General features: G+C 33.8%; 1 protein-coding gene across 1 annotated transcript; it reads left to right on the top strand.

Moving 5' to 3' along the window:
* The first annotated feature begins 11,526 nt into the window (after positions 1–11,526).
* On the top strand, positions 11,527–58,914 carry LOC115887330 (GTP-binding protein GEM-like). Its single transcript, XM_030906735.1, has 7 exons — positions 11,527–11,682; positions 11,856–12,032; positions 25,537–25,720; positions 29,495–29,706; positions 30,425–30,516; positions 50,650–50,842; positions 58,643–58,914. The coding sequence occupies exons 1-7, from the start codon at positions 11,622–11,624 to the stop codon at positions 58,912–58,914; spliced, it is 1,191 nt and encodes a 396-aa protein (XP_030762595.1). The 5' UTR covers positions 11,527–11,621.
* The last annotated feature ends 13,175 nt before the right edge of the window (positions 58,915–72,089 follow it).

Below are 72,089 nucleotides of genomic sequence, written 5' to 3'. Positions count from 1 at the left end.
TTAAAGCAACAAATGTACAAAATGTACAGACTAGTAACATTATCGTTTTTAGTAAAACGATAATATTACTAGCCCATTTGTATGCAAAAAGAAAACTATTTAAATCTTTATAAAAGTATACCATTAATTAAATATAACACCATTATTTCGCCCATATACTAATTAATTACATACTTAATTGTGTTCGTTAATAAATTATTATAAATAAATGTGGATTTGAGTCAGAAATCAATATAATAATAAGTTATCAAATTAAAGTCTCTGTTGTTATAAATAAGCATTTATTAAAAAATGAAATATCATTTTAAGATGTTACTTTTATCACACTGTCTAATGCCCATACAAAATTCAGTTTTTAGTATTTGGAGCAATTATAATTAATCAACGCAAACAGTCAGTTAATGTAGTTTGAATACTGGAATCATATTAATTGGTCCTCTTTAACAAATATTTAAACAGTTTTTTTTTTTATTTTTAATGAAATAAACGAATTATATCGACAATATTAGTATCTGTACTCTTTAAAAATTTGGTACATCTTTAAAAATAATCTAAAATGTCCAATAGTCCATGGGTATATTGATAAATAAGTTCTAAATTACAAGAAAATGCATTTTCTACGGAAACAAAGAAATAGGTAAAAAATGGTATATAATTTGATAGACAATTAAATTGTGCATCTGACTCGTAAATATACAGGGTGTTCCTGACATTTAAATTAAACAAGTTATTGCCGTTTGAAGCTAATAATTATTTAAAATAAATTTTTTAGACACTCTGTATAAGGTATATTATTTTTTATTATTACAACACAATAATCTCGAGCAGCAAATAAATTTCTTGTGTAAATATTTAGTATTAAAATCTTTGATACCCTTGGAGTAAATGACTGGTATTAAAACTTTAATGCAATTTCAAAAAATATTGAAAAGATTGTATACTCAAAACAAGGTAAGGTTTAAGTATAATAAATCTTAATCTTCCGACCATTTTATGTTGTGGTGCCTGACCCATACATGATCTGCAATGCCCAACTTCATTGTTTCACCTCTTTTCGTATGTTTTTTATGTTCGTCAAGTCGTACATGTAGAGCACGTTTTGTCTCTCCAAACCGCAAGGTACCTACACTCGCAAGGTTAGGCTAGGTTAGGTTTTGTTTCTGTTAGTTAGACACTTCTTAGAGCAGTTCCAGACTTAAAAACAGTTTTAATTTTATATTGCTTAGCTATTCGCCTGATCTTCTCCGATGTTCCTTTCACATATGGAAAGACTCACCCTGTAGATAAACCACGTGCCGCCCCTGGTTTCAAGTTAACTGCTTCGTATTGTAAATCCGACATTCAAATATATGCCGATTCAATGTTGTCCTTGTTTGACTGCATCATTTACAAGATAAACCACTCGGCAGTTTGCTTTAGGGACAGAATTGATATACAATAATTAGATGGCTGCGGTTTGATGTATAAACAATGGACTACACAGGTTAAAATGTTAATATTGTTGACTAAGGTTCTAGAAAGTGAGTGTCGTTCATTTACGTACAGGGTCTTGCAACAGTGCATCGGACATCTGTAGCTCCTATAAAGGTGCGTATTCATTATCCGCACGAACGAACGAACGAACGAACGAATGTTCGCTAGTGGTATGGACGGGGACCGCACGATAGAACCGCACGAGAAGACCTCACGCATTTCTTCATTCGCGCGCCAGTTCAAATCGTCAAGATATTGTTATAAACCTGTTTTTTTTCTGTTTATATACCGTCATTGAATTATCGCTAAGCAAGTTACTATGGAGCAGTGCATAAGGAGTCGGGCTAGGAAGCGAGAGACCGGAGTTCGAATCTCGGCCGGAACATCACTTTATTTTTTTTTTAAATACTGTTGTATTCTATAGTTTATTTTTGTGTATAGAAAAAGAACTATTTATTCTGTTATTTTTAATCTCCGTTATTAATATAAATTGATTGTTAAGTACAATACCTCATTTAATATAAATAATATTCTACTTTTGAAATGTATCGGGGCCCTAATTGTACCTAAAAAGTAATATATTTTAGTGATATACCATATTGTAAACTATTTAATAATTTCAGTCGCTTAAAAAAGTTAATTTGCATTGAATAATTGCCTACCATTAAAGGAAATTTGAGCTATATAACCCTTTGATGGGCATATTTTGGGTATGCAAATACTTCCTTTAAATTTTAGGTGTGGTTCAACCAGATTTATTCTCAAAACCAGAAACATCTACATATAAAAAGAAGCACAGGTCACTAATTATAATAAACTTCATCCTTGGTATTACTTCCACTAATTATAATAAACTTCACCCTTGGAATTACTTCTATCACAATTACAATACGTTCATCTGCATTGGCATTTTCTACTTTTCGATGGGAAACAATAAACTTCCCAACATTTTTTAAATGATGTAACAATTCCTCTTGTGGTTACTTTCCCATAGATATCCTCATCTCTGTCCTAATGTGAATTCAGAGGCAATAAAAATGAAAATTATTTACCATAAACATCGCAAACTAAAAACCTAATAAACAATTTTATACCGAATATAGAAATAAATTTAGTATTTTTACCTATTATCGTCCAAATCCATGTTAATAGATAATTATTATTTTTAAATATATTTTTGGAACTGCTGGTTTTAGTAATTATTAAATTAAACGAACTAAAAAGTCTTAAAAATAAACAATTCTTAACCATAACCTCAAAAATGCAGATCTCCTGTCAACTTTCTTTATTTTTTATTTATTCATTATTTTCCTAGTGACGTCACAGGTGGTATGCGCGAACTGAACGAAATTGGAGCCGCTATCGATCATACCTTTATTCTTTGTACCATGACGTCTAAATGCCTTTGATGTACCGACTCGAAGCGGATGGTCGAACGCACGAACGAACGAACGGCCGCATGCGTTCGGTCCCCGTCTAAATATACCGCACTTTCATTCGTTCGTTCGTTCGTTCGTTCGGATAATGAATACGCACCTTAAATCTGAAAGCGCACGCAGGCGAACGCCTTTGATGTACAGACTCGAAGCGGATGGTCGAGCGCACAACCGAACGAACGGCCGCATGCGTTCGGTCCCCGTCTAAATATACCGCACTTTCATTCGTTCGTTCGGATAATGAATACGCACCTTAATAAAAAACTTAGGAATTTGTTTAAACACAAACCTAAAGTATGTACTTGAATGTATATCAGGAAAATATTATAAATTCTACATCAGGATTGCTCAAAAAAAATTGTGATTGGATAGAGATCTTTTTTTAAACACCCTTTATATTATTGCATTTTTGGCTTCCTTCTTGACCACCTTTATATAGTCCTAAGATATTATTAAATTTGTTTTGATAATTTCAGAAATGATAAATAAATGAAAATAATATATTCTTTCTACAAACGTCAGTAAAAACGTAATTTTTAACGCATCCCGTCAGTGCCCAAAATGTGACATTATGTCACTGATGGTAAAAGTCATTTTTGGTGCTAAAAGTAAGTCACGTGATTTACTTTTAACACTGAAGCGATGGCTATGAAATGACGGTCGCTGTCATTTTATATGTAAAATTATATGGGAAATGTCATTGATCGTCATTTCCAAGCCAACTGGACGCCATTTTTTTTCGATCATACGGTACCTTGATATATACGAGCATACGCTTGTTTGTACACAAAATAGTGTATGATATGTGTGCTAAAAGTGATTTTATTTTGTTCGAAGGGATGGGTATCGTATATTTTTCATTTTATTGATTTTATGGAAAGCACTGTTCATTAAAATGTTGTATCCTATGTTATAGGACTTGTCTCTCTCTACAATTTCCTGTCTCACAATATACCGTTTGTGTCCGGGAAGGGTTCATAGTTTCATAGTTGTCGATTTTCGAAAGAAATCAGTACATGTATATTATTTCGTATATTTTTCATTTTATTGATTTTATGGAAAGCACTGTTCATTAAAATGTTGTATCATAAGTTATAGGGATTGTTTCTCTCTACAATTTCCTGTCTCAGAATGTACCGTTTGTGTCCGGGAAGGGATCATAGTTTCATAGTTGTCGATTTTCGAAAGGAATCAGTACATGTATATTATTTCGTATATTTTTCATTTTATTGATTTTATGGAAAGCACTGTTCATTAAAAAAATGTTGTATCCTAAGTTATAGGGCTTGTTTCTCTCTACAATTTTCTATCTCATAATGTACCTTTTGTGTCGGGGAAGGGATCATAGTTTCATAGTTGTCGATTTTCGAAAGAAATCAGGACATGTATATTATTTCGTATATTTTTCATTTTATTGATTTTATGGAAAGAACTGTTCATTAAAAAGTTGTATCCTATGTTATAGGGATTGTTTCTCTCTACAATTTCCTGTCTCAGAATGTACCGTTTGTGTCCGGGAAGGGATCATAGTTTCATAGTTGTCGATTTTCGAAAGAAATCAGTACATGTATATTATTTCGTATATTTTTCATTTTATTCATTTTATGGAAAGCACTATTCATTAAAATGTTGTATCCTATGTTATAGGGCTTGTTTCTCTCTACAATTTCCTTTCTCAGAATGTACCGTTTGTGTCCGGGAAGGGATAATAGTTTCATAGTTGTCGATTTTCGAAAGAAATCAGTACATGTATATTATTTCGTATATTTTTCATTTTATTGATTTTATGAAAAGCACTGTTCATTAAAATGTTGTATCCTATGTTATAGGGCCTATTTCTCTCTACAATTTCCTGTCTCACAATATACTGTTTGTATCCGGGAAGGGATCATAATTTCATAGTTGTCGAGTTTCGAAAGAAATCAAATAAAATACCACTTTTAGCACTAATATCTTAAAAAAATATGTATATCCTAAAATGAAAAACCATTCTAGATACATACTAGTACTTACCTTATTATTAATATCTTAATCTTAAATCATACAAAGTGTTCAAAATTCCATGCCAAACATCTAAAACCTAAAATAATTTCTTCTTCGTTTTTTAAATGTTCTAAACATGTTTGTTTTCTCAACATTCTTTATGTGATTTCTTTTTTGAGATGAAGAATTATTACATATGGCTCTTTCAACAGTAAAATAACAGACAATAATCATGAGGTGGCTTTGATAAAAATTTACTGTTCAAAAAGCCATACGTAATAATACCTCGAATATCTGCAAAACCGTTAAAAATTTCAAAATGCGTTAAATACAAAAAATGATTTAAAAACAAAACAAGGTTTTTGTACTTTTTAGCAACGGCCAGTTATTCACGATTAACCTTTTTTTAGTTAATGTATTCTTGATATTAAAGGTCATCCACTCGATACTCTATAAAAGCATGAAGATAACTGTAAAATTGGCTGAAAGCAAAATACATTTTCACCCTTTTTCCATTATACGCTCTATAATGCGTTTATTTTCCCATCTTTCAAAGCCCAAGTTATTTCAAAACATTTATATTTCGATGGCGAGAAAAATGGTACGTGTAGTTAGAGACATGCTGTGAAGAATTTCTTTAAAATGCGTTTATTAATGATACATTACTGGTTTTCTTTTAAAGGAGACAAAAATTCTGTGCTAAAGCAACAAGAATCAAATAATAAGGATATATTAATATAAACAAAGATCAATAACACTAGAAACCAAATTGAAATTTTAATTGTTTCAAAATTAATTTTTATTCCATGGTTTTTATTTTTATTTGTTACTTATCTGCCTTTAGTAATAAAATTGATTATTCATTTTTTTAGCTTACAAAATTAATTTGTAAAGTGTCGAATAAATTGGGGAGTTTACAATATTTAAGTTAGCACTTATTGTTACGAATTTATAAGCTTATTTAGTTACGAATAATTTTTATTTTTTTATATTTTTGACAATTTTTTTTATTTCGCCTACATCTCTAGCAGCCTCTACACTATCTCCGAAATGTTTTCCGAAATATTTCGTGAAACATTTCGCAACACATTTCTGGAAATACTTTCAGAAGTAAACTCAAATAAGTTAGTTAGAAGTTAACCCAGATTAACAATAAAAAACAAAAAAACAATCACGGCGCGTCGCGATCAATTTCAGGAAACGTGGGAACTAATTTTTACAATACAGGCACAAATTACCTATAACAGATGCGAAAGAACACCGAATTCCGCGTTCAGGTTTCTGTGACCTTCAGAAAGAGTTCATAGACAATCCGCATCAATGTATAGTTTGGGTTATTATTTGTTTGGGTAAAAATAATCTGCACCAATATGTTATCGAGGCATATAATCTCATAGTAATTTAATAGATTACTCGTCATATTATATCAGTTCGTAGGAGATTAGGAAAAAAAAGATATTTATAGTATAAAAAATTAATTTATTTAACAAAATTTAATTAAAGATGTGACAAAATAGTTACTTTTCTATTGGTTCTATCGGACTTTTTTCGACTATATAAATCTTTATTTGTAAACTTTAATGCATAAAATATTTTCAATCTAATAAATAATTTAATGATGTAAATAAGAGGAAATTTCTCACATGGTTGGTCAAATTCTATAGTTTTCATTCTATCAAACAGCCTCTGAATGTTTTCTTCAGTGCAAAACTCATCCAAATTTAATATAAATAATTTTTCCAGCCTGTAAATAAAATGAACAAATTTTTCCACTTTCATGATCAAAGGCTTTTAAATGGATAAATAATTTCGAGTTATCCAGAGATTCGGATTGTTTTGCAAATTTTAGACAAATATCACATTGATGTATTTGAAGACCCTTTTTAATGATGTAGTCAAACATAATTAAAGGCATTTTGAGTTGAAAACATTTCTCAGAGGCTGTTTGATATAATGAAAACTATAGAATTTGACCACCCATGTGAGAAATTTCCTCTTATTTACATCATTAAATGATGTATTAGATTGAAAATATTTGATGTATTAAAGTTTACAAATAAAGATTTATATAGTCGAAAAAAGTCCGATAGAACCAATAGAAAGGTAACTATTTTGTCACATTGTTAATTAAATTTTGTTAAATAAATTAATTTTTTATACTATAAATATCCTATTTTTCCTTATAAATAAACACATTTGTATCCCATTTTAAATAAGATATACAGATTACCAAAACTTAGAAATAACAGTTCAAAAGTTCAACAAAAATCCTACACGCGTTTTTAAAAAGAAACATATAACCACGCACTATGTCACTCCAGCAAGCGAATACGACACAGCATGGGTTTCCGGCCTAACGACTGGTGTATTTACACCACTCAATAGGCGTGTCGGGTTTGCCGAACGGTTTCCGATGCAGTCGCTTTCTTTCGCATCTGTTATAGGTAATTTGTGACACGGGCTTGTATTTATCGTACTATTTTGTGAAATAGAACGAAGCAATCAAGGTCAAACGTTGTGGTGGCTTCAGAAAAATCAAAAACAGTGCATTTAGAACACAGTTATTGATGGTAGATTAAATTGGCTATTCCTCTAAGGTTACACAAGGATATTTAGTTTTAATCATTATCTAACATTATTAATTACAATATAGTAAAAAAATATATTTCCACAACTTAAAATCGTAAAACCCCTGGACAATACGCAGTGACTAACTGTTAGTTCGCCTTTTATAGGTTATAATCCTGCGTTAAACTATTTAAAAAAGAACGGCTAATTATATCTTATTTTTGAATGGATTTTTATCAAACCATGTTAGTATTATATATAAAAGTATCTTTTATTCATATCGGGTCAATCAATAATTTTAAATAAATAAACCCAAATAGCTCGATATATTGATGATGTTGCCACTATTACTCATCAAGCAATACTACTGTTATATTAATCAATTAGGGCCGTGTAAACAAACATAATATATACAATTTTATATATTAATTTATTATAATGAAATTAATAATAAACATTAAACATTTTGTAATTTAATTCCTGCAGATTGAGTGAAAAGTTTTGTTCTTAACTACTCTACATATTATAAATACGTGTTTATACCGGGTGCGTCTCAAAAGTGGCTCACCCCTATAACTTTTTTATTTTTGCAGATACAAAAACGGGATTTGTTATGTTAGTATATGACATAAATTAGGACTGATTGACGTATTCAATTGTTTTCTGTCACTTCCTGTTTCACAGGAAATGACTAACAACTTTTGATTTTTAAATGGCACCCTCGGCATTTTTTACTTTATTCGATAGAAAATGACATTCTGAATAGAATGACATATCATATGTCAACTTTTGACATTCTCTCGTAATAAAAAATTATATTTTAAAATTCAATCTAGAGGGTTATGGCTTTATTAAAAACACCAACTGAATATGTCCTCGAAAACAACAAATCAATGCCATTTTATGTCATATACTAACATACCAAATCTCGTTTTTTTAACTTAAAAAAAATATAAGTTTTAGGGGTGAGCCACTTTTGAGACGCACCCGGTATAATAATTTTCTGGAATATATATCAACATAAAACGAGATCAGATTAACGAAATGTCATCGTAACAACAGCAATTTTACAAACGTCTAGATTTACTTATTTCACTGGGATTTATGAAAAAAATCCTTTGCCTCGGGTACAGATACCGCCACGTTTTGGAAATAGCTCAAAATGAGACAAAATTGAGACAAGGCAACAGGAAACGCCAAAAAAAATCCCCCCACGCCCTCCTCACGAGTAGTTTTCAGGCGCTTTTAAAAATCGAAAGCAGGTCGAGGCAAACCGAAGTGACAGGTCGAGGCAAACCGGTCAAGACAACTGGAAATAAATCGAAATGCGACGAAGTTGGGCGACGAAATGCGACTTTGACCTGTTTTGAAGAGTTCTCCGCATAGTGTAGAGGCCATAGACTTAAAATAAAATATAGACTGAGCATCTCATTCATAAATAGCTGAAACATGCGGTCAGACAATGTCTTGTTATTGTTTAAGGTTATAACGAGTGCGACACGAGCGATAGATAGGTTGTCTCTGTCGTAACGGTCGTTCCCTGACGACTCTGACGAGAAACGCAACACTGTCTTTCGTTTCTCAAGTACACCTGAACTCTCCGTATCATAGCCGGGTAATTTTTTATTTTAATGAAGCTATAGTTAAATTAAAAATATATCGTATTTAAACTTTTTTATATTTTATAAAGATTTAGGAGAGGTTTTTTTTAAATAAAAGTTTAGAAAAAACGTTTTAGAGTCCAAAAAGGATAAAAATAATAAAATACATGTTATAGAAGAAATTTTATAATCGAAATTACGTAATTTTTGAAATTATTAAAAAAAATATTAATTTTAGTCAAACATTTACAACCCCTAATATTAATCAAAACAGGATCTATTCTACAGATATAATAGAATCGGCGACAGGGAGAGAAAAAAAATTATGATTTTTGTAAATTTTTTTTCTGGTTAAGTGATGTCTTATTTATGTAAATTAGAGAAAACATAAATATGTTCCATTAAAGCAAGGAAGGTGATAGGAAGTGTATAAAATGAAAACTACATTTATTTAACTCGGTACTGTCTTTATTATACCGGGTCCGTCCCAAAAGTGGCTCATCCCCATAATTTTTTTATTTTTTCAAATAAAAAAAACAAGATTTAGTATGCTAGTATATGACATAAATTAGGATTGATTGACGCATTCAATTATTGTTTTTGGTTACTTCCTGTTTCACCGGAAATGACTATAACTTTTAATTTTTAAATGGCACCCTCGGTATATTTCTACTTAATTCGATAGAAAATGACACTCTGAATAGAATGACATATCATATGTCAACTTTTGATATTATCGCATATGGTTTAATTGTAATTGTAACATACAGTTCATAACGACAATTTGACTCGAAATACCAAGTGTTTGGTATCAATATATTCATAAAAAAATGCTTTTTCCAAATATGCTAATGAGTCACCCTTATTCAATTTGAAACCATTGACATATGATTAAAAATACGATTTGTACATCTTTTAACCGGCCTAGACAAGACACGAAACCTATTAGACGATCAAAACTATTTTTCCAAGGCTCCTTGATTAAAACTTAGTGTTTTTAACAACACCATGGCACCCTGGATTGAAATTTAAAATACGATTTGTTTTTAAGCGACAATGTCAAAAGTTGACATGATATGTCATTCTATTCAGAGTGTCATTTTTTATCGAATAAAGTAGCAATATACCGAGAGTGCCTTTAAAAATCAAAAGATGTAATCATTTCCGGTGAGACAGGAAGAGACCAAAAACAATTGAATACGTCAGTCAATCCTAATTTATGTCATATGCCTACTAACATACAAATCTGTTTTTGTATCTGAAAAAATAATAATGTTATAGGGGTGAGCCACTTTTGAGGCGAACCCGGTATATTAAAAAATATTGTTTCATAATGTAATATAATTTTAAAATTCTAGTATGTTATTTTAGATTCTGAAGATAATTTTAGAATATATTTTTAATAAAAACATTATTAATTATTAACAGGGTTATCATAATTATGATTTTGTTACAAAAACCTTTATATAAATGATTATGTAAGAGAAAAAATTCAGATTTTACACATTTTACTAAAATATTATCTAAATAAGCGCCTTTCTACAACAACGCCACTGACTCCTAATGGGTACATTGAGAGTTGCCTACCGGTCGAAAGTCGTTTCAAGACTTAAATGGATTATTTAAGTCAAATTTCTTGCAAATTTGGCACTGGCGAACCATATTTTATAGTTCTTGAACATAAAAAGTAAACAAAATAAACACTTAAGGACTACAAGTTAAGAAAATGCGTTAATACAGCCGGGGAGATAGCGGCAACAAAGCTTTACCGAACACGTGCGACACGTACTACAAGGTAATAAATGGATGAATAGGCGACCAGACCTCGCCTCTAATCGGTGTTGCCATATTGTAAAGAACTTATCCTTTTTAAATAGTATCCGACTTATAATTTAGTAATATTAAAACCTACTTTATTAAAATGTAGTATTAATATCTCAATATATGTGTATAAGAAGAAAAAAAATATTGATAATATTAAAGACGTGACAACATAGGCTGGATGAGAAAGGCTCGGTTGACTGTACCCAGAAGTAAACATGTGTACAAAAAAGATTGTTTGACCGCGTTTAGATGTAAATAGTGTAGTCTATATTTTATTTTAAGTCTATGGTAGAGGCTGTTTATGATATATGCTGCTTTTTTAGGTTGTGTTATGCCAACCATTTAAGGAAAAAAGTATTAAAAGGTTTAAAAAAAGGTGCAAAAACTAGTATGGATACTACACAACAACAAACTATTAAAAATTGTCCCTCCTTTGTTTGGCACCAAAAAAAATAGCGGTCTATAATTTAAGATCACAGATTTTGTTCCTACTATTTTCGTTGATTAATAATTAAATACCTTCCAAATTTTACTTAAAGGTGTATTTAGGTTTTAAAAACAAAGCACTGATTTTTTTAATTAATTTACCGAATAATTGTGGTATTCAATAATACTGAAAATAATTTCTAGGGGTAGACGTCGCCAGCTACCTTCTCCAAACGATTCCAGTACTTCAACCCCAACGGAAAAACCTAAAATACACAGATGCAGAAAATCAACTTCGGATTTGACGGATATGAGCGACGATGAGCACAATACCACTACCACAGCACTCAGTAGATCTGGATCAAGGAAAGGTAAGGAAACTTTAACAAATTTTAATCAACATACATGATATCAAGATACATGAAACAGTTTGACCCTCTTTTAAATAATACTTAGATTTTATCTGAAAATATCTCGGAAAAAAATCGCAACGCGCCCGGTATACCTTGACTGTTTTTGTTGATTATTAATTGGTATGTTTTAGGTTCTAAAGGAGGTCTAGCATACCTGGCGAGTAGAAAAAGTTCTCGTGGTTCAAGGGAGTCGATATCCTCAGTATTAAGCAACGCTTCTAACGCTTCCAACGAAGGATTGGGTCCGTTGAACTTCCAACACCCTAGAAACAGGCAGAGAAGAACTTCTAATTTTCTGGAACTTCCAGGTATTGTTAATACATAAACAGTTACATACATCAAATCATCATTACTTCATTTCTTATAATTAATGAAAAAAAAACACGAGTAATTCACAGTTTCATTCAGAACCTGTATAGACAGACCACCCTGTATATATGCATTGCATAATAGACCTGAATTTATTGCATCGGGAACTGGGTCACTAGATCGAGATAAAAGCAAAAAGGAACGAGAGGCCTCTCGCGTTTTCATGCTGAACTGCTTTCGAAACAAAAGTCAGTCCAAATTGAAATAAAGCGAGGCAACGCTTTGTTTAGTACTGAATCTTGTCCCATTTATAAAGCTTAAATGCAGAAAATTGTTTCAACTATTTTTTTACAACAAATATTTAACTATTTTTAAACCATTTTAGTACAGAGACTATATCTTAAGAAGACAAATCCCAAGGGGTGTCTCACTATTGGAAATACATGTACATTTTCTTAGCAGTCGCTGACAGTCATTGGCAGTCGCTTTTTTTCAAAACAAGTATTTTCCAAAACAACTGCCGGAAACACTGCGACCTGTGAGGCCTATTGTGTTTGCCCCCCTTCTATATCTGCACCCATTCTCCTATCCCTGTGCCCTGCACTAGCTTATGCAGATCCTTGATAGGATGGGAGCATAGTTCCTCCGGTTCTAGCCTAGCTTTCCCAAATAAAAAGTATCGATCCAGAGCCTCGCAATGACATATTATGTGCTCCGCTGTTTCAGGATCTTTATCGCAGAGTCTGCAGCGAAGACTTCCTTGATACAGGTTGACCTTGTTCAGGTAACACTTGACCAAGAACGGTAAACCATAGATAAATGAAACAAGTTTAGATTGGAAAGTGCCCATAAGGACAATGTAAACACTATTTGGCGCTATTCTTGCAACGGTCGCGACCCAAATTTCGGAGCGGTTCGGCTTTTTCCGGAATTATATCGCCAAATATTGTTTATACAAATTTATTATTATTTTCGTTTAATTTTATAAATAAAATACAGTGTGTTGCATACAAAAAACTTTATTTTATATAAGGACGCATGTATGAAATACCTATGAAACATTGGAAACCGACGTTATGCCACGATCCACGATGGTTTTTGCAGTTCACAGTCCACAGCGCAGCTCTTTAAGTTTTTAATGCCACTTTTTCACAATTATCACCGGTTGGAGTAAATAAAATTTGAATTAAACTCACAAGATAGCAATAATTACTTTGAAAATGGACGCTATAAACACTTTTCCGAATTTCTTTAATGAGAGCGGTTTAGATTTTGAAAGATTATTATGATTTTTGAAGATTCTGACTTTGATAAGAGAAAATTATTTCTGTTTTTGTTTGCCGTTGTTCTTAGCGACCGCTATAGCAGCGCCAGATCGCGTATAACGGTCGCGACCCAAAATAATTTCGCGACCTAAAATTTTTACGGGCTTTCCAATCTAAACTTGTTGCATTTATCTATGCAGTAAACTAATAGGATTGCTCATCCTCATAAGACGTACGTTCGCCACTTCCCGCGCTTCAGCTGACAGTTGTGACGTCATTGTAGTCCTTATCAAAGCCTTGTCATGATAGTGTGTATTATTAGTTGCCTATGGTAGACTTATAAAAATAACAGCTGAGAAATGTTGAGTTAATTATTTTGTCAATTTTAAATGTGAAAAAGGTGTCTTTAAAGTTTTTAGAGCTATAGAGTGTCTAAATACGTTCATTTTGTGTTGTGGATTGTGACAAAGTGCTTACTAAGTGCCAACGATATTGTTTATTAATTATTTTAAAGCAAAATATGGAAGTATTCTAAAAAGAATGCTTGCAAAAGGTGATGTTGGGAGCTGCTGTTCTTAAAAATGCATTATCCGAGTATTTAATACGATTTATACAATTAATTTTCTATACTGCATACATATAAGGTGTTTAAATAAATAAACTAAATAATGAACGTTTTGCAGTCGGCAACCAATAAAGCACGTGTGACTAATAACCATGACAAGGACTAAAATGACGTCACAAAGCGAGTAGTTTTCGCATGCATCTGGCGAACACTTTTGGTTGAATGAGCAGTCCTATTAGGTTAACTGTTCTTGACACTTGATAGTAGAGATGGGCGGTTATTGGTAAAAAAACCGGTTATAGGTTAACCGGAATTATCTTTAAAAAACTTGTCAAAATTAACCGACACAAATTAACCGGTTATTCAAATAGCTAAGCAAGCTAGCAAAACTAAATATTTAGTTTTCCTATAGGTTTACTTACCTATACACTCCATAGGTCTACTTCAAATTTAGATAATAAACTTAGTTAAATGTACAAAATGAGTTTAAATAAAAATGCTAACCTCAGTTTTTTGAGTAGACATGGATATGATATTAAAACTAGTAATTACTTAACGTTCAAATAAACCATACAACTCACAAGTTCTACAATCTACAACCAAGTTATTTTAATCAAATACCAAAGAAAAATAAGGAGACTGAATGAATAAATAATGAAAGATTATCTTCATTCATTACTTGAACTTCAATTTTGTATTCTTAGTCTAAGCTTCAAGAGAGACTTCAAACTACAAATAAAATATATTTACGGTGAAACGTGGGTGAAACTGGGCGAAACCATGGAAAACGTTTGAAGAACCGTTGAAAATCCGTTAAAGTCTGTTAAAATTTAAATATAGAATTTAGAGAATGTATTTGAAGTTAGGTTCGTATCACTTGGCTAGTTGGTGGCTAGTAGTAGTCTATGGCATTAGTACTTTGTTTTACGGCCTGACCTGTCAGGGCCATTCGGCCGTTGTTTTGATTATTATCATCAGGGTTCGCCTGATGCCTGATTTAATTTTGACATTTAACGTTTGATATAATATATTTTCGTTTTGGGAGCGGGAGCGGGATCTCCCGTTATCGTCGTGATATCGGGAAGATCCGTGCCGTTCGCTTCTTCGAAATTTACGATTAAAACAGCTAATATTTAATTGTTACTTGTTTTAAACAAGTACGATTTTTTAAAAATAACCGGCTATAGGTTATTGAACGTAATGCAAAGGTATTAGGTTAATTGGTGAAAAAAAAACTACCTTTAAATAACCGGTTATTTTAGAAGAGAATACCGGTTATTCAAAAAACCGGTTACTTTTGCCCATCTCTACTTGACAGCCATGTGTCCTGTCAAGAGGCCTGTTGTAATCCGCACTTTATTCCTGCTAAGCATTAGCAGTTCTTTTGCGGTTTTAGAGCTAGGTCCATGGATAAAAGCCTTGATGTGCCTGTGCCCCTGTCTGTTTCTCCAATGGACATTCTGCTTTTCCCTGATCCAGAGTTTTAGTGCACTACGGGCCATACATTTGGTTATTCCCAGTACTGGCTCTGGACCAAGATAGGATGCCGATGATCCCTGCCTAGCCAGCTCATCGGCTTTTTCCTTGCTTTGGATGCCGCTGTGACTAGGCACCCAGAACAATTTAATTCTGTTCCTTCGTGCCAGACCTCCCAGTTCACCCAGGCATTCCCAGACGAGTCTCGACTATACCTTTGGGCTCATAAGCGCCCCAAGTGCCGCCTGACTGTCTGAGCATATATTGATGAGCTTACCTGAATAAGCTCTTCCATTGTTTTCTCTCGCACATTGTAGAATGGCGAATATTTCTGTCTGGAATACGGTCGAGTGTTTACCCAAGGAAAAGGATAAGCTTACCCTTGGTCTTTCCCCAAATACTCCAGCTCCTGTTCCTTCAGCGGTCTTTCACCCGTCTGCATACCAAGTTGGTTCATCCTGAAGGAATGTTACTTCCCCTAGGAGATGCAATCCACTTCCCCCAAGATGCCACGCCCACTCGGTGCCCACTGAGCGAGTATATAAACGCTCAACTTGTAGATTGTACTTTAGTTTATAATCATCTGCTGATGATGCTAACATGGTTAGCGAAACGCGCGCGCGTCCAGTGTAAAAGTAAAAGTGTTTTGGTGTATTGTGGTGATTTAGTGTTTTTATTTTACTGGGAACAGTAACAATGAAAGTTCCAAGGGACCAAACCCAAAGAGAACTACAGGAGAGGTGGCTGACACTTGCGTAAGACCATCCTCCGCAAGTGGCATACAAGTTACCACCTCCTCCAAAGGTCGGGAGCCTACCTCCTACCTCTAAACTCAACAGGCGACACAAGCTACCGTTTCGTCGACTGTGAAGGACACGGGTCTCCGTAGGAAGTCCTGGGACTGTATGATGAGTTATAACTCAAGAAAGGGGGACACAATAGATCTCTAAGGTCGCAGAGATTAACCCCCCTCCCACTTATTCTAAAATTCTAAAGAAGGAATGTTATATCTGTCCACATTCCTCGATCCATTTTGTTCACCTCGAATGGTTTGTGGTAGTGATAAAGAGGGATCATTTGGTCCGATCTCATTTGGAGTAGAGGTCCTCCGATAGAATCTCCCATCTTTAAGTTTACTGTTTCTGTCCTATTTCCCAGAGAAAAGACACTTTGTTGTCGATAGAGTCCCATTCTTGCCTCCGCCTGGATCACTATATGAAGAGGCGGAAGGTCCAGAAGCGCCTCCATTGATGCAGTGGGCGTTGATTTCATCGCCCCTGTTATGCTCAGACAAGCAAATCTTTGCACCTTGAGTTATAACTTATCATATTTCCCATCCTCCTCTGACAATAGCTGTTCATCCTCGGAGAAGGGGACATCTACTTCCTACGATGATATACAGTAGTACACTTTCCCCAGTTGGGGTTTAGCCCTTCGTCCCTTCACAGTCGAAAAGATTGTCTCCGGCTGAGGTACCCGTGAGGTGGATCATCATTCTCAGCTTATTCAACCATTTCCAATGAGGAAGATGCATATATTTTATTTTTCGCCAGAAACTGTTCAATTTATTAGAATAAATATGTATAAATGCAAAAAAAATTTTTTTCTTGAAAGCAGTACCACAATTTTATAAAATGGGCCATTAAAATACTATGGATAACGCAAACGACGCCTCGCGAATTGAAACGATATTCTATTGGTCTGACGTCACCCGCCGTTCTCGTCGACGCGCGATGGCCAGCAGCAGCCAGACGTGTTCCGTTTATGTACGTATTTAGATGGCGTACTAAGACATTTTTGTTGCTTTTAGCGTTGATTAGCGAGTTTTTATGCTTTTTGTGCAAAGTTATATTGTATGTGTTGTGTGTTCTGGAGAATTTTTAGTAATGACAGATTCGGGTTTGTAAAGCACAATCAGATAATCCTACAAAAAGCTTTTATGTTACAAGCTTCAAAATACAAATTCCCAATTTATTGGTGCTGAATTACGAGGAAAAAAACAGAGAGGTATGTAACATTTATTCTTTGTAGTACTGACGCATATTTAAGTATAAGTAGGTACATACTGTTACGAACTTTTATATAGTTATAAATTAATGTTATAAACTTATTTTTCAGATCAGGTAGGGAGACGTATGGAGATAATGCTATAGGATATGTAGAAGTGAAAAGAGACAAAAATATTTGTTTAGTACGTGGAAAAATATCTCCAGAGCATAGCGTGAAAAAGAAAGTTTCTTTTAATATATTGACACTCCCTTACCCTTGTTATTTTTAAGATTGTTTTTTTACGAAATTATAGGAAATAAATTGTTTATCAGTAATGAAAATATTATACAAGGTGTCCCATAAGCAAACGCCAAAATTAAGTTACTTATTTAAGTGAAACACGCTATAAATTTTTGGATTATTCGGAAATTTCTAGGTATTCTAGATATATTTCGTGTATAATATCCTATACCTATCTTCAAATGTTTACGAAATATTGACAGTTGAAAAGCGAAAAATACCTACAATTTTCTGGACCACCTTCTTTGAGACACCCTGTATAGAATTAATTTTAAAAGAGAGTATATGAAAAACTATGCAACTTTTTTATTTAATGTTTTCTTCTACTTGCAGTTAAGGCTGTATGTGGGTGTCAAAATATAATGAATAACCCTGTACATTCAAATTTCATATACCTATGTAAGACAATATACATAAATATATGAGCTTACATCAAAATGATCTTCACAACAATAAATCGTAAAAATAGAGGATAATTTAACGTTTTTCTTTTCATCTCTTCTTATGGCCTTGGACCATTTTTTTCTGTTTTCGCTCATCCATTACTATTTATAAATATCACTAATTACTAATTATGTATTAATTAACACAAATAACTAAAATTTTGACTCGGATTCAACAGCGTTTAAAAGCAAACTGTGTAAAATAAACACGCGTCTGGCTCCACTCAACCAGAAGAACGGCGGGTGACGTCACAGCGGCAAGGCGCAGTAGAGAGCGTTTGCCCGGCCATTTAAATTAACAATATTTAATTATTTTATATTAGAGGCATTTCTTAACCGATATCAACGATTTTTTTTTGTTCAATTTGTAATTATATGAACTATTTTTTAAAACCATTATTTAAAAACATGCATTTTCCTCATTATGGCCTAGTCTCCCTCACATATTTAGATACTCTCTTTGTAATTGGACCCATTGTTTTCTATTGTTAGCTATACGGGCCCAAGTTATCCCTGCTAATTTCCTAATATTGTCGCGACCTAGCTGGGGGTTGTTTGCTAGGGTCGCTATACCAGGTTCTCTCTCTCAATCAAAACAACCATTGAATAAAATACACATTTATTTAACATAAAGTTCACAGTATAATACAATTTTGGGGAATGCCAAGACTTAATGGTTTAGTTAACTAAGTACTTACAGGAACATCTTCAGTCTGCGCTGTCTTCTACTAACGGACTGATGACGCGAATTACTAACTGTATAATACGGCTCACATCGATGGACTAACTTACTCCCCTGTCTTCAGCACACTATCTTATATTTTTCCGCTCGTCCCAATTATCGGCGGGTATGTGCTCAAAAATCTCCTTTGTATATTTCCAGCACCGATATTTAGTACGAGCTAGCCCCGGAACATCACGCTTACATCGACCTGATTTTAATTGTTTAATTAACAATGTTTATTATAAGAACATATTCAGGTCGACGTATACGCGAACGATTCCCTTGAATCTACATCAAATTGGTTTACTAGAATTATATTTTACATGATTTTTCCCAATCTGATGTAAACCTGTTAGCCTATATTTAAGTCTTGACATATCCCCTGGTTTGAGAGTTGGCCTCAGCGAAAAATCATGTGCTATTAAGCTTAATTAAGATTTTCTGCGACTCATCAAAATCAAAAAAAATTATATATTTTTATCATTACTCTTTAATCCTGCACAAACAAAAGGTCCTACGCGATACCACCCGTACTGAAAATATGTTCCTGGCATCCTGGTGTTGCGTCCGTTTCAACAATACCATAAGCTTCAAGTTTAACCCTAGCTCATATCAGTTAAGTAATGCACGCACCGCCTGTTCCATATTACTCCATATCCGTATCCAAAATTCCATACATCTCCAATCCATTAGAATTCGAGGCAAAAGGCGAGCGGCGTGTTTTAACATTTGCTCAACTGAACAGAGCTTTGTGATGCTGGAAAGTTTCATCTCACTGGTGTGGTTGGTACGTGTGCTTCCAGACAGCAACTCATTTCTTCCCTTCGACTTCTTAGTGTTGATTGTGGTATCGGCAGGTGTGATACAAAATCTTTGAGAAATTAAAGAGTAAGTACTATATTTTATTCTATCTTTAATATCTAAACAGAATAACAATTACGTTAATAAACTATTATTCTCTTAGTTACCTGTGAAATATCTACAGTTTATTTTATCTTTAAATATTTCGAAAATGCATTTGCTTAAAAAAAATTAAAATTGATAGTTTTTAATTATTTGCTTAGGTTCCTTTATATTTATATAAAAATAAAGATTTAAAATATGACTTACTTATTACTATTTAATTAGTCCAGCTACACTTTGTATTTATATAAAAATAGCTCTCCAACTATTTGTACTTCAGCAAAATTAGAAAAGTAAGTATTTATTATAATCGTTTACATTTTCTTTTCATTTAGACGAAGGAAAAAAAAAAATAGTATATATATATATATATATATATATATATATATATATATATATATATATATATATATATATATATATATATATATATATATATATATATATATATATATATACATGGCGAAATTCATCAAATTCTTCTTGAAAAAAAAAATCACATGTATTCTTTTTAATTTGGCCTACTACATTACATGTCCTTTATGTCCTAAGTGGTGAAATGGAAAAAGTCGCGTGGCTTTTAATAACATGTTTTGTCAATATGGAATCATATACAATAAATAGTCTACAAAACAGAACAACATACATACATATTGACAAAACTATCGCCCCCAGTTTATTTTTTCTTTTTATTACTAACATAAATTAAATAAAATTTGTTTCTTGACTCGGGAAAAAAAAAAATAATCAAATTCAACTAGTACCCTAAACAATCACGGCTTTCTAAAAAATAATGGGCATCCTAGTCAAAAATATACGTGACGTTGATACTAGGAATAAAAATAACAACAAATCAACTAACAAAATATCATCCGAGCAGTTCTTTAAGACCAACATAGCTACACAATCTTTCCCCAGGAGCTGTAAATGTAGTAGGTTTGAGTATACTTTACCTCAGCTTACCTTGAAAGTATTTTTTTTCCTTCCTTTTTTTTATCCTTATTTTTGCTCAATGTTAGGAAATAAATGTCACCTAAAAATACCCAAAAATAAATTAGTTTCTGCCAGTCTAAGATAAGTCTAAGAAATAAGTCTTACAACTAAAAGTTAAAAAAATAAATACTAAGTTAATTAAATAGTCTTTATCAGGTCATTTATACACTCATGCGTTTCTTGATTCTAATTTCAACTCTAAATATGACTCATAAGCATCGAGTCCAGGGAGGGTGGCTAGGGTGGATAATGATATCCTTCGCCATCTTGGCGTTTGGCCTTTTAGTCATCATATCCAGTGTCCTAGTTGTGCAAGAAAGGGCATGCTGGGGTTTAAATTCATCACGAGTTTCTTCTCTTGGAACGTTTGTTTTACGATCAAAATAATCGAACTGTCGGTTCCAACAAGGGTTGTCTAATAGACGTATACTTTTGCTTCTTATATGCGTAACTTCTTGTGTCGGAGGTATATCTTTATCTTCCACATTGTTAAAACAAAACATTGGTACATTTGAGGAGTTGCATTTCTCTTCTTCGAGAAAGAAAGGATTCCATTTTTCTATTTCATCTTCCTCGACATTGCCAGGGAGGGTATTCCACTCATCCTCAGCCGGCATAACTTCACTTGCAACAGGGAGGGCAAGGGAATAAGAAGGCAACCAGTCAAACAAAGGAAAAGGCAGTGCTGGCGTGTGCATTACTTAACTGATATGAGCTAGGGTTAAAGCTTGAAGCTTATGGTATTGTTGAAACGGACGCAACGCACCAGGATGCCAGGAGACATATTTTTAGGGGTAATGGGTGGTATCGCGTAGACCTTTGTTTGTAATGGGATTAAAGAGTAAATGATAAAATATATATATTTTTTTTGATTTTGATGAGTCGCAAGAAAATCTTAATTAAGCTTAATAGCACATGATTTTTTATCGCTGGGGACCAGCTCCCAAGCCCGGGGATATGTCAAGACTTAAATATAGGCTGGTCTTGCTACATCAAATTGGGAAAAATCATGTAAAATATAATTCTAGTAAACCAATTTGATGTAGATTCAAGGGAATCGTTCGCGTATACGTCGACCTGAATATGTTCTTATAATAAACATTGTTAATTAAACAATTAAAATCAGGTCGATGTAAGCGTGATGTTCCGGGGCTAGCTCGTACTAAATATCGGTGCTGGAAATATACAAAGGAGATTTTTGAGCACATACCCGCCGATAATTGGGACGAGCGGAAAAATATAAGATAGTGTGCTGAAGACAGGGGAGTAAGTTAGTCCATCGATGTGAGCCGTATTATACAGTTAGTAATTCGCGTCATCAGTCCGTTAGCAGAAGACAGCGCAGACTGAAGATGTTCCTGTAAGTACTTAGTTAACTAAACCATTAAGTCTTGGCATTCCCCAAAATTGTATTATACTGTGAACTTTATATTAAATAAATGCACATTTTGTTCAATGGTTGTTTTGATTGAGAGAGAGAACCTGGTATAGCGACCCTAGCAAACAACCCCCAGCTAGGTCGCGACAATATCGTGGTCCCATCTCAGGTTCGGTCTTCTCCTAGGTCTCTTAATTCCTGGTAGGTACCATGCTGTAATTTTTGTGGCCTATCTGTTGTCCGTTCTTCTTGCCAGGTATTCTGCCCATTGCCATTTGAATGATTTGAGTCTATGGATGATCTATTGCCTGGGTCTTTTGTCGTATATATTCTGTACTTTTACGGTCTCTCTTGGTTATTCCCAGCATATTTCGTCACATTGAGCGTTGCGCGACCTGCAGTTTCCTTATGATGTCCGTTTTAAGTGTCCAGGTTTTGCATGCATAGGTCATGGCTGGTAGTACACATTGGTCGAATGTTTTCTTCTTTATATAGAGTGGCATTCTAGATTTGCATAAGTATTATTAAGTTTCTTCCATAAGTACTCCATGCTAACTTAATCTTTCTGTTGATTTCTGGTAGTAGAGATCCCGAGCTGTGTATTAGTTGTCCCAAATATATAAATTCCTCTACTATTTCCAGTTGTTGTGATGTGGACAGTCTAGACAATCTCTAGAATGTTTATATCATATACCAGGTCTTACATCGTCGAACGGGACATAGGAAATCCCATGTAAATTTTAATGGGGTCAATTATTGACTTCCCTAAATTATTTTAGAGAATAATTCTATTTAGGTTTAATGAAGAGCACTAAAACCCACATTCAAAAGAATAACTCTAGATATTTTTGATTAGCCCGTTTACGAGTTATCGCCGATTTCTTTTTAAATATTTCTCCTTTCTTATGGCCCTGTATTTACTTATCAGCACCAGTCAAGGTAAAAGATAACTGTCAAATGAAGTTGTCATTTCAGAAATATATCCTATGAATATATCTATTTAGTGCTTTATTATTATTATTAAAAACTCATACCTACATAGAAAATATTAGTCATGAAATACACTACCAAAGAAAAAGTATTGATGATTAAATGGTATTATCAAGGAAATAGTTATCAAAAGGTGTCGGACATGTTTGCTGCTCTGTATCCGAATAGACCGACACCTGGAAAATCTACAATCCCAAGGAATATCCAGAGATTTGAGACCAAAGGTACTCTAATAAATAACTGCAGATCTGAAACAAGGCAGGAACAAAGAGAAGATGCAAGAAATGATACCGACTTTTAATGATACCGAAGTTTTATTGTGCGTGGAAGAGAACGATGGAAAGATCAGCACAAGAAAACTTGAGGATGAAATAGGAATAGATCACACTACAACGTTTCGAATTTTGAAACGACATAAATACTATTCCTTCAAATATGAAAAGCACCAAGAGCAACGAGATGGGGACGAAATACGGCGGCAGGCGTTTTGTTTTGATATGATGGAAAGAGCAAACACGGATAGGGAATTTTTAAAAAACATATGTTTTACTGACGAATGCACGTTTACCTTAAATAATGAACCCAATGTTCAAAATTATTGATATTGGAACAAAGAAAACCAACACAGGTTTGTCGAAACAAGGACGCAATATCCACAGAAAGTAAATGTTTGGGCAGGGATATTCGGACACAGTATTATCGGGCCATTATTTCTTACGCGAAATTTAAATGCAGAATATTATTGGAACTACTCGAAAATCATATTTAATCTACTTTACATGATACCGCTAGGGAAAATCAGGAAATTTGGTACCAAATGGATGGCTGCTCGGCACATAGTACCCCGGCTGTTCGGGAATATTTAGACAATAGTTTTAACGGAAACGCTATTGGCCTAAATCATACAGTAAATTGGCTAGCAAGGTCTCCTGATATTTCGGCAAATGATTTCTTTCTCTGGGGCCATTTAAAAAACAGGATATACAAGGATAAAAAATACCCAAATCTAGACGAGTTAAAAAATGCTATTTCTTCCGAATGCAATAGAATTTCAGTTTACCAACTAGCGAATGTAAGAAGAGAATGTTATGATGGCCTGGGTTATTGTCTAGCAGTCGATGAAGGAATATTTGAACCTTCTTAAATCCTAAAGTTCTAACAATTTAATAGTACCTAAATTAATAAGTTATTGAATATTGTAATAATACTATAATTAACCTTGTAATTGATTACTTTATTTTACTTTTATTCATATTAATTTGTATTTATAAATACATCTTTAAGATTTATCCGATGTAGGAATGAGTTTTCAATAATAACAAAGCCCTAAATAGGTAAATTTCTGAAATGACAACTTCATTTGACAGTTATCTTTTACCTTGACTGGTGCTCATAAGTAAATACAGGGCCATAAGAAAGGAGAAATATTTAAAAAGAAATCGGCGATAACTCGTAAACGAGCTAATCAAAAATATCTAAAGTTATTCTTTTGAATGTGGGTTTTAGTGCTCTTCAATAAACCTAAATAGAATTATTCTCTAAAATAATTAGGGAAGCCAATAATTGACCCCATTAAAATTTACATGGGATTTCCTATATCCCGTCCGACGATGCAACACCCGGTATGTATGTATAAATAAAAGCGTCATACATATGTATAAATATAAAAATATTAGAGTAGTAATTATGTACTTGTGATATTATCTGTAATTTAAGTTTGTTTTAGCATGTGCGTACTGTATTTCATTAAAATGAACGGGTAATAAAGGCCCGCCATACTGTAGTTATAAATTACTCATTCGCTGGCATCAAAAGTTAAATATCAGTGCTTTGTCACACGACTACCTATTGTTCGTTTCACATTCGGAGGCAAATATTGCGCTTTGTTTCCAACTACAGGCTTTAAAGTTTCATTATAAAATGTTTTAATGAAAAAATGGGAACGAAAACAAAAAGCTCTTTGGTGAATAAATAAAGATTACCATTAGTTTCAATTTTAATAATAATGATTTTTAGAAAAATATTTATATATGTATAAAAACTCAGTAGATAATAAATAATATAATGGAAAATACATTTCTTGCAGTTTTTAGGTATATAATAAAATTATATAAGAGTTTTCTGTTCTGAACTGCTAAGGTAGGGCTCATCTCCACGCTGTGCTCGGGACGGGTCGTGATCAACCTGCCCCCACTACCGGTTTCGGGCCCCTACCCATCATCAGGTGAGCTAATGTTTCACAAAATGCCTGAGCACAGCGCAGAGTATATAAATACGACTTGTCGTAAAGCAGCGGTAAGATATTAAGTCCCGCATCGCGAGATAGTGTGTAGTGATTTTGTGGAAACGACCCAAGCTCACCTGATGATGAGGTAGGGCCCCGAAACCGGTAGTGAGAGCAGGTTGATCTACATTATGTCGAACACAGCGTGGAATTAATATTACGGACATACTGTATATTTTTCTGTTCACGTTAGTTCCAGATCACATTAGGCCTAGAGTATGTTCGCTGCCGGAGAAAACTGTCAATCCCAGATTGAGCGACGACCTGTATAGACTGAGGACTTTCAGCATTACCAATAAAGGAGTAGTGAATTGCGGGGATTCCATCATCAATCGGCGATCTAGGTCAAACACTAGTGTCAATTCAATTACCAGTCGGTAAGTTCTAGACTAGTGTAGTAACGTTTATAAAAGTTCATCTCAATAGTTTTTATTTTAAACAAGACAGATTACTGATTAATAACAATTTTAGCATTAAAAACATGCCTCTGCTTCTGGTCCTAATCAACATATCTCCGAAATAGTATTTATTGTTTTTGTAGTGCCACTGTTATTGAAAAGTTTTATTATTACTGCTTGTTGGCACTTACTCTAGTAGAGATGGATTTTAAAGTCCAGAAGATGGCTTCCCAAGTAGCATTTGGACGTTATCTAACGTCGGGTATACGTCGCGTTCAATAAACCCGACGTCGGGTACCAACGTCGGTTCGACCGCCTGACGACCCTTATTTGCACCTAAATGGGGAATACAGATTCGGGTCGCCTCGACGTCGGTATCTGACCTAATAGGGAATGTAATTCTACCAATTACCAACGTCATATTACGTTGGATTTTAGTTACTTAAAATTCGTCGCTAAGCACTTACGTTATTTTTGGTTTCATATTCGCTACCAAGAATACATAAAAACCTAACCAAACTACCTAATTACAAATGGATTCATAATCACTCCTCGAATATAACTATAAGTGCCTATCTAATTTCGTATTATAGTAATTCTGAATCATTAATCCAGACATCAGTTTTGTCAACGGAAGTCACTTTCTTGATATATTTGATTAAAATACTCCGGAAAACAACGAGCGCTTTCAAAATTAGGTAGATTTATGAAATAAAAATATCTATAAAAAAGTAACTCACAATTTTTTTTTTATTTTCTAGCTGGTTTAATCATAAAACTGTACTGTGGTTCCCCCCAAACTCAACCTTATCGATATTATTCTACTAGAAATCGAAATGTTAATATAAATTTTAAAAACAAAAAACGATTTTAAAATGGCTGACAATCGGATACGTGTTAAGAATGGCGGATTTCTGAGTCCGACTTAATATGAACTACCAATATACCAATTCCGACCGGGTCTCCAACATTAGTCGTCTCACACGACCGAAGTCATCAAACCGGAAGACCGGCAATCGTATTATGACGTATATAATTCCAACGTACGCCACGTAACCTCACTTTGTTTATCAGTGATTTGTGGATTTGTGCAACTATAGTTTAGTTTTTATTTTCTCCTTAAAAAAATGGGCAGCCACTTTTTTAAGACTAACCTCACATGTTGGAGGAGGATGGGATCTGCTGGTTTCCTAAGCTAAAAAATGAAATTAAGATGCATCAGTGTAATGCAGCGTCTCTTCCGGATAAAAAGCATTTACGGGTGGAGGCAAGACATCACTACTACTATTATTATTTTGCAAAAGCCTCGACCTCTTTCTGTAAAATGTAGATGAATGTCTAAATGCCTTTTTAGTGTTTTTTGAGGCATAATAAAAAAAATCAGTTTGTTTACAAAAACTTTTTATTAGGTTATGTTCATGATGTTCATTAGGTCGCAAATGCTACTTAATGGGTTGTATTTACCGACGTAAATAGAGATACGTAAATTCCCAAGCAGCATTTGGACGTCGGGACAACGTTGTGTCACGCGACCAAACGTCGGGGCGCAACGTCGGCACAACCTCGTGCCAACCCTAGTCTGCACTAGTTTGGAGAATAATTTTTGGGTCGAAACGACGTTGGATACCGACGTTGGCTAGAAGCCTAATTTAGTACAAACTGCAACGTTGTTTAAAATCCTAATTCACAGAAATACAAAACTAATATGGCGTCTAAGTCGCGTTTTATCCTAAATTGGGATAATTATAGTAAAAATATTATATTTATAATTTAGTTAGAGACATATGTCAGATGGCAGTGAAGGAAAACAAAACAAAAGTATTTAAGTGTGGAGGATGTTTGAAGATCATAATTATTGAAACACTTTAACCGACTCTGTAACTCGTTACCCAAGGTAAAAAGTTAAACGCAAACAACTTTATTGATAAATGTATTGTTTCTACTTTAAAAAATACTAATGGGCCTTGAAATTAAAGAAGTTTTAAAAATTTTCTTGAATTTTTTTTTTAGTAAAATGAGAATAATTTATTCGCATTCGAAAAAATTGTTTCCGCGTATTTTTTAGGGTCAAATATTTCAAGTTAATGTATTCAAAAAGCAGGAATTGCTATTTTAAGAACGAAACATTTTCTTATTTAACAACATGGCGGCTTTAACTTTGTTGTTTTGGAGATTAAGATGGAGTAGTTCGAGTAGTCGCATACTGGACTAATAAAGTCGCAGTTCGGCCTTAACAGGTAGTATACTAGTCGCAAGATTGCCTAATTTAGTCATTCTAGAGTCTAGCTTGTGCCGCCCTCTATAATCTAAATAAACGAGGAAGTGTCGGTAATATATGTCGATGTATATTTAAATTTAGTTTTATATGTACCTTTCTTATGTCCCATTTTAATTAAGTTTTTTTTTTATAAAAACAAAAACAGCACTGAACTGTCTGACTGAACAGAACAATGAATTGAAAATTTAAGATTTAAGGTTATGGTTCAATACAGTTGCAAAAAGGTAGTGACTCTACGTCCTACCAACGTAAGAATAAGGAAATCTAAACAACGTTGGAATTAGTAAAACAGACGACGTTTGCATAACGTTGGAATAGGTCCTGAAACTGACGTCGGAAAACTCTATATTATCCAACGTTGTAACTACGTTGTCCAAATCACCTAAAGATCACTTAAGCAAAAAAGGTTACAAGACAACGTTTATTCGACGTCGCAGAAGCTTCCTACTTTGCTGTAGTACTAGTCCAACGTCGGCACAACGTTATAAAAACGTTTAAATTTATTTTAATACCCAAGGTAGGGAGCTAACTATTTTTTGTAACTAATCCAACGTTGTGATTAGTAAACATGTGGTCGCAAGTCGTGAAAATGCTACTTGGGTTAGGTTATAAATATGAACATAAAATACAACAAAATATAATTGGACGTTACTTTAGGGATTATCAGTAAGACGTATCCTATTCGGACAACGGGTAGACGTCGGGCTAGTTTAAGTATATGTACGTCGTGCAAGCCAACGTGGGAACGACGTTGGGAAATTAATAAAAATGGTACGTTGTTATTTTGTACGTCGACAGATCGTTGGATTTACCGACTCGGATCCAACGACGTCGCTTTTAACAGGAAAGCGACATCACAGGTCACATCACCAGCACCCGACCTAAATTTGCACAAAGTCTGACGTCGCTTCAGGTCAGATTTAGTTCGAAGTCAGATAGATGCTACTTGGGTTGTTGCTTTAACTGAACATGAAAGAGATCAACTTCTGTAGGTACTTAAAATCATCTCTGCTAGATTAGCTGCCAACAAAAAAATTATAATAAGACTTCTAAATAGCAATGACATTATAAAAACAACCATATCATTTTAGGCGTTTTGATGAGGACCAAAAGCTGTGAAAATTGCTGTAAATCTCTACTGTCTACTTCAAAAGTGAAGATCTCCAATAAAAATAAAGTTATTGAGATGAATCAAAAAACAAACTATGAATTAAAGATGCACCTTGACGATAAAGTAGTTTTTAATTTTTTTACTTTGTTAATCCCTTCCACAGTATGTTTTAAACTTTCGTCCAGTTAGCGACACTCTTTTTCTCGTATAGTAATAGACCGATGAGGACTTCTTTTTAATTTTTAATTTAAAAAGTGGTTTAAAAGTCAAATAAGTTAGCTACGCATTCCTTAAAAAAATCATCAAAATCGGCACACAAAATATGAACATTTTTTAACTGGGTACTACAATAATTTCATTTTAGATCTAACGTTTCTGGTGAAAGATCTCCTTTTGATGGATCATGTTGCGGTTCAGGGTACCATAGCGTGGGTTCCTCTTCATTGGATTCCACCAATGAGAACGAAATACCAAAATACCGAGTAGTCCTGCTGGGAGAATCAGGTGTGGGTAAAACTGCACTGGTGTCCCAATTTATGACGTCTGAATATATGAACACTTACGACGCTAGCTTAGGTAAGTAATTTTTGCTAAAATAGACACTCCCTGACAATATTTACTTATTTAAGACTCACCCTATACAGGGTTGTTCACCACATACGACACGGAATATTGTAGCTAAACCATTAGATTTTTACAAATTGTAAGTTTTGGGTTCGTTGAAGGACTATTAGAGCTACAATTTAAAAATATTTTTACAAGATACAGAGTGTCCCAAATAAATAAAAAATATTAAAGTTGTATTTTTTTAAATGGAACACCCTGTATATTATCACATTTGTAGTTTCTACGATTAAAATAAAGGTAAATTTGATTAAGGTTTATTACACTTAAACCTTACCGTTTTTGAAATATATTCAATTTTGTGAAATTGCAGTATAAATTTTAAGGCTTCATTTCTCCGAAGGTATCAAAGTTTTGAATACTAAATATTTACTGAAGTTTATTTATTGATCAGTTTTTGTGTTGCAATAATAAAAAATTGACTACCTTATTTTAATCGTAGAAACTAAAAATGCAATAATATACAGGTTGTTCCATTTAAAAAAATACAACTCTGATATTTTTTATTTATTTGGGACACTTTGTATCTTGTAAAAATATTTTTAAATTGTAGCTCTAATAATCCTTCAACGAACCCAAAACTTACAATTTGTAAAAATCTAATCGTTTAGCTACAATACTCCGTGTCGTATGTGGTGAACAACCCTGTATAATTTTTGTTTTTATACAGATGACGAATTTGGTGAACGAACAGTTTCAGTACTGTTAGATGGACAAGAATCAGAAATGGTTTTTATTGATCATCCTGCATCAGAAATGTCAGTAAGTACGAAAAAAAAATGACAGCTGGGAAATGACAATCTATGATAATTGGCGTACCCTAAACCAAACCAAACCAGTACTTTTCTTTATTCTTTGTTTGTTTATTCGATCATACGGTGCATGACAATACAAATTTCACGATCGTATTACTGCTTTTCTATTCTACAAGTTGATTTTTCATTTCTGTAATACTATCATTAATTATATTTTTTAATTTCTTACAGACATCGATTGTTTATTTTATTTTTTAAAAGCTTATGACCTTCCAAATATACGGAGTGTTTCGAAATATCTCGTCATTGATTAATCATGATCCTGCTTAAAGCGCTTAACGTAAAAAGCTGATTTTTGGAAAACGGATTGACTTTAGGGTGTAGTGGTTCGATAGGAAGGGATTTTTCGAAACTCGAATTCTAAGGGGGTGAAACCACCCCTCAAATATTAGAATATTTTTTTATTTAAAAACCGGTGAGTTTTTCGGAAAAACTCTTAAACACGTATATTTTATTTTGTTGTTTTACGTATTTTATGATTTTTAAAAAATTTATACAGGGTATTTCATAAAATATGACCACTGAGTAATCAGATTCTGCTTAAACTGCTTGACGTTTAAAGCTGATTTTTGGCAAACGGATTGACTGTGGTGTGTAGAGGTTCGATAAGGGGGGGTTTCTCGAATCTCAAATTCCAAGAGGGTGAAAACGCCCCACAAAAATTACAATATTTGTTATTTAAAAAACGGTTAGTCTTTCGGGAAAACGCTTGGAGACGCATAATTTATTTTGTTTTTTACATATTTTGAAATTTTTAAAAAATCATACAGGGTGTTCCAAAAAGTTGGGTAATTGATTAATCACGATTCTGCTTAAACTGCTTGACGTAAAAAACTTATTTTTGGCAAACGGATTTTTCGAAAGTTAAATTCCAACGAGATGAAACTACCCCTCAAATATTACCAAGTTATATATTAAGATCGCCATATTGTTTTTTCTCATGCTGACATAAATGTGAGAAAATTTTATCCAGTTTGTATGTTAATGGAAATTCTTGCTTTGCTTTATCATCACCGTTACAAATGATTAATTCGACGCGAACGAAGTCGCGGGACACGCTAGTTTTAAGTAAATTAGTCTCCTGATTTCGCTAATACTAAAATCGATGAATCGGACCTTTAAACGAAGATATCTTGAAACGGTTCACAGTTTGAACTAAACGAATAGCACCTTTTTTATGCAAAAAAAGTTCTAGCTTTAATTTCAATTTGTTGAAATTTCTGTATCTATATATATATATATATATATATATATATATATATATATATATATATATATATATATATATATATATATATATTATATATATATATATATATATATATATATATATATATATATATATATATATATATAAACGGATTTTGTATATGTATTTGATATTTTAACCACACGACGTTTGCTGACCTTCCTGTCTACCTCTACGCCACACGTCTCGATTTAGTGCGTCATCAAAAAGGCTTGAAAAAGTTCTCAGGCAATCATCTAAACATCATAAGCAAATAACTGCTTTAAGCTGACTTTTAAAAATATATAGTATAAGTCAAAAGAAATGAAACAAGCCATTGCTTTCTTAACCGTTCCGTTCCAGGATTTTCTAGGTCTGCCTCTCTTTCTTCTACCCTGGGGAGTCCATTGAAAAACTTTCTTGGCCACCTGTTCTCCGGCATACGTAGAACATGTCCAAACCACTTTAAGCTGGATTTTTCAATTCGATCTAGCACTGTCTCCTCCGATGCATTCATGATACGCCTGACCTCGATGTTTGTCTTTTTTTTTCATCCTACACATACCTGCGCTCCTTCTAAGATTGTCCATTTCAACAACTTGGATTTTGCGCTTCGTATCTGCACTCAAAGTCCATAGCTCTGAACCATAGCAAAGAACTGACTCCACCAATGTTCGTCCAAGTCTCTTTTTAATTGTTGCAGACAAATTTCGGTCCCACCAGAGGCTATTAAGACAACCAATAACTTGTTTGCTCTTCTGAATTCGGGTTTGTATTTCTTCTTTGCCCAAACCCTCGTTGTTGATGAGATTGAGTAGCACCCAGGTATTTAAATTTGCCTACTTGTTGAATCTGGACATTATCATCTATGAAGACTTCAAAGCAAGCGTTGGAATTGACAGCTAAGTATTCTGTCTTTTTTAGACTAACCTGAAGTCCCCATTTGTTATATTCTTAGTAAAGCCTCTTAGTTATGAACTCCAGATCGAAAGAGTCCTGCGCAATCACGACCTGATCGTCTGCAAAGCTCAGAGTAAACAGTGTATCTTCCCCAATGGGTATTCCCATGCCTTGGCATCTGCTCTTCCATTCCCTAAGGGCTACTTCAACGTAAGCATTAAAGATTAGAGGTGATAAGCTGCATCCTTGTCGCAACCCTTTTGTGGTATTTATTGGATTGGATAGCCTGTGTCCTATCTTAACGTACGCTTTATTTTCTTTATAGAGCTCTTCTATTATCTTAACCAGGGGTCTACCTACTTCTAAAATATTCAAAGCTTCCCATATCTTGTTGCGAGGAATAGAGTCGTATGCTCCCTCCAAATCAATAAACTCTAGACGACTTCTTGATCTACTGCTATCTTTTTTTCCATCACCTGCCAGGACAAAGAGGTTATCTGACCAATATTTCCCCGGTGTGAATCTGTTTTGATCTTCCGAGATTTTGTCACCAATATTATCCCTGAGCTTACCCTGCAGAACTTTTCCAAAAGCCTGCTCGCTGAACTGTTAATGCTCAGGCCTCTATAACAACCGGGGTCGTTGCGATTTCCCTTTTTAAAGATAGACACTATATGAGCCACTCTCCATTCTTGGGGTAGTTTATTTTGCAGACAGCACTGGTTGAACAGCTCTGCCAGGCGCCAGCGCAATTTCTCGGTCCCACACTTCTACTGCAATGTTACCAGGACCTGGTGACCGTCCATTTTTCATTTTTTTGACACTTAGATGTACTTCTCTTTCGCTGATCGTTAAAGTGCCCGCAAGGTTGTCTTCCTCTTCTGCAGATTGGAATTCTGGTCGGTTTTCTGTAATAAATTGCTGTATCTATAAGGATAAAATAAGTACCACCAGTAAGCACTCTCTACCCTAATGAAAACTACCTTTGCAGAGCTGTTACAGAATTTTAAATCATCGCCATTCACTTTGGCATCACTGTTTTTTTTTGACACCCTGTCTTGAAGTCTCTAAAAAAATGTAAATTTGCTTATTTTTAATGAGCTATTTTAATAGTTTCATATATTTGTTTTGTAAAATATAAACCTTTATTCATAATTTTTTAAAATTACGTAAATAATTAGTTGGTTACTCCTTTACGCCTGGTATCCTGGTATCGATCGATTCTTAAGAAAATATCAAGTATCTCTCCAAGCCAAATATTAATTTACGCTTTACGGTGAAGCAAAGCAAAACAAACGAAAAGTTTTTCCGGCAAAATTAAAGTTCACTCCGTTCCAAACTACGTAAAAATCGACCGTCAAAATTTAAATATTAAACTTCCTAACTTTTCCGGAAAATTTCTTACTTGAGATCGCGGCTCAGTGAAAAGTTTGATTATTAAGGTACAGGTGGAAAATTTTGCGAGCACTTAACAGCCTGAATGCTTTTCGATTATATATGTCACTTAAAACTAACTTAGGCTGGACGCAAACAGAAATAAGGAAAAATAGTTTTAGTCGAAAACGTATTTGACTAAAACTACTTTTATGTGATGCCTCAATGCAAATTAACTAGGCTAAAGCATGTTGCTTTAACGCAGGTTGGTCGCTACGTCACAGGTGATAACAGGCGCTATTGGTCAGCACGCTCCGCGCGCCAGTTCAAATCGTCAAGATATTGTTATAAACCTGTTTTTTTGTTTATATACCGTCATTGAATTATCGCTAAGCAAGTTACTGTGGAGCAGTGCGTAAGGAGTCGGGCTAGGAAGCGAGAGACCGGAGTTCGAATCTCGGCCGGGACATAACTTTTTATTTATTTTTTAAGTACTGTTGTATTCTATAGTTTATTTTTGTAGTATAAAAAAAGAACTATTTATTCTGTTATTTTTTAATCTCCGGTATTAATATAAATTAATTGTTGGTACAATACCTCATTTAATATAAAAATAATATTCTACTTTTTGAAATGTATCGGGCCCCTAATTGTACCTAAAAGTAATATATTTTTTTAATGATATACCATATTGTAAACTATTTAATATTTCAGTCACTTAAAAGTTAATTTGCATTGAATAATTGCTCACCATTAAAGGAAATTTGAGCTATATAATCCTTGATGGGCATATTCTGGGTATGCAAATACTTCCTCTAAATTTTGGGTTTCGTTCAACCGATTTATTCTCAAAACCTGAAACATCTACATATATATAAAGAAGCACAGGTCACTAATTATAATAAACTTCACCCTTGGAATTACTTCCACTAATTATAATAAACTTCACCCTTGGAATTGCTTCTATCACAATTACAATACATTCATCTGCATTGGCATTTTCTACTTTTCAATGGGAAACAATAAAATTCCCAACATTTTTTAAATGATGTAACAATTCCTCTTGTGGTTACTTTTCCATATATATCCTCAGCTCTGTCCTCATGTGAAATCAGAGGCAATGAACATGAATCGCAAACTGAAAACCTAATAAACAATTTTATAGGTACCGAATATAGAAATAAATTTAGTATTCTTACCTATTATGGTCCAAAGTCCAAATCCATATTAATAGATAATTATTATTTTTAAATATATATTTTTGAAACTGCTGGTTTTAGTAATTATTAAATTAAACATTAAACGAACTAAAAAGTCTTAAAAATAAACAATTCTTAACCATAACCCCAAAAAATGCAGATCTCCTGTCAACTTTCTTTATTTTTTATTTATTCCTCATTTTCCTAGTGACGTCACAGGTGGTATGCGCGAACTGAACGAAATTGGAGCCGCTATCGATCATACCTTATATTCTTTGTACCATGGGGCTAAAGCACACTGATTATTCGGGAGGTTTAAGAGAGGTTTAGCCTCATTTAGTCACACGATGTTGATCGACAGAAAGCATTTCAAAATTATTTGTGATTTAAGTCTTTAAGCTTCATTCATTGATTTCACAGATAACGACCCACGCGCGAAAAAGGACAAGGAACAAACTTTATATGAAGAAGCAAAAATAAGAATTGCATGCTGGAATATAAAAACACTTTATTCGAAAGAACTAATTCCCGAACTCAACGAACATAAAATAGACATATGTGCACTTTCCGAAACAAAAAAGAAAGGTAAAGGAACAACAAAACTAAATAACTACATTTTAATATACTCAGGCGTACCAAAATACCAAAGAGCAACATCAGGCGTTGGAGTAGCTATAAATGATAAATATGAACAGAATATAGAAAGCATAGAATACGTGTGCGACAGAATCCTGAGAGTAAAGATTATGTTTGACCAACCCATTCACATTATATCAGTGTACGCACCCGACATTAATAAACCTGAAGAAATGTCAATGGACTTCTACGAAAATCTACAGTCAGCGATAGACAAATACCAAGACATGAAAAGATAATTCTTCTGTTAGGGGGATTTAAACGCAAGAATTGGAAACGAGGTAGTGGATGGAATAAAACAAAAATATAACGAGAATATAACTAATAGAAATGGCGAAATTTTGACCGAATTCTGTGGACAGAACGAACTGAGAATAAACAACAAATATTTTTCCCATAAAGAACAACACAAATACACCTTCTATGACAATAGAAACAATAAATCAATAATCGATTATATCATCACCAATCGAAGTTTCTTACCTCAACAAATAATAGATATAAGAGCCTTATCCTCAGCCAACATTGGAACAGATCACAAACTTGTGCTAGGAAAGATACGAATAGGTGCGCCGCTATCCAAAAAAAGACCATCGATAAAAACTGAAAAATTCAATATAGAATCCCTCAACCACGAAAGCACTAAACAACTTTATTCAAACAAATGCCAAACACATGTCGCTCTTAACCCCATAGTACAGTTTGATACTCCTAACACAGCTTGGAACAAACTGAAAGAAAACATCTGCAAAGGTGCTAAAGAAGCTTTAGGAACACGTACTGTATCACACAATAGAAGACCGAACATTAAACCTTGGTTTACATTAGAGGTCAAGAACATTACAAGGGAAAAGAAGGAAAAATACTTACAATACAAGAAATCTCCAACACCGGAGAATCGAAATATCTATACCGAAATAAGGAACAGGACTAATAATAGAGTACGAGAAATTAAAGAAGAATATTGGCAGCGATTTAGTAGCGAAATGGAGGCGGATATGTACGGAGCACAAAAACGTATTTGGAAGATGTTGAGGGTTTGAAACGAGAAACAAATGAAACAATACAACTAAGAACAATTGCAGAAGATACGTGGGAAAAATATTTCAGACTTATACGCAGAAACAGATGAACTAATGGAAGCACAAGAGACAAGCCAAAGAGATAATACAGAAGATCATGCGCAAATCTCTTACAAGCAAGTAGAAGAGACAATAAGGAAACTTAAAAATAGAAAATCTCCTAATCAAGATAAAATACCAAACGAGCCAATAAAAAACGCAGGCACGGCTATCATAGACGAATACACAAAACTGTTTAACATTATATTACAACATAAGAAAATACCAGAAGAATGGAAACAAAGTATAACAATACCCATTTTTAAAAAGGGAGATAAAACAGACCCAACAAACTATAGAGGAATAACTACTGAACACCTCGCTAAAACTTCTGACTAAGATCATTGCGGACAAAATCTCCTCAATAGAGCCAATAAGCGAGGAACAACAAGGATTCCGAAGAAACCGATCAACTACCGATGCACTATTCATACTCAGGCAACTAGTTGAAAAATCCTTAGAATATAACTCTCCAGCCTATCTATGTTTTATAGATTTAACAAAGGCCTTTGATAGAGTCCAACTAAAAGACATCATCACCATCTTGGAAAGCAGTAATGTCTCGAAAGAACTCACAGAACTTATCAAGGACTTAAACACAAACACAACAACCCAAATAAGAACAAACTTTACCTTAACGCAGCATCTTCGAACTACAACTAGTATTCGCCAAGGCGACAGCCTCAGCCCTCTGTTATTCAACACAATCATGGATCAAGTAATAAAAACCGTCAAGAATACTGGATTAGCATATCGAATGGGAATGTATAAAGTAAACATATTATGCTATGCCGATGACGCAGTACTTATTGCAGAGTCAGAGGACGACCTCCAAAGAATGCTACAAGCTTTTAACAGAGAGGCAGAAAAACTTAACATGCAAATTTCCACAAATAAGACCAAATGCATGACCATTACAAAGGAGCCTCTACGGTGCAAATTGGTAATAAAAAAGAAAACTATTGATCAGATAATGTCATTCGAATACCTCGGATGCAAAATTACAAGCTCAGGATTCCTGGAAGAAGAAATAAGGAAACAAGCCAAAAAAGCTGCCGCAATATCAGGACATCTTAAATATCCCATATGGAAAAACAAACATTTGAGTACAGAATGTAAGTCAAGAATATACAAAACCTGCATACGACCAGTGATGACATATGGTGCGGAAACCAGAGCTGAAACATTAGTAACAAAGAGAATCCTACGAACTACTGAAATGAAGACCTTAAGAATGATAACTGGATACACATTGAGGGACAGACAGAGAAATGTAGACATAAGAGATAAGTGCCAAACAAACGACGTTGTGAGATGAATAAGGCAGAGAAGGAGAGAATGGAACCAGCATGTCAATAGAATGGGCCCCGACAGAATGGCCATAATAATTCGCAACAACGTACCCCATGGCAGAAGGCCTACTGGACGACCACCTAAACGTTGGCAGTCAACCTCGCAAGAGTTGCTTAGACGAGGAGGGAACCGGAACTAAACAGGCGATACGCCTTCTAAAAGAAGAAGAAGTTTCATTCAGAACCTTGCAATTAGTGAAATAAATTAGTGGTTTCAATTATACTTTATACTTTTTAGTTTACGATCATTCACAGTGTTTAAAAAATACAATTAAAATCAATAGAGTATCCTGGCAACAGCTTACGTCAGTCAGTTGTATCCATAGAGAAAGCCTAATATTTAGCTTATAAAACAATCAACTTTTGATTTCTAACCACAATTTCTCTTAATGGAAGATAATCAAAAGCCAAAATGACATTTCTCGCAAATTTTGAAGTAATAATTAGTGGAAAAGTGAAAGGTTTGACAACTTTTTCTAATAATTGAAAATGTCTACCACTAATTTTGACGTTATGAATGCTTACATTGAAATTAAAGGAACAAATTTCTACTGTGAGATCCCCCGTTTTTGCGAAAGCTCACGGACGCCGAGTTGCCTTGGTTCGGTTCCTCGGGCGCCACCCCCCAACGTTTAAAGTGTTTGAGAGACCACTAGTGCCAATACGGGTAGCTTTTATACAGTGGAGATACCAGGGAGTGATGAGATGAAAAGAAAATAAAACACACAATTAACTATAACGTAACACTAGGTTTTTATTTAACTAATTAATTATGTACAAAGTAATCAAGGAAGATTCACGTCCTCGAATCGTAACAATAGTGAAATAAAATGTATATTTAGAGACCCGTTACAATAACAACCGCGTATCTCTAGAGTTTTGATCGATTATTCCCGATACGTAAGTCCCTGACTGATTCTATCACGCGAATTCAAAACGCGTTCCCGAAATGACGTTCTATTAAATAAGACGACGCGAGTTCCTGATCGGCGTCCTAATGAACATACACGTAGATACCGGAGCAACACACTCTACTACGACGCGACTCTCTAAACGGCGGCGACGTCGTTACAGGCGTCCCGATGGTCACAGCTAAATATTTATCGGAACGACGTCCAGTAGAGGACATGGCACGGACCTCAGGAGCAGGGAGGAGTTACCAAGGGCCGGAAGTGACATAAATCAGCTAAGAACATGTAAAAGTAACGGCTAATAAACAAGAATAAACAGGTTTAAACAACAAAGTTAACAGCTTTTGAACTGCTTTTAACGGCCCTTTTAGCTTAAAACAACAGACCTGTTCATTTTTTTCAAACCCGCTTTATTTCTGTTTTTAAAGCGATTCAAAGCGGTTCAAACCTGTTTATTCTTGTTTATTAGCCTATTTTAACTGTTCCTAGCTGATGACGTCACTTTCGGCTTCTTGCTCCTGCTCCTGATGCAGAATCGGCCATCTCCCTCTACTGACGTCCGTTTGGACAGCGAAACACGGACCTCGGATCGGCGTCGGAGTTAAAAGCGTCCCGTGATACATAAACGCGAGTCCTGGATCGATGTTGAAGTTAACAGCGTCCCGTGGAATATACAAATACGAGTCCCAGATCTATCGCGAAGTTAACAGCGTCCCGTGGGATACACAAACGCGAGCCCTGGATCGATCGCGAAGTTAACAGCGTCCTGTGGGATACGCAAACGCGAGTCCTGGATCGATCGCGAAGTTAACAGCGTCCCGAGGGATACGCAAACGCGAGTCCTGGATCGATCGCGAAGTTAACAGCGTCCCGAGGGATACACAAACGCGATTCCCGGAGTGACGTAGACGTTAGCGACGTCTCGGCGAGTTGTACGTCGTTTGGATAAGCGCAGCCCGCACACACACCGCCCGGTCAGGACAACCTCGGGATTTCGGCGAGATCCCGTCCAGCGTCACTGATGCAGAATGCCGTCCGGACGACACACCTAGAGAAATACGGAAGCTACACAACCAGCCTCGGGATGTGGGCGAGATCTTGTTCTAGCTCTATGAATATTCGCGACCCGTGCGTTTACTGAACTACCCCGACTGTCCCTTAAGAAGATGAATTAATTATTAGCCCGTAATTAGCTTTCCCCGAGAGATACACTGAACCGGAGCGGATATCAGACAACCTTTAAAAGAAAAGGACATCGTTCCTGGCGACCTGCCCGTAGCACAGCGTAGTCCCTTTTTGCCATCCTGGCAATTTTAATATTAATGAAGAAAACTACGAACTCTCGTCTCATCAACCGAAGGATACGTCAGACCGGAGCAGATGTCAGACAACCTTTAAAAGGAAAGGACATCGTTCCTGGCGACCTGCTCATAGCACAACATAGTCCCTCCTTGCCTGGTCGGCAATGGTTGTTCTCCCGCGCTTTTAATATCCTAACAATCCCGTCAACTAACTCCCTTATCCCTATAACACGTCCAGGTAGTCGAGTAAACGCTTAATAACTATAAAAATAATACGACCTACCCTCGATCACTTTGGTGGTGGGTGCTTATCTTAAACAGTGCGGCGACAGGCGGCTGGCAGCAGGACACTTGGCAGGGCACTCCGGACTCGAACCTCACTGTTTCGCGTGCGACCACAAACTAACTAACTGGAGCTGCTGCAGCCAAGGTACTCGACTGACGTTCCCCTCCACTCAACCTGCACTAGCAGAGTAGGGCGAGCGGCGCAAACGGTTCGGTTTTTCGCATTAAACTATAGCGACCAAAACCGATCAAAACTCTCTTACAAAATGGCAATTAAATATTTAACTTATTTAATTCAACAATAGGAACACTAATGAAGTTCATTACAATAATGAGTTAACAATAAAATACATTGACTGTCATTATTAAAAGAGAATGAAGTCTCTATTATTCTAGTATAATATGTATACGAAAAATGCTTTTCGTGGGTTTTAATTTTATTGAGAGACACAACAGTTTCAATAAAAACTATTTATTTTGCACATTTTTTTCAACCTCGACCGGCCTCGAAACTCTTGGCGCGTCGTCGTCTTCGAAGCGAGTCGTTAGGCTCCTCCTACTTCCTTTCCGTTTTTCCCGTCAAGGCAAGGCGCCAAATTTGAATTATAAGTAGGGAGGGGCATATTTAATGCTATATCGATATACGATAACACCCCCCCACTTTGAAAAAAGCGTTGCCATGACGGTTAAAACAATAATACAAAATTTTACATAAATCAATGCAAAAATACAAATTTTACATGAACTAAATGAAAATAAATAAGTCATAATAACCCTAGTAAAGTAACAGAAAATATTAAGTTATATCTTCTAAAAATAATGATAGTACAGAGTACAAAATTCAAAATAATTCTTAAAACATAAATAAATGAATGGAAAACTTAAAAATGAAAATAAGTACAAATAAAATCTTCCTTTTGTTAGATTTGTGTAAAATACGTTTAGATTCTGCAGTAAGGTAGGTAAGTTTAATAAAGTCGGTAATAACCATTATCAAGTGCAACAACTAAGTGTACAAGTCTTTGGCTTTACGGTACGACGTCTAATAGACGAGTTAAGATACGTTTGGGTTACATTCGAATTTGATGGAGAAGGTGGTGAGGTACAAGACCTTATAGAACTATGAGCTTTATCCAAAACAGCATAATTTCTAGGTACATTCGAATTTGATGGAGAAGGTGGTGAGGTACAAGACCTTATAGAACTATGAGCTTTATCCAAAACAGCATAATTTCTAGGTACATTCGAATTTGATGGAGAAGTGAGGTGAGGTACAAGACCTTATAGAACTATGAGCTTTATCCAAAACAGCATAATTTCTAGGTACATTCGAATTTGATGGAGAAGGTGGTGAGGTACAAGACCTTATAGAACTATGAGCTTTATCCAAAACAGCATAATTTCTAGGTACATTCGAATTTGATGGAGAAAGTGGTGAGGTACAAGACCTTATAGAACTATGAGCTTTATCCAAAACAGCATAATTTCTAGGTACATTCGAATTTGATGGAGAAGGTGGTGAGGTACAAGACCTTATAGAACTATGAGCTTTATCCAAAACAGCATAATTTCTAGGTACATTCGAATTTGATGGAGAAGGTGGTGAGGTACAAGACCTTATAGAACTATGAGCTTTATCCAAAACAGCATAATTTCTAGGTACATTCGAATTTGATGGAGAAGGTGGTGAGGTACAAGACCTTATAGAACTATGAGCTTTATCCAAAACAGCATAATTTCTAGGAAAATGTCGATAATCCAACCGACGATTTCTTCTCTCTAACCTAGGCTCTAAGGAGGGGAAACTAGATATCTCGTCTGAGTTTATCTGAGAATCGGATTGAGCTAAACTAAGTTCAGGGACGGCATCGAAACTTGGTGGCGAGTCCTCGTCAGCAGGGGTTTCAGGTTCCGAATCTTCAGAAGAGCCATTTTCTGAACTGGAGGTGTCATAATCGGGGAAATTGCCTGAAGGGGCAAGTCTATATCAAAATTTAGATTAATTTGCCCTGACGACTGAACTTGGATGTCATAACAAGTTAAAATAAAATCTTGGTTACTTTTGTTATAATTAAGATTAGGTAAAACATTTGGATGTATAAGATTTACGCTAGCTCCAGAATCTAAAAGTGCGAAAATAACTTTATTATGAATTTTAATTTTTTATTCTAGGAAGATGCGATTGTGTACTTACTCCATTTACAATTTTAAGAAGACTTCTTAGTGCTGGTTTCTCGATGACTGTGTCGGATAGTTGTTGGCCTGGATCTGATCGTAGGTTTTAACAGTTCCATGATGATCGCTGCCTTAAGGTTGTCAGGTCGGGTTGGCTCTAGTTGTTCACTGCTGTCCGTTGATTCTTTGAAAGGGTTGTGGGAGTGGGAACTCTGCTTTTCGAAAACAGAAAAGTCCAGAAAATCACCGCCATTCTTGTTCTCGGGAAGCTTGGGCGTCTCGGAGACAACCTTGAACGATTCCATTTTGTTAGCAGCAATTCTCCAGCTTCGGCTCCACGCTGTTGGGCGCCATGTATACGAAAAATGCTTTTCGTGGGTTTTAATTTTATTGAGAGACACAACAGTTTCAATAAAAACTATTTATTTTGCACATTTTTTTCAACCTCGACCGGCCTCGAAACTCTTGGCGCGTCGTCGTCTTCGAAGCGAGTCGTTAGGCTCCTCCTACTTCCTTTCCGTTTTTCCCGTCAAGGCAAGGCGCCAAATTTGAATTATAAGTAGGGAGGGGCATATTTAATGCTATATCGATATACGATAACAAATATTAACACAATATACAGGGTGTCCTAGAAATTTTATGAACTTCATTACACTACGCTAATTGAAACCACTAATTTATTCCACGAATTCTGAATGAAGCTGTATTTCGAATTTTAAAAAGACTTTTTAAAAAGTCATTAAAAAGGCTTAAATATTTTAAAACATTTGTCAATATTTAAAGAATTATAGTCCCCAGCGAAAATCTAGTTACTCTAGTGAATTCTACGTGGAAAACTTTTTAGAACTCGGTAATCGGTTAAGACGAGATCGGTTTATACGACATACGAGATATGAGGGTAGTCGAAAAAATGCGACAATTTTAAAATTGTCCTGTATTTCAAGAACTGAGAGAGCGAGGACAAATCTAAAGTTCGTCTGCTGGATCTGTGTCTATGAAAGGAATGCGGGCAAAAAACATTTAAATAAACAGCAATATATTTTATACGTCGATTTGACGAGTACGTCACCGCAAATCGCTCCGCCCACTCATTTTATTGGCTACTTGCGAATTTGTCGAATTTTTATTGATGGGATGCGTCGTCTAACTTTTTACGAAAAACATCGAGAGAATATCGTTTCCCCTCTCACGGATACCCCGTAGCCGCAGAACGGACAGACGTACTGTATGTGTAGCATCTTTAGTTTCATAAAAAAGTAGCACAGTAATCTGAAAATCGCTTTTTACATCTGCTCATAAAGGAAAAACCCTGTAAAACACACGAAAATGGGACACTCTGTGCAAAGTACCATAAAATTTAATTTTATATATTCTTCTTCTTCTTCTTCTTGTTTCTTCAGAGTCTATTATTCTTTGATTATTGTTTCTTTCTGATTTCTTTATTCTTCAGTTAAACAGAGAACGTCCTCACGGACGCTGACGCCTGGAATTGAAGAGACTTTGCGCGCATTGAGGAAAACTTCTGCTCATAACTGCACTTTCATGTGGGATGATTCTCTTCTAGGGCCCTCTAAATTAGGCTTTTATGTCAAGGTAGTGAAGGATCAGGAATCACAAAGAGGAAAGACATGTACTGTGGCGTGTCCAGCTGTGACAAAACTTTCAAGATTTTGTCCGTTATCATGGTAGTGTGGCCTTTATATAATTATTATAATTAAAATAATTTATTGAGCGGTAGGCAGAACTTGGATTAATGAGAGCACCGTCTTTTCAGAGCGTAAATATAGTTTATCGTTTACATATAAAAACAAAATATAACCAGCTAAAGATCGAAATTAAGGCATCGCACTTTTATGGTAAGGGCTCTTTCTAAATTCAGTAACTATAAACTCTATTGCCACTTACCTTATTACGTCAACATCCATCAGCAATACATCAACAACAAGAACCTGTCGAAGATTTCATTGATCCCCTTGTAGATCTACCTCTTCGGTCTTGGACTCATACTTTGGATTGAACCACTCGACCGGTTATCACAGTGTTCTTTTAAATAACTTAATATTTTAGTGATTAGGTGAAATAAAGAAATAAAATGCCGATTTTTCACAACTATATTTAATATAAGAAATAATAAATAAAAAAATAAAAGAAAAAGATTTAACAACAAAACATTTATAATTAATGAAAAAGAAAGAAATTGAATAAAAATAATTAATGACAATTAAGAAATTGAAATTAAACTCAGAATAATAAAGTTAAAAAAAATAAAATATTCTTCTTATTAGTCCAATTTAAATTATCTGAATTAGCATACACTTTCAAATCTCTCTTAAATTATCATTGGCAGAAAATTAATATAGTCGCCACTGAACAATTAAATTTAAATTAGAATTTAATTAGAATTTAATAAAAAGAACAATTGTGATACCAAAATAATCACTTATGTAATGACATCTAAAATTTACTAAAGCCTTTAGAACAAACCGAGAAGTCTTAAATCATTAATAAAGAAAATATTAAGAAAATCCAAAACAACAATTAAAATACTGTAAGCATGAATAGCTTAGAATTTCTAACTTAGAAATTTATTTGAGAAAATCTTTAGATAGAGAACACTAAACAATTCGCCACTGGATAATATATAAGATCTACACGAGTAAATTCGACCGTCTAATTTAAAGTCAGTACCGAACTAATTTTGAGATGAAAATACTGATGCTGGTACTATCTCGGAAAGGCGTTAATACATCTTCGGCGCGCCCTTTTTGAGGAACCTTCGAATACCCATCAAATGCATATTTTGCTGCCCCAATTGGCCGAAGGTTCCTTCCCAGATCCCTAGACTTGCTTTCACCCTTGTTTCTGGTCCTTATCCGGGGGCTTCAGCATGTCCTATTTATTATTTAGCCAATTTCCAAACCCTTCCGTGTAAATCTTACTTCTTTTTACCCATTTGCTGAATAACATTCGCAATCTACCTTAACTAATACAAATGATGCCGAATCATAGGATTGCAACCGCCGCCTAGAAATGATGAAATCTTTATTTCTTCATTCATTTGTCTATTTCTATTTAACTCTAGGAACGGAAAGATAATCCTATTTCTATCATTTTCAGACATTCATCTCGTGAACATTTGGATTCTGATTTTAAAACATATATTTAATACTTTTAATTTTCAATTTAAAACCTCTAGCGAGGGATGATTTAATTTTACTTATTTCGTTAAAGCATGCCTACGTGCTTTTTCTGCGTTGTTTATTTTGAGATATCCTAGAGATTTTACAACTGGTACCACTCTGTCAAATAGAGTTTTTGATAATAAGGATGGTTTGTTCTACCCTCGTTTATGTGACTTTAAATTATTTAGAAAGATTGTATTATTTGCTTAGTTAGTTTCTCAGGATATACATACTTTTAGAGAGTTTTATGTGTCTTGAATATCATTGAATTATTTGCTTAGGCCTTTTTAAAATTCGTTTGCTATATGTCAGCTTCTTAACTTCGTAAACTGAAAATGGTTCCATCTTGGGAATAACAAACAAAAGATAAAATTTTTACCAAGCTTGATATTCTATTACACAGCAACTAACAGACAGGTTTGCACGCCAGGCCAGAGCAGGATGAATATAAAGGGATATACTGCAAAATAAATTACTTATTATTGAAAGTTAAATATCGTCATTATTCACCATTTCTAGCAAAGCAGGAACATGCAAAGCGTGATTAAGCTACAAAAACTACTACAATGCATTCTCGATTAAAACCTGTAGTACTTGTTCTACTTCTATAGAGATAGGATTCCTTTCTAGTTGAAAAATATTTAAGCAAAAACATCCAGCAAGCCACAATTATTCATCTACATGTAAGTTTACTCTAGATTAGCCAGTGTACAGACTGATAGTCTTATTGGCATGAAATCCATAAGCGTGGCGAATCCACATCCGTAGGTATTCACAATGTTTTTATGTTCTTGATGCGCATATTTTTTGATATACAGGGTGTCTCAGAATTAAATGCAAGTATTTGAACCGATAGTATATTTCGGCCTCAGAAACACACATTTGAAATTTGTGAAAAAATTTTTTGGAATTTTCTTTAGTTTTAAATTAAAAAACATAATTTCTTGATAATATGGCAACATAGGTAGTAGATTAAATTGACATGAAAGAAAATCCAGAAAAGATCCAGTCAAAATTTAAGCAAAGAGGCATTTAAAGTTCAAAATAACCGAGTTATTTTTGATAGTAAAGTATTAAATAATTCTGGCGATTCAAAAAAAAACAAATATTTAATACTTTACTATCAGAATAGTAACGAAAATAAAATAAAAAAGTTATCTAAAAGTAAGTATACTATAAAAGTATCCTATAAAATAAAAAAAGTATAAGTAAGTAACTTCTACGCACTGCGCTATGGAGACATGTTCGATCTATATTCAATACTAGAATTTAAAGGGCTAATAAAAAATAGGATCTTCTTTCAATGCGCAGTAGGGAACGCAACGTTTACCGGCAGCCAGACGGGCTGCATACTGTTCCAGAGAGCATAGTAAACGATATATTAAAGAGCCAGCTTTCTTAAGCTGCGTGTAAATATGTCGAGACGAGTGCGAGAGACACCCGAGACGAGTCAACCTCAAGCGAATTTGAGGTTGACTCGTCATATTTGGACGGGATCTGAGCTTCGAGCCGAGCCTATGCCCAGCCGGACGGCGTTGCCTCCGTTTTTTCCGGAGCCTTTGGCGAACCATCAAAAAGGATTGCAGCGTCTATTTGAACCGAAGTGGCGTATACACCGTGTCTCCGCGGAACAAGTGCCTCCAGTCTCAGGGCTCGGATTCCACATCCATTTTATATAAAATAAATATTCTTTCCTTTATTTGTAATATTTAATAATGCATCTAACTAGAAAGATGCAATTTTGTCTTCTCTAAAATAGTGAGTAGGATTAACTAAAAGTAGGTAAATCATATAAAAGATTTATATTAGTTTCTTTATAAAAAACATAGAAATTTATGAGAAAAATGAATAAACGTAATAAAACGTAAAATAAAAACTTTCGTCGAGTTAATGCAGCTCAAACGTAAATTATGCGCTATTTCTGCTGAACGATTAAAGATGTAAAACAAGCTTCTTTACATAATATAGGATACATAGAAGATAAAGAGAGCAAATCGAGTGTGTTGAAAAAAGGTAATACCATGCTATCAGAAGTTCCGTACGGTACTCTCATAAATAAAGGGAATCGACAAAGGAACGATCCGATATAGAAAAATCCAGAAATTTTTAACTATCAGACTACTAAACTTAATTTATGGCAAATATGAAAATAATAAAGTTCCGCCATGAAATAATTAAAAAAACTCTCCGAGGTGTTCAGAAAGCACATTACGGCGAAGGTTTAATAAACTGGGAATTAGATTTAAAATTATATACATATTAATAATTTAGAGAAATTATTAATAAGCGTGCTGCAATGATGAAGCCATAGAATATGTGGCAGATGAATAACTTGAAAAAATATATACAACAGAAATGAAGAAATGCAGATATATTATTTACAATATGTTCCAGGTTAGTTATTGGCATTTAAATGTAGATTTAAATTAATTTAAATCTTAATTACTTAAAGTTCTAATTTTTTAAATAAATAAAGTCGAATTAGGTCTTATCTTACAGCGCTTTCAGATGGAACGGAGCACGTCCGCGACGGACCGTCCACGACTTCGAGCAAAGTACCATGACTTATGAACAATTTCTCCTGGGTCGCGTATGCTACTCCGTCTGGATGAGCTATCTTGAAAAAACATCCGTGCGGACGCTCTGCGCGTACGGTCCGCTCCATCTGAAAGCGCTGTTACTCTATTTAAAAAATTTATAGATATACAAACCACATACAGCTCTCGTATTGAATAAAATAATTAAGACTCAAAAAAACAGCTGACACTAGCAGAAGGCTCCGCCGCCGCCGCTGCCGTGCCGTTATCTCAAGGCTTATCTCAGTCCCGGCGTTCTCCGGTTTTTAATGTAAACAGTCGAGCCTCAATTTAAATTTATCATGAATTCCTTTAATTTATCTAGCTTGTTTTTTACCTATTTTTAAATTAAACAAACATACAGGGTGTTTCAAAAACATGTTTCACCTCTCGTGGGGAAGTTCCTCACGTAATAAGATTTATTTTTTATATCAACCAATCCAATTCTGCTTTGATTCGTAGCTACAGGGGTTAAAAAGGGTTCCCAACCGTCCTATTCCAGAAACAGTCCTCTTTTTGATCTGATTTGTCCTCACTTTCTCTCACGTAGAAAACTTTGTTACATACACCAACTTCAAAATCTAAAAAATATTCGTTTATCGCCACAATGCTTTAAAGATTGTTAATCTGTGTCTTTATGTAATTTATGTTTACTTACTGTTAGTTTATGTCATGGAAAAAGTTTTGTTGACAATGGTTTGCTTTTATTTTAATAAGTTTTGAGTATAAATATTTTTTGTTTGTTTTAAATATTTATCGCATACCGTTTATATAACTTTTTGTAAATTCTCGACATTTGAGCGACGTTTCTAAAAATGTTTTCGCCTGTGCCTCTTTTATCCTCTCGCCCCTATTTTTTTATTTCAAAGTTGCCAACCCTAGGTTAGTGTTTTATCATTTTCTTCAAAAGTGCTTTTAGTAATTTGAAATCGTTTGATGACTGATTTAGTTCTAATCCTGGTAGTTTTTGTATAAAACAATTGCCACCATCGTCGATTTTTTCATTAAATGCGAATAAGAAAATATCTGATTATATTCTGGCCTTATCCATTATTATTTTATTTACAAGCGATCTTAAATTTATAACATATACATATATTTTATTAACATTAGGGTAGTTTTACCAATTGTATATATTGTGGAATTCCACACTGATATGTGTTTTAAGTTGTTTTGGTTTTGGTTTAAATTACTTGATTGTGCTAGCTCTCTTAACTTTTGCTTAGTGTCCTGAAGATGCAAAATAAATTTTTTGCGAAACGTCGATTTAAAACAAAGGACTTGTATTGATTTTTTTCGATCTAATCAATTAAAAAACACAGTATACTTAAATTTATAAATGATTTTTTAAATATTGAATGGTATCGAATAATACTTTAATATATTTATCAATATTTTAAAGTATCGATACTATATTCAATACAAACCGATACCAAAACATATCGATACTGCCTCAGTATCGCATAGCCCCTATGAAGAATTTTGTGGGTTCGCCAAAGGCTCCACGCGAAAATGGATAGCCGCGAGACAACGCCGTTCGACTGGGCAGGGACTCTGCTCGAGGCTAAATCGCTCGGCTCGAGGCTATAATATGACGAATTCCGCTTGAGGTTGACTCGTCTTCTCCTCGTCTCGGCATATTAGTACGCCTTTTGGAAAGAATTTGCTATAGCCTCGTTTCATACTCGTTTCGGGTTTGTCTCGTACTTGCCTCGGCATATTTATACGCGGCTTTAAAATACTTGTTTTCCCGACGTTGCTAGCTCTCGTACTAAGAGATTTAAGTCGTTTTAAAACTGACTTGTTGCAGCTCCTGCCTTTAACTATAAATCACTTCCAGGTAGAAAATTCTCTGAGCACTTACGAGCCGCATGCATGTATCGTCGTCTACTCCATCACGGCCAGATCCACGTTCCAGACCGCTGAGGATATACTGAACTATTTATGGAAAGAGGACTGTATCAAAGATAAGAGTGTCATCGTGGTGGGAAACAAAGCTGACCTCGCCAGATCCAGAGTCATCAGTCAGAATGGTAATATTGCTGTTCTTTTATTATTTCGATCGATAAAGACGTGTACGTGTCCCATATACCCATATACATTTCGAGCCTCAACTTTATGACCGACCCTGTATACTTAAATTTACTACTAGCAAATAGACATTAAATGTCTATTTAATGTCTATTTGCTAATAGAGGGTTCTTAAATTTTAAAAACTCTCTAACTTTTATATTTAACTTTTTGCGGTACCTTGTATATTTTACCTAATAATCGACTGTTCCCATATAGTCTGTCCAACGAGAAGATCCTTGACATTGATAGATGTGTCTGTCATTTTAATTTCAAAGTAGTTTATTTTATTTTACAAAGATATAAGTTGGTACAACTGGAACGCATAGCAGGATATATTTTTTAAAATACAAGTGATTACTTCAAAATATTGTGAAAAAAACTGTATAAAACTGAAAAAATGTAATCGAGTTATTTCATTTAATAAAAACCGTATGTGTTAATACAAAACAAATAAGAACAAGACACTACATACCAAAAAAATATAAAAAAGAAGCTATTATTATTTACTTTTCAAGCTTTATGAAGAACTACCCACATTTGCATGATTATGTTTATCAATATAACTTATGTACAAATACAAATTGTAATATTCCACAGGAATAAATAAAACAACATAGGTAAATAAAACAAACTATTTTATTAATAATAACACCTACCAAATTTTATGCATAAAGGTTAATTAACTGGCTCTCTTAATTTTTAAACCAGTACCTTTTTGACATTATTTTCTGCAGTACTAAAATCCATTGTTACCTATCGTGTGATGTCGATATTTTACAACTCTCAGTTTTTAGTATGTGTGTTTAGTTTGATCCTTCTACCATATACGAGATACTTATCTACGACGAAATGGTATACAAACTTTATCGATGGCAACTTCATTGGTGTATAAGACTTTCTGCCTGGGCAGCGAGTATTAAACATAAACTGTGCTCTGGGTCTACAGTTGAGTTTTAACTCGTTTTCCCTCCCACTTGACTTCAAAAGACACAAAACACACGTAATACAGATCAAAATGCATCATCTTCAAAACGCAAATTATTTGTAAAGTTGACACAAAATTATAACCTATAATTTGGCAAGACTTTGACAAGCGTCAAAAATGACAAAAATCTAAAGGCGAGTTCATACGCATACGTCCGTTTGTCGTTCATCGTTCCGTCAAACCAATAAAATTGAAATTAGGTTCAGAGTTCATATCGAACAGTCATACGAGACGGTCGTGCTTTCGTTTCGTTTGTGGACCGCCGGTATTGAACGTTTGTTTTGTTTTGTTTTGTTTGGATTTGTCGTGTATTTAATTCGGTCTTATTGACAGTTCAGTTCGCTAGTTTTCGCTGAACGTGCGTTCTGCTTTATTTTATATAATTATTTTTATATAGATATTTTTTAAACGTGACCTAACTTCCGTTGACATTGACGCACTCTTTTTATTATTGAACCATATATTGTTTAATTTAATATTTTCCGATTTTGCTGTTCCTTTACACTTCCAAATGGCAGATTTTAAGTGTGATTCGTGCCAAAAAACCACCTCGAAAGGACAAATATAGACTTCGTTGTAGTGGGGAGTGCCGCCGCAACTTTTGTATGACCTGTACTGGGCTGGACAAGACAACCACAAAAGTGATCCACCAGCAAAAGTTCAAAAATATTAGGTTTTTCTGCAATGTTTGTGATTCTCCCACGATGAAGTATCTCCATGACAAAGTTTCACAGCTTCAGAAATCACAGATCCCTCTAGAAACTGTTGAAGGTCTGGGAACCTGTTTAAAAAGGAACAACGACCTGCTTCCAGTCATAACTGAAATCTATGACATATTGAGTTATCATGACTCCAAATGGAAGTCTTTATACAAAAAAATGGATGATATTCACTGCCACCACTCCAAAATTTCGGAAAATGGTCAACAATCTTTATTTCATTCGATCAGTGAAATAAAACAAGAAATACTCAACCTATCATCCATTTTTATGGACTTTCAGGATGAGTCTGTTAGGGTCCAGGTTCATGACTCTTCAAAGGTAGATCTTTTGAAGGAAGTCAGTGAGCTGCGTAGGAGCGTAAATCAGATGGCAACCACAATAGAAAAGTTTGCTGCCCAAGGCAAGCAAAATAATAGGAGTAGCCCACCAGCAATAAAAAAGTCAACTTCGACTCAGACAGATTGCCAAGCCTCAGTGGGTGTCACTTCTTCTAAAGTCAGTACTCCCCCACCTCACAAACCCTCCATTAGAAAAGCCTGGCATTATGTCGTTGTGTCCAATATCCCATCTCCCTTTACGGCAAACCAACTGGCTCACTATATCAAGGATAAACTTGGAACTTCGGACTTTATTCGTTGCTTTCCTATGCTTAATAGTGAGGACAGTTCACTCTCAAAATTCAAAGTTGGAGTGCAGAATATAAGGCACCTAGAGCGGCTGCTTGATATAAGTATGTGGCCCCCAGGAATTGAAGTAGTCAATAGCAATGTCCAACCATCTTTGACTCCCTCGGAGGTATCGCCGCAAAAATCAAGATCTTCTGCCATGGGATTTCAACAGCCTAAGATTTCCACTTTGGAGAAACGAAGCCTTCCACAATCTTCCAATTTACCTACAGATCTAGCCAAGGAGGTCAAATACGTTAAAATTGGTTCAGACAGGGAGGCTATAGCTGCGAGTAAGTCCTTTGGGCAGCAGGAGGCGAAAAATATTATCAATAAGCATCCAAGGGAAGGTGAGGTGCTGAGTTTGGACCCAATGACTCCACCTATTGTGCGGTTATCGCGTGAATCGGACACGGCCAATGGACGTTATTTGTTGGCGAGACTAAGGGACCCTTCGATATTGAAAGCTGTCAGGCTATTCCTTGCGTACCTCCATGACCAACCCCCCAGTGCGTGTTTTGAGGGACACACCAACACCAGCATCAAGTTGGCGCTAGCATCGGAAGGTCTCCCATGCGACATGGACTCCCTGCGCAAGTTGTTTTATCGCTTCCACGACGCGTATGGCATTGGCGTGGCTGAGGTTGAGGCAGATCTCTCCGCCTTCAGGACCTTTTTCTCATCAGAGAAGCTATTTCACCTTCAGAAGTCTAGGGAAAGCCACAGCAAGTATTTTTCCAGTGGCTCTCCATCTAAAAATAAAAATTTTTAATTCATTTGACGCGAACAGAGGATCAAGCACCCTCTGATAAATCGGACGATAGCAAGCTAGGTATTTTTCTTATCAATGTTCAGTCCTTAAGACACAAAACAGATGAATTATTTCTTTTATTGGAACAGCTCAAATTTCCTGAAATCATTGCCATAACGGAACATTGGTTAAATACCGATGAGCCCGTGTTTGTGAAAAATTACACAACAATAGCTAGATTTAATAGAAGTAATTTATCTCATGGAGGTACTATGATAATGTCTACCAACAAAAACCTTACGGCAATAACAAAATTTGATCACTTATTAGCCGAGAAAATGTTTGAATTTTCTATCATCTACCACATTGCTTATGACCTCTATATTGTTTGTATTTATAGAACACCTGACGCAGATATGCATATGTTCTTTCAGAAATTACTGAGTTTGCTAGAGTCCCTGCCTGTGAATAGCAGGTTGATCTTGTGTGGTGACCTTAATATTGACTTCTCCAGTGTGTGTGATGCTCGGGAATCTCTCCAGTCTATCTTCGAGACTTTTGGTGTAGTAATGCATGTTAATGCACCAACAAGAATCACTAGAACTTGTTCTAGTACTATAGACTATGTCGTGTCATCCTTTGATCCAGAATTGGTTGACTGTACTGTGTTGAACTCAGGCTTCTCTGATCATGAAGGAGTATTAACAAAATTTTCCATAAAATCCGAGTAGAAACACTTTTAAATTAGGACGTATTTTTCGGGAAAAAAACTTTATAAATTTTAACGCTTTGTCTAACAACAGATTGGCATGTCATCTCTGGTGATGTAGACACTGAATTTTCCAATTTACACAAACATTATCTGGTCTGGCATCAAAGCCTTTCCTCTCAGGCCTATCAAAATTAAACATCATAAACCCTGGACACTAAGGGCCTACGTACATCTGCAAAAACATGCGCTCTTTATCTCACCTAAAAAATTCTCGGATAGTGTCTTCTTTCACGAGTACGTGAAACTTTACAGGAAAATTTACCATAAGACTATAAAGCCGCCAAGGACATCTATTACAATAGGAGGTTGACTGAGTCCGGTAATATTGCCAAAAGAAACATGGTCGGTGTGAATGACTGAGGAGTAAGGTTTCTTCGTCCAACATAACCTCAACTTCACCTGAGGACCTAAGCAATTACTTTGTAAATGTGGCGAAGAATATAGTAGATACTATCTCACCCTCCCTGGATCCTCTATCATTTCTCTCTGACTATAATGTTAATTTGCACAGTTTCTTCCTTACGCCTGTGGGGTTGTGAGCTTGCAATACATTAAATGATATTAAAAATGGCCTTGGGACTGACGGACTTACTCTTAAAATGTTCTCTAGTATGCCGGAATGTACATTAAACCATCTTTCAGCCTTAATTAATATGTCATTTGAAGATGGTGCTTTTCCAAATTGCCTTAAGTCGGCGATAATTATTCCTTTGCATAAAGGAGGTGATAAAACAAACTTCCAACTATCGTCCAATTGCACTCCTTCCACGTATCGAAGATCATGGAGGAACTAGTTAAAAAGAGGCTTGTATCATTTCTTCTAAAATACAAAATACTCACCCCCTTTCAGTTTGGGTTCTTGAGTAACAAATGTACAAAATGACGCTATGTTTTTCGCTGTTTAATAATGTATACTCAGTCTGAACAACCGTCTCGTTACAGCAACAATTTTCTGTGATTTCTCGAAAGCTTTCAGTTGTGTTAAACAACATCTAACTAACAAATTACCCATTACTATGGTATCAGAACGCCTCTTGAATGGTTTTAAGTCCTACCTTAACAACAGAAACCAGCGCGTGTGAGTTGATAAGACTGTGTCTTCTTACCAGGCCAATAGAATGCACGGTACCTCAGGGCTCAGTGCTAGGTCCTATTTGTTTCTGTTGTTTATCAACGATATTGCTAGTCTGGACATCAGTGGTAAAATCTGTCTCTTCATGGATGATGATACTTGTTTCACATGGAACAGCCCGGACACCACAACTTGCCCTAGCCAGAACCATTTCAGTGACTTAATCAACATAAAACATGGTGCGATTCTAATTATCTGTGTCTCAACGTCTCTAAAACTAAAGTCTTATCATATAAAAAGTACGTTGCTACCTTTCAACTTGATAATACCACCATTGACGTCGTTGATTCATAATATTGAATTACAGAGCCTTGTTGTGGACAACTATTTAAAATGGGATTTGCACATCGATGCTTTAGCTAAAATTAAGTTCTGCCTGTTTCGCACTTAGATCCAGTTGCTAATGTGCTTAATTTGTCCAACATCTAGGACAGTCTATGCCCTTTTTGAGTCGCATCTCGATACGCACTTCCATTCTGGGGTGCGTGTTGTGCGACCAATTTGACGTATCTTCAAATTACAAAGAGAGCTGTGCGATATTCACTGAGGCTAACCAGTCGTGCTCACTGCCGGGACTTGTTTCCAAGATATAAAATATTAACTCTTCAGCTATTCATACTCGAATCCGTCTGCCCTAGTTCGCAAGCGTATCAGTATTTCTCTAGGAGCCAGTTCATGGCTATCCAATCAGGAACGCAGAGCATAACATGTATCTGCCAACCCCTCACTCTGAGTTAGTAAGAGTTCCATATTGTACAATGCAAAAAAAATGCACAATCATCTGCCATCTGAAATTAATTCCATTTCATCCTTTCCTGCATTTCACCCAGAACCTTGAGATCATACTTACTGGAGAAAGCCTTTTTACGCGGTTAACGATTTTTTTATTAATATCTAGGGTTCTAAATTTAACACACATTCACTAAATTTAAGAAATGATTTTGTTTTCTATCCATTTAAATTTAGTATTGACAGCTATATGGATTGTTTATTTACATGTATGTTTATATTTTATTTATATTTAATTAAATAAATTTTTGACAATGTACAATTTCTATAATTGTATAAAGTATTGTTTTAGTTTTGTATGTTTGCTGTTAGTTTTATATGTTTTTCTATTGTTAAGTGAAGTTTTGTATGTTTTTTATATTCTTTTTTTTTAAGCTTTGTCAACAAAATTGTAAAATTTTTTATGACAATAAAGCAATTTCTTTCTTTCCGTCAAACCAATAAAATTGAAATACGATCTGTAATTTTTTAAATAAACCAATAAAACTGGTTAAAAATAACAAGACACGACGCATGACGGATTTATATTTAAACCCATCCATAGATAACTTAAAAATTATTAGAAACTTTTTTAGTAAAATCGTTGAATAAGAAGACTAAGGAAGGAGCATAATGCTATCCATGTATTCATGCATGGTGGGCGGAAAAACGACCATAAAAGCACTTTAGGGTGGGGATCCTTGACAGTTCTGTTTGACGATTCATTTGACACATTTGAATTTGATTTGAAATTTTGTGGATTTGTCAGTCTTTACGGAGCTTATTTTATGTTATTTATTATTTATTCTACTACTGATAGTTGTATAAAGGTGAAGTAAATCTAGATGAAAATTGTGGCAGAACTTAAATTAACAGTGACACTATCATGATTTATGGAAAAGACTCTAAAATAGTTGGTTGTGTAGCGTGCATTAGATCTCGGCAATTAATTGAAATAATGGAACAACTTTTTCGCTAGTAAGTGATATGACTAATATACATACGTGTAGTAAACCGATCATTTATGAAATTCACTTAAATTAACTAAATTATATATTTTCTTGCATTTTAGCTTTTATTTATTACTTGTCAAGATTAGATGTCAAGAATTTAGATACGTTAATTTGACTTACCTGCTTCAGTAGCGTATCAGATGTTTGTGTTAATAAATACTTATTATAACACATTTTCTATTTTTATTAGAATTATATATTTTTTATAACAATTTTAATAACTACCAACATTTATTCACAACGTAAAATAAACAACAAATTATTGAGTCTACCCCACGTCTACCCTACATCATAGTTTTACATTTTTTAAATAAAATTAGAACGACACTGATAAACCGGAATTTAATTCGGCCATATTTGAGGCCCATCGCGGTGTACCTAAGATTTCTGATATGCTCCTTCCTTAGTCTTCTTATTCAAAGAGTAAAATAAATAAATTGGTATGGGACGTCATCTGCTTTTCTTCTGTCATCGTCTGTCGAAATCTTACCTGAGAAAAAAAACAGAGTATACATATCAGCGACCCTGTATTGACGCGCACATCATCTTTTATTAATTTTCCTATACAGGGCGGGTCTTAAATAAGTTCAAATATTTTTAGAGGTGGTATATTTCAACCCCAGGAACACGTCTATGATGTTTTTTGGCAAAAAAGTATGTCGAAAATCGTGCATTTACTTTTAAATTTTCCTGTATATTTGAGAAAACTTTTTAGAACTGCCGATGCCGGTTTACCTCAAATTTTCTCATGGCATAATTTTTAAAATTGAATAACTCGGTTATTTTGGACTTGAAAAATGGCAAAAAATATGTATCTTTTATCGAGATTTGTTAGTGATGAAAATATTTGCAGTTCTTTAAAACTATTTTAAGACTCACTCTGTATATCAATTTCAGCAAAAAACAACTTTATATTTTTTATTCAATTTAATAAATAATTTTTAACTTGTAGAGGGCAAGGGTCTAGCTGTAGCCAAAGACTGCAAGTTTATAGAAACTTCTAGCGGAATCCAGCACAACGTAGACGAGCTTCTAGTAGGAATCTTGAAACAGATCAGACTCAGAGAATCCCTGGAGAAGAAGAAATCGATGACCAAAGAGAAGAGCAAGATGAAAGGCTCCAAAACGAGTCTGAGGCTGCACTTTGCCAAAGAGATTTTGCAGAAGATCTGTCTGAACGATATCAGTAAGTCCAAGAGTTGCGAAAACTTACATGTTCTGTAAGAGTTGAGGAGGAAAGGTGTGCCAAATAAAACACAAAGGTTTATAGAATAAGTTTATAGGTATATCAGTGTGTTAAAAACATACAGATGGTAATCATACCTCTTAGATCATAATATATTTCCGTGGATATATCAACGCCATAATATACTGCTAATATATTTCTACTAGTTAATGTTTTTTTTTTTCAAGGTTATAACGCTTAGGCATAAAAGTGAAGCACTTTTACGCTTAGTATATTATTAAACTGGCATTAAGTGTCAAATTCAATGAGTGTAACCATAGTTTTTCGATATACAGGGTGGTCCAAACTGTATTTCGGAAACTTCGGCAGCATATTTTGCAGATAAAAATAAGTAAAAAAGTTCGTATAAATGCATGTCCTGAAATGCTTAGTTTCGGAGATATAGGGTGTAAAAGTTTCATTTTTATTTCGAATTTTTTACAAATAATTTCTGAGGTAACATCAATATTGGGGTGAAAATTGGTGTCTGGGAGTTTTTTGACATGAGAAATTTGATTTTGATCTTAATATGACTTCTACTTGTAGAGGGCACTACCTATATATTTTTAACTGGTTTGAAGAGTAATAACTTTTCGTCCGTACCTGTATAAAAGTACTGAGTAAAAAATATACAGTGGTGGCCAAAAGTATAGAAACATTTTTAATTTGTCATTTATGCTGAGAAATTAAAATATGAAATAAAACGACTTATATAATCGTGACCTACAAATAATTTCCTACAAAACCTAATACATTTAAATAAAAAATTACAGCTATCAAAAAATATATAAAAAATTATGAATATTTTCTTGGTCAAAAGTATGGAAACTTAAGAAGAATGTTTATTAAAATTCAAGATAATATAAAAATTACTAATATTTAGTGGAATATCCCTTTGAATTAATTATTTCTCTACATCTTCGTGGCATCGAATCGATCAATCTCGTACAATCTTTACTGGAAATGGCCGCCCATTCAGTTTTTAGCACTTCCCATAATTCATTTTTATTTGAAATAGAATGGCTTCGAATTTTCCTATCCAAATGGTCCCATAAATTTTCTATGGCGTTAAGATCCGGAGACTGTGAGGGCCAATCCATTAGTGGAACATTATGTTCATTTAACCAATTTTGAACAAACTGAGATTTGTGCTTGGGATCATTGTCTTGCTGGAACAACCATCTGAGTGGCATTTCTTCATCAGCATGAGGCAGCATATTATTATCCAATATGTCTTTGTACAAAAAACGGTCCATTATCCAACCTGAGCGAGAGGACCAACACCTGAGCGAGAAAAACACCCCCACACCATTATACTCCCACCCCCATGTTTTACTGTGAGCATCTGGTACTTATGGCTGTACCGTGTACCTTTTGGTCTTCGGATATAACGTCTCCCGTCACCACCAAACAGTTGAAACTTGCTTTCGTCGCTAAACAGTACATTCCATTTCTGATAAGACCAGGTGAGATGATCTTGAGCAAATTTAAAGCGGGCCATCCTATTTTTCTTTGATATTAGTGGTTTCTTCACCGCGACTCTTCCAAAAAGTCCCATGTCATCCAACCTTCTTCTCACCATGCGTGCAGACACCGATATTCCCCTTTCACCCATTTCTCGAGAAATGTCTGTGGATGTTTTTCTTGGATCTCCCATTGATATTCTCTTCGTTACTTTCATTGTCCTGTTGCACAACTTTCTTGGTCTTCCTGACTTAAAAGCTGTTGAAACGTTCCCTGTTTTATTAAATTTACGAATTATTTTCGAAACGGTGCCTTTTAAAATGTTTAAATTTTTACTTATTTGAATTTGTTTATAACCACTCTTGTATAATTCAACTATTTTATTTTTTAAATCCGTAGAGAAATATTTAGACTTGGGCATGATGTTTATATTTATCTGAACAAATCGTACCGTTTATCAGCTTAAACTAAATAATTTTAATGTATTTATTTATGGTTTCCATACTTTTTGGCCACACAAGAAATCTATTGTTCTCCTACAAAAACTGCTAAACAGATTTTTTCGCTTTGTAATTTTTGGAATACTTTTATTTGCTGATAAGCTGTTCATTTATATTCCTAACCCCCGGTGTTTTTCAGGTACAGATAGCGCGTTATAATCCGCCAGATATATTTTATTTTGATGGATAGCAGAAAAAAGTGTATCATTCACCTATAGATACCAATATCTATTAGATAAAATAACCTTATCCATCAGATATCCCTATTTGGGACCTGAACTGCCAAATATCGTGCTTTGGTTTGTCGGATGTAAATTCTTACTACATTAGCAATACCTGTCATTGACATAAACACGTTGACTAAATAGTTATTAGATTGAAATCATAAATTTGAAATGTATGTATGCCAAATGTTCAACAGAAACTGTTTTATCATCATTTATTCGAAGAAAAATTTAAGATTTGATTTAAAAAAAGAAGAAGTTCCCAAATTTATCATTTTTGTCAACTATCTACTTTTATGTCTATTTTTTGTTAATAATGACATGTATCGACTATTTTCATTCTAAATATCTTGAGAACGGGTGCTTGTAGCGATTTTTACCAAGAGACGTTTTTTCCGTAAAAATTTCCGGAAATATACATTTTTTCATGTTAAAACACATGTAGGTGGCGCCTCTTATAAATAGGAGTCATATTGATATCAAAATCAAATTTCCTATGTCAAAAAACTCCTAGACACTAATTTTCATTCAAATATTGAAGTTACTTTAGAAATTATTTGGAAAAAATCGAAATAAAAATGAAATTTCTACACCCATCTCCGAAACTAAGCATTTTAGGACATACATTTATACGAACTTTTTTACTTATTTTTATATGCAGAATATGCTGCCAAAGTTTCCGGAATACAGTTCGGACCACCCTGTACAGGATGTCCCATTTTGGTTGAAATCATACGGTATCTCCGTTATTATTGAAGATAGAAGGATGCGGTTTGCACAAACCTGTCTCACTTTTTTGTCAAACGGAAGATGCCGTAAACAAAATTTTCATAGCCTTCTTCGTTTCCGAGCTACAGGGTCTTTTTGAAAATTTTGCAATTTGGGACACCTCCTGTATCTCTATTATTGTTAAAGCTATCGAGAAGGTGAAAACTGTTTATTGTAGAACTTTTTACGTAGAATACAGTGGCGTAGTCTGTTTTTCTACAAAAAAAATATTTTTGAAAATATGAACTAAAGTTATGTTTTTTTAAATGGATCACCCTGTATATTTATAAATCATATGATCTGTCTTGGCATAAGCTTCTCAAAAATACATATCACTCTATATTTATTTTCACTATTTACTGCAATATTTAAAAGTTTTTATTAAAAGATCATATTTATTAGTAGGCCATGATTGATAATAAAAGAATCTAAAGAATTATTAAAAGTATACTGCTATCTGTCTTTTGTTTTATTTTGGGAGCCGCTAATAAATTCTTTATATATTAGGGAAACTTAAGTCTCTACCGCTATTTGTAAATCTTGGAATACGTGTATACGTAAGACTAATCTATCGTATCGGAAATTTTAGATATTCCTTTAGCTAATTTACGTCAAATATACTTTCAGCAAGATGGGGAACATTCCCCCACATAACTATGGAAATATTAGAATACTGTTAAATTATTATTTTTCAAATCAATGAATTGGAACCAATGAACACATATTGATAGCCTCCTCGATTCCCGGATTTCGTCGTTCTCGATTTCTGATTTTGAGGATTTTCGAAATACGAAATATATCGTGGGCACTACAACAATTTCGAACACCTGAAAAATGCTTTAATAATTCAAGATTTAGATATTTGCAAACCCATCCCGTTATAAAAAAAAGAAAAATATATTCACAGTTTCAGTGGTAACAGTTATTTCAAAAGTAAAATATATCAATCCCAAATAAATTTTAATATATGTATGACTATTTTAGTAAATATTTCATTTTGATTTTTTGTTATTTATCACAGCCTACTAATAAGAAAATGATATATTTTAAATATTGCAGTAAATAGTGAAAATAAATATAGAGTGATATATATTTTTGAGAAGCTCGTAGCAAGACAGATCATATGATTTATAAATATACAGGGTGTTCCATTTGAAAAAACATAACTTTAGTTCATATTTTCAAAAATATTTTTTTGGTAGAAAAACAGACTACGCCACTCTATTCTACGTAAAAAGTTCTACAATAAGCAGTTTTCGCCTTCTCGATACCTTTAACAATAACAGAGATACAGGGGGTGTCCCAAATTGAAAAATTTTTGAAAAGACCCTGTAGCTCAGAAATGAAGAGGGCTATGAAAATTTTGTATGCAGCATCTTCCGTTTGACGAAAAAGTGGGACAGGTTTGTGCAGACCGCACCTTTCTATCTTCACTAATAACGGAGATACCCTATGATTTCAGCCAAAATGGGACACACTGTACAATTACTTTAAATATTTTTATATAATATAATTTGCAATATTTGAAATTTCTACAAAAATATATTTGTGACGTTTGAAAAAAATAATAGCATATTCTATTGGGAGTAAAAATGTACTTTTCGTGCCTCGCCTGTAATGTCGTCGTCATACAGCTTCGCCACAAAAAATATAACTTTTACTCCTAATAAAACCATAAATCCATTAACCCCCGGTGTTTTCAGGTATAGATAGCGCGTTATAATCCGCCAGATATATTTTATTTGATGGATAGCAGAAAAAAGTGTATCTTCACCTATAGATACCAATATCTATTAGATAAAATAACCTTATCCCTCAGATCCTATTTGGGACCTGAACTGCCAAATATCGCTTTATTTGTCGGATAAAAATTTGTACATGGGGAATTTTGATTTAATTTAATAAAATTGCTTAACATAACCTAAGACATTGTTACTATTGTGAATTTCGTTCAATTCAATAAATTCGATTTTAGATTATTTCGAAAGACTTACCTATTCTGGTACAGACTATAACCATTTTAGAAGGTGTGAGGTATAAAGTATAAACACTAATAAACACACACTGGAAATGGTGCGAAAAACTATGGTGCGGACTTTATGAGGAGTATTACAAAATAAAAGAACTCATTGGAAGCATCAGAACAGAAGGAAATGCATTAAGTTAGGATAATAGTGATAAAACAGTAATTTATAAATTATTTTATTTAAATCCTTTCAATTACATAAGCCATTACTACATATTATACAAATGCTAATGTTTATCTGTGTCGTCTCTACTGAAGTAACATTTTCAAAGATTGCTTTTTAAAAGATAGCTAGCTGGCCTTCTAAAAACTGTCGTCGTCAGTTTTTTGTTTTCATTTTAATTAAAAAATAATAGTAAAGTATTTTTTTCCACAGTGTCGCTGTCTGGCGGATGCGCCAGCTTCACCTAAATACACAATAGAGGAGATAAACCCCAGTACTGGTCTTTGGGGGTTATATACTTATTCTCAATCTTGCTTTCTAAGAAAAATAATATAAGAGTACATTTATCTAACATAAATAAAAACTCACCTTAATTACTATCATCGATGCTATCCTACCCTATTTGCTTTATTATGAAGCTCTACAACAATACATATTTGTTATTACTAACAGCACTATGCTATTTTTTTACCAGATTGTGGTTTTAGGATTTATCTATAAATCTCGATCTGCTTGCACTTCACCGGTTTCTTCCATATTTTCTATTATCAATTTATTGTACTAAAATGTTAATATAATAAATATAACAGTAATATCATATAATTAAATTATAAATTAAGTACTTACACATACTTTTTTTCTTGTTTTAATTTCTTATAAATCGCATTCCATCAACAGATCTATTTCACTACTGTTGAAACTGATTCCCTTTTTCCATAAAGGTATAATTAATTAACCTATACCATAATAGAACTGGTCAGAGTTGAACACAAAATATATTTTAGTTTAATTGTATTGTTTTTATTTTCATTTTGACGATCTTTTGACAACTGAATAATAACCTCACTTTTTAATCGAACGATTTGAAATTCCCAGTTTTTGTCTCTGTCTGTTGCATAGACTTTTCATATATAACCATCTCAATTTCAGATATCTTATATTGGCAACACTTTCTCTACGGAGTGTCTAAAGGCGGCCCGTCCTGCAAATTGTTATCTTTTGGATTATTTTGTATGAAAATACCCAAATGTTAGATCCTTTAGATAGCAGGCTCTAGATTGTTTATCTTTTAGATAGTTATTTGTTAGATAAAAGCTATTTATCTATAACTGAAAACACCGAGCCTAAGCGGATCAAAAGATATGATGTATTAGCATTAAAAAGTAGCAGTGTATTAGCATTAAAAAGCGCATTAAAAATTGAAGATAAATTGGCGATTGTGTTGTATGTCATAACATGTTAAAACAGGATACACATTTATTGAAATTCCATCTTTATGTTTTTGTTACTCTGAAGTAGGTGCTGCAAAGAATTGCAATGTAAATTTAAGTATTACTCTAATTAAAATTAAACATATCTATGGTTTTCTAAACTTTTCTGAACCGTTGCCAAATATATACATAAATAATCAATTTTTACATCCTCGTTTGCATCAGGTATTTGCAATCACAATAATTCTATTATTTTGTTACTCATCATGTCATTAATATAAATTTTTTTTTATTATTCATACAAATAATAGAAGTATTGTCATTAAGTACAAATATTCATAGTAAATTGATATATGAAAAAATATTTTTATTTTTAATTTAAAAAGAAAATAATTTAAATTGTTACATTTTCACAAAGAAATAATTTAATATGAATATTTTGAAGTAAAGAACTACATAAAAAGTTTCTAAATGCGCACACAGACGCTCAGTTTTTTTACACAGGCAAATCTGATTAGAGCAGGTGTGTGGTAACATCAGACCCTGCTTGAATTTGAATTCAGCAAACTTCGAAGGCTGAACATTTTTGTGTGTTCGTTCAGTTCATTTTAGTTCAGTCCATAGACAAAGTTCAGTCTATTATTAATTTATAGAAACAATATGTCGAACTTAAGCTGTATTCCGTTGCAAAACCAGGCGAACCAGACCGGTAAACTACGGTAAAGATCGGTTCCTGAAAAAAATCGGTTTGATACGGAACGGGTTGGTAAAATCAGGTAAAATACTGGAAACGTCAAATGTTGACAGCTCGTTAGACAGCTCAAGTGAAGATTTGCAGGCCCAACATTAAAACAATCAATTAGATCAATAATAAATAAACAAATCTAATCAATATTTATATTTTTATAGCTTACTAAACATTCACGATTACTTGTTGTCTTGTTTTTTTTATATTTTCTTTAAATACTCTTGACTTTAAGAAACAATGGCTGCATGGTAAGTTTAAATAGTCCTAAAAATTAATTCTATTTAGTTAATAAAATTGATTTACCTTTACTGCCTACCTCCGTTGCTTTTGAATGTAAATACAAATTATTATTACAAATTTTAGAAATTAAATGAGAATTTCACTCGAACTTCCAATATTTGCTTGATTTCTACATAAGTGACACTGATTGACAAACAAAACCAGAAAAACCAGCCTTCTCGCGCTGGTTAGTTTGGTGACAATTATAACCGAAATTTTCAGGAACCGTATTCCGTAATAAGAAAACTTTCAGGAAACCGATAGAAACGGAACTTTGAATAAGAAGACTAAGGAAGGAGCATATCAAAAATCTTAGGTACACCGCGATGGGCCACAAATATGGCCGACTTAAATTCCGGTTTATCAGTGTCGTTCTAATTTTATTTAAAAAATGTAAAACTATGATATAGGGTAGACGTGGGGTAGACTCAATAATTTGTTGTTTTATTTTACGTTGTGAATAAATGTTGGTAGTTATTAAAATTGTTATAAAAATATATAATTCTAATAAAAATAGATAAGTTATAATAAGTATTTATTTACACAAACATCCGATACGCTACTGAAGCAAGTAAGTCAAATTAACGTATCTAAATTCTTTGACATCTAATCTTTGACAAGTAATAAATAAAAGCTAAAATGCAAGAAAAATATATAATTTAGTTAATTTAAGTGAATTTCATAAATGATCGGTTTACTACGCGTATGTATATTATATAGCTACTTACAAGCGAAAAGTTGTTCCATTATTTCACTCAATTTTTGCCGAGATCTACCGCACGCTACACAACCAACTATTTTAGAATCTTTTTCGATAAATCGCGATAGTGTCACTGTTAATTTAAGTTCTGCCACAATTTCTATCTAGATTTACTACATTTATACAACTATCAGTAGTAGAATAAATAACATAAAATAAGCTCTGTAAAGGCTAACAAATCAACAAAATTTCAAATCAAATTGAAATGTGTCAACAGAACTGTCACGGATCCCCACCCTAGAGTCCTTTTTCTGCCCACCATGCATGAATACATGGATAGCATTATGCTCCTTCCTTAGTCTTCTTATTCAAAGAAACGGAACATAAAACCATAACCAAGTTAAGCAACGGAATCTTTTTAACGGAATAGACCCTTAAATAAATAGTTTTTAAGTCAATTTGGTAGTTCTTGTTTGTCATTTCTGGATAAAGTAAAATAAATAGTCTAATTCCTTGCCAAACTATAGATTAGTAATGTTTTATCAGCATTTTCACAAATTCTGGGTATACCATTAATTTCCATATTTAAATTTTAGATGTTAAGACTAAACTGTTATGTGTAATATGTAACATACCACTTAAACAAATATCTTGATATTAATGTGATTAATACTTATTACCAAGTAATATAACACTGATGAATAAATATCTATAATTGTCATGTCGATATATACTGCATATTACATACTTTTCTACTATATTATATAAAGAGTAACCTTAATCGTAAAATATAATTGTATATAAAAAAATGATTTGTAGATGATGGCCTAAATATAAAATGTTCCATTATTTGTTTTTGATGTTACATAGTAATTTAATATACAGGGTTGTTCACCACATACGACACGGAGTATTGTAGCTAAACGATGAGATTTTTACAAATTGTATGTTTGGGGTTCGTTGAATGACTATTAGAGCTACAATTTAAAAATATTTTTACAAGATACAGCACTTACCGAAATAAATAAAGTTGACAACAAAGTTGTATTTTTTTAAATGGAACACCCTGTATATTATAAAATTTTAGTTTCTACGATTAAAATAGGAAGATAAATTTGATTAAGGTTTATTATACTTAAATCTGACCGTTTTTGAAATATTTTCTTTTCAATTTTGTGAAATTGCAGTAAAAATTTTAAGCTTCATTTCTCAAAGGGTATCAATGTTTTTAATATATTTAATGAAATTTATTTATTGATCAGTTATTGTGTTGCAATAATAAAAATAATACTACTTTATATAGAGTGTGTAAAAATTTATTTTAAATAATTATTAACTTCAAACAGCAATAACTTCTTTAATTTAAATGGAATGCCCTGTATATTTTAGGAGAATCAGATGCACAATTAAAATTGTCTATCCAAATTGTATTATACCATTTTACCTATCCCTTCAAGTTTCGTAGAAAATGCATTTTCTTATAATTTAGACCTCATTTATAAATATATCCATGGAATATTGACATTTTAGATTGTTTTAAAGCAACAAATGTACAAAATGTACAGACTAGTAATATTATCGTTTTTTAGCAAAACGATAATATTACTAACCCGACCTATGCAAAAAAGAAAACTATTTAAATCTTTATAAAAGAGTATACCATTAATTAAATATAACACCATTATTTCCGCCCTTATACTAATTAATGACGCATACTTAGTGTTCGTTAATAAATTATTATAAATAAATGTGGATTTTGAGTCAGAAATCAATATAATAATGAGTTATCAAATTAAAGTCTCTGTTGTTATAAATAAGCATTTATTAAAAAATGAAATATCATTTTTTAAGGTGTTGCTTTTATCCACACTGTTTAATGCCCATACAAAATTCAGTTTTTAGTATTTGGAGCAATTATTATTAATCAACGCAAACAGTCAGTTAATGTAGTTTGAATACTGGAATCATATTAATTGGTCCTCTTTAACAAATATTTAAACAGTTTTTTTATTTTTTAATGAAATAAACAAATTATATCGACAATATTAGTATCTGTACTCTTTAAAATTTGGGTACATCTTTAAAATAATCTAAAATGTCAATAGTCCATGGGTATATTGATAAATAAGTTCTAAATTACAGAAAATGCATTTTCTACGGAAACTTAAAGATATAGGTAAAAATGGTATAATATAATTTGATAGACAATTAAATTGTGCATCTGATTCTCGTAAAATATACAGGGTGTTCCATTTAAATTAAACAAGGTATTGCCGTTTGAAGCTAATAATTATTTAAAATAAATTTTTAGACACTCTGTATAAGGTAGTATTATTTTTATTATTGCAACACAATAACTGATCAGTAAATAAACTTCAGTAAATATTTAGTATTAAAAATTTTGATACCCTTGGAGAAATGAAGCCTTAAAATCTTTACTGCAATTTCACAAAATTGAAAATATTTCAAAAACGGTAAGGTTTAAGTATAATAAATCTTAATCAAATTTACCTTTATTTTAATCGTAGAAACTAAAAATGTAATAATATACAGGGTGTTCCATTTAAAAAAATACAACTTTGATATTTTTTACTTATTTTAAATTATTTTTAAATTGTACCTCTAATAGTCCTTCAACGAACCCAAAACTTACAATATGTAAAGATCTCATCGTTTAGCTACAATACTCTGTGGTGAACAACCCTGTATAATATACAGGGTGTCCCAGACTGAGCGTGCATTAGAAGTTTCTAGAGAACTACAATATCTAGACCGGAGATTTTTTGCACCTCTTTGTTTCACAACGAGATATATCGAATAAAAATAGTTGTTCATTATGGCGGCACTTACCGGAAATACCGGAAGTTGACAGCAACTTTCTTATTTTAAATGTATTATCCGTAAAATTTTATGAATTTTGGTATTAATACTAACTAATACCTTAATACTAACTCTATACCTAACGTTGAGAAAGAAATATTTAAAATTTTTGAAGGAAAAAAAATATCTGTCAAAAAAATTTGCATAGCCTAAACGTCAAATTTATTGATTACCACAGCTGCTCGGTAGCTATCTATTTCAAAAATTAAATTGTTCCAATGTCATATAATATTGGAAGTAGCTGTCATAGAATTATCATGAATCGTCTTTTTCTAATGGTAAGTATGTAATATAAAATGGGGGTACCCATTTAAAATAAGGAAGATACTGTCAACTTCTTTTATTTCCGGAAGTGCCGCCATATTGAACATATTTTTAATCGCTAGATCTGGTTGTGAAACAAGCATGTGCAAGAAATCTCTACTCTAGATATTGTGGTTCTCTAGAAATTTCGAAAGCACGTACAGCCTGGGATACTCTGTATATGATTTTGTATAAAGCTGGTAACTACTTCTAAAATATTTCAATGTGATAGATAGACTTAAATGTTGGTGGGTGAATACTAAAAAAGTACAATTTTTAATAAAACATCTAGTTTTAAATGACAACGTAAATAACAACAAATTTTAACTATGACAGTCAAATATAGGATACATAATAATTGTCTGCTTAGTATTTTTCTACACTCAGAAGAAAAAAAAACGCAACGAAAAAATTTTTGGTCAGAATTCAAGCACGGCATATAAATCACACGGCAGGCTAACTCTCCCCAGATCCCATTGTTTAAAATTTCTATAAAATTTGACCTTGAAAACGCTATTATGGGTGCCGAGTCAGGGCCGGATTAAAACGTATCAAAAAATTTTCCAGAAAATAAACTATTGATAGACAGGGTCGTATTAAAAAAAATACTGTAATTGACTGAAACTGAATTTTATTTACACAATACTTTTATGTAAACAAATGAATCGTTAACCGCGCATACTCGTCGAAAAGTAAAAATGAAAAAACCAATTAAACATTTAACTGTAGAGAATAGACAATTAAAATTAAAAAAACATGCCAGGAGTTACAAACAAGAATTAAAGAAATACCCAATAAAATATCTATTGAACAATCTAAAGAGGCTACGTACAAATTATGTCCATCAATGGACATAGCAAATTTTATTAATATTCAAATTGCACAAATTAATAAATCAGCGAAAGGAAGAAAAGTAACTGATGAATTTAAATATAAATGTTTGGCTATATACTTTTCCGGGCCAAAAATATACAAGACGCTCTTGACAAATCTATTTTGCCTTCCACGCCCAGAGACCCAGAGACACTAAGATAATGAATAAATGACATCGATATCAAACCTGGCTTAGAAAATCTTAGTGTATTTGAGACTCTGAAAAAGAAAAGTTGAAAGTTTCGATGAACCGGATGAACTTAATCGATATTGTGTATTTTCTATGTATTAATGATATGAATATCAAGTGCAATTTGTTTTATAATAGTGGTCGTGTTAATATTGTAGGTTTTGAGGACGACCAGAAGGGGAACAGAGAGTTTAAACCAGCTCGGGTATCTAATGTTGTTATGGTAAGAGGTATCTTTACCAATGGGAAGCAGTCCCTAGCTTATTTTACAAGCTTTTATTTAACTTGCTTTGTATGTATGTTTGTTCGGGGCAAATCTTGTAAGCTAAATTAGAAGCACTTCCTTTCATTGTAGGAAATTGAAATTTGGCATGAAGGTTCAGCTGGTTCAGTCCCGATGACAATACATTTTCTTGCAAAGCATGACCCGAATTTTTCACAGCTGTCAAAAAAATGTCAAAGTTGTCCGATTTTGATAAAAATCGATATATAGGATTGCCATGGGCTAAAATAAAGGAAAAATAATTGAGCTGACAAATTTGACAGCTGTCAAAAAAATTTCAAAGATTTTGATAAAAATCTGTATATAGGATGGCCATGGGTTAAAATGAAAGAAAAAAAATTGAGTTGTCAAAAAAATCTCAAATTTTTCCGATTTTGATAAAAATCGATATATTGGATGCTCCCTACCCCATAGTCGGTTTTCATTTTATTTGTCTCACATTTGAACTGTCAAATTTGACAGCTGTCGGTTTTTTTAAGTTCTCCTTTTTTAATGAAAATCGATATACATATTATTAGGATGCATATTGGAAGTTATTTAAGAAAAAGAATTGAGTTTAAGT

Source organism: Sitophilus oryzae, unplaced genomic scaffold, assembly GCF_002938485.1.
Source record: "Sitophilus oryzae breed Bouriz unplaced genomic scaffold, Soryzae_2.0 scaffold_115_pilon_pilon, whole genome shotgun sequence".
Taxonomy (NCBI): domain Eukaryota; kingdom Metazoa; phylum Arthropoda; class Insecta; order Coleoptera; family Curculionidae; genus Sitophilus; species Sitophilus oryzae.
This window is presented reverse-complemented; position numbering and strand designations above follow the sequence as displayed.

Excerpts from the sequence above, each read along its gene's own strand:
- LOC115887330 (XM_030906735.1), top strand. The coding sequence starts at position 11,622 with ATGAGCGACGATGAGCACAATACCACTACCACAGCACTCAGTAGATCT. Across the intron at positions 11,683-11,855 it reads TAGATCTGGATCAAGGAAAG|GTTCTAAAGGAGGTCTAGCA; the intron begins GTAAGGAAACTT and ends GGTATGTTTTAG. Across the intron at positions 29,707-30,424 it reads CACTTACGACGCTAGCTTAG|ATGACGAATTTGGTGAACGA; the intron begins GTAAGTAATTTT and ends GTTTTTATACAG.